The following is a 71,508-nucleotide window of genomic DNA, read 5'->3' as shown; positions in this document are numbered from 1 at the left end:
TAGGTGGGTCCTGGGGCCCACTGGTGGAATTCCTAGTTGCTGGATCTGTCCATATCCTTCTGGGTCACCAGGGGCAGGTCCTGTGGTCTTCTGGCAGAATTCCTAGTGGGGAAAGCTGTCTGTGCCCTCCTGGGACAGCAGGGGCGGGGTCTGGTGTCTGCCCATGGGTCCGGAAGAGGCCACCAGTGCCCACCTCTGGAGCCCAAGGTGGTGGCAGTGACTGGCGACTGCCCCCAGAGCTCCTGTAGGTGGTGTCCTGTTGCCTGGGAGTGCTCACAGGGAAAGAATTTCTTATGGTGGTCCCACCCCTCTCCTCGTGCGCCTCCCAATAATGGTGCCTTACCTCTCTGGTGAGCCCAGGCTTCTTCCTAGTACAACTTCAGTTGTCACAGCCCAACCTCTTCAGGTTGTTTCTGCACCTAACCCTGGTCCTCTCCCTGGGATTGAGCTTCAGAGTCTACACTTTAGCACACCCCCGCCCCCCAACTGACAGAAGAGTATCTCAGGTTGGGGAGCACAGGGTGGTGGGCCTGACCCTCTGTGCAGGTTACTCTCCATTTTGCTTGCTACAAACCGGTTGCTGCTCTCCCCTCTTAGGCTCCAAAACTACCCCCTCCATCCAGTCTAATCTCTCCTCTAGTTAGGAGGCTTCCCAAGTTGCAGGAAGCTTTCCTCCTTCAGAGCTCCCTCCCTGGGGCGCAGGCCCCATCCCGTTTCCTTCTTTTTCTTTTTCCTTTTATTCTACCTCGTTACATGGAGGTTTTCTTGTCTTTTTGGACATCTGAGATCTTCTGTTGGCAGTCAGTAGCTGTTCTGTGTGAATTGTTCCACTTGTAGATGCATTTTCAATGTTTCTGTGGAGGGAGGTGAACTCTGCTTCCTACTCCTCCACCATCTTGATCCTGACCCTTCACCTCTGGATCTTCTTGAAGGTCTTCATTTTGTAGCAGTATTGGAGTAAAACAATGATTATCTATAAACGACATAAGAATTCAAATGGCATGGTTAAAGATCTGATTACAACCCAATTGAGAAGAAACTTGTTTTTTTCTGTGACATACAAAATTTTGTATACAGATAAGGACTAGAGTTATGACTGATAACATTGTACCAAGACATATCAGATTTTTAGGGATTCCATATAAATTTTGGCATATCTATATTAATGACATTTACCCACACAATGTAACCTAAGAAGTTTTTATCACCACTTTTTTGACAATGTTTCCATGTAATTTAACACACCAGATAAACTTAACTAGTTTAATAGCTCTCTGTGGGGTGCTTTGGGAGCCTTTGGAGGCAGCCCAAAGTTAGCTGGATGTCAAAAGAATTTTATTTAGAATTTGACTTGGGGGAATTTGTTAAAAGCACTAAAAGGTTTAAAACACATGGTCAAATAGAGTCATAGGTAAATGTGAGACAATATTTATTCATTCAACCAAAGTGACAATAGAAGATTTTAAAGGCAAAGACATCATTAGAAGGCAAAGAAAGTTACAATCTGTTATCAAAAGTAGTTCAACTTTCCAAGAAAACTTTGTTCTCTTACAGAGAGGGAAAAATAAAATACAGACCTGCAGCAGCCCACCCTCAATAACAAAGTTTATTTACCTAATTAAATTCAATCCAGTCACAGCCTGACTTTGTACAAAACTCTCTTCTCAGGGAGCTCTTTTCACAAAATTTTCATAGCTTTCTGTATTTATATTAGTCTGTCCCTTATTTTCTTTCCCATCCAGAAACAACCAGCTTTAGCACAAAATCACTTTCTTTTCCTGTAGCTAAATGCATTTCTATTCCCCATGCCTTATTTTTTTCTGAAAACACACATCCTACTTTCTTTGCATACTGAAAATTTCTAGTAGCTTTAATTACATATTTCAATTGGAATTCTCAACACTTAAAAAACCTTAATCTCTAGCAAAAACCAAGAAGCAAGCAATTGTGAACATACCTCCATTTCTGATTGGCAAATGTAGGTATCCATCCCATAACCTCTAGAACTCACAGTAGAACTTCTTTCCTCAATGTGGTAGAAGACTTTTGTCTAATAAACCCAAATATCATTAAATTTTATGTCATAAGGAGACAAAACCAGGTAAACTTAGACCTCTTTAGCAATTAATGGCCATTTTAGAGTGAAATCTCTTTTAGTATAATTTCTCCAATTAAGAAGTTACTTGCAAGTATAAGCTCCGTACGTATAGTAAGTGAATCAGGCTGGGGCATTAGTTGAAGGTCGGCTTTCTAAAACACTCCTTCTTTCTCTGTTTGGGAGACACTCTTTCCCATTTTATAGCTGACTTTGTCGGGGATAAAATTACTAATGACATTGTGTGATGAGCCAATGTGCTGCTTGCGAGCTCACGTATTCTAGGAGTCACTGTAGAGTGGATTCAGGTCTCTAATGGGTCTCAGTTTCTCCCTCTGGCCATTTAAAACTTCTGTGGGTGCTCAAATCACTGAATGGCCAATTCTTATATATAATCCCTGGACAAGCAAGTCTTTTAATTAATGAGTGGTTTTCCCTATGGGACCACTGCATGATATGAGGACTCTGCCTCTATCACTCCATAAATTTCCCAGTTGCTTGGGGAAGCTGTAATGGAGGGAAGGAGTCTATTCCCTCTTCAGTGCAAAGATCTCATGTAATATTTTTACTTTTATCCTGAAGAATTCTATTAAGGCAGCCGAACTGAGGAAGAATATCAGGTTAGCCTCCTACATAACTGCTCAGCCAAGATTGCTAAATGTCTTTCAACTGAGCAAATCCCAATGTCTTTCAAACCACCTCCTTCAGTACCTTTTACCTGGGCCCACTCCCCAGTATCTTTCAACTAGGAGGCCAGATACCATTATATACCACCAACTAAAACTCAGGATCATCAACCAATAATCAGGAGATCCAAGAACCAGGAGAGACTAACCTAAAAGAGTCTGGACATGCCAAGGAGGGGGACAGGCACAAGTGGCCTCTGCTGGTACCAAGGATCTGTGTTTTTGCAGAGTTCAGGTGAAAGAAGTCAACTCTCATTCCTTTTATGGTCACCAAAACTATTGCCTTAAAAAAGTGCAGGGCTTCCTTGGTAGCGTCCCGAAAAAAAAAAAAAAAAAAGTGCAGAAACTAAAAGTTGAGAATTATGTTTTATTCAGTGCCCTTACTTATAGCCCAGGGAAACAACTTTTCAGATAGCTCTGAGGAACTGATCCAGAGGTAAGGAATGAACAAGGATATACAGGAGTTTTTGCTCAAAAAAAAAAAAAAATGTAGTCAAATACCAAAAGTTTACTGCTAGTCAGAAAAACCAGACATCTCAAGTTAGTGATCTTATGGCTTTTCTATGTATGAGAAGATGTAGGAGTCTGGGCTTATTGAAGCCATTCCTTTGATATGCACCTTAACTATCTAGGACCAGTATCCTGTTTTCTCCATCCTGAATCCCCTCAGGGGGCACTGTCTGGGGCTGCTTCAGTGGCTGATGGCTTTTTGGCTGCAACAGCTTTTTCTGAAATGGCAGGTGACATTCTTTGTCCACAGACAAAAGCATAGAAGACCAAGGGTGTTACCAAGAGAGAAAATCTAGTTGAGTCCCCTCTGAGATACACCTGCTGGCTGGATTATGGAAACGGAGCTGGAAATGAGAGCAGCTGCCTTCAGGCCTAAAAATCTACTGTAGGAATTCCCATCAGACTGTCATCCAGTATGTGCAACAGAGGATGCGGGGCTGTGTCTGGGTCAGTTCTCAATGACATCTTTGGTCCTGGACTCTGAGTCGCCTCTTCCCGCAGGCTCATCTCTTCCATGGGCAGAGGTCAGGTATGAGGGGTTCCTGGAAAGAGAGGTGACATCAGAATAATACACAGGGTGTCAGTGACACTAACAGGAATGACAGATGGGATTTGGAGGTCCCTCAGCTCTAAGGACCATGTTGCAGCATCTCAGCCCACCACACGTGTCCACTTTTCCTAGGCCTGAAGTACTATGTCCTGAAAACATGGGTGGAAAGAGATCTGAAGCGGCCTCTGTGACTGTACACAGTAAGAACCATGGGTGCTGGGGTGGAAATTCCAATCATAGAGATGAGGACTTGGGCTTCTACTCATACGTTCAGGGAACCTCATTTCCTTTCCAAGACCCCTATCACTTTTGTTGACTTGGTTTTTTGGCGGTACTTCAAGAGGCACTGTGTGTTCCAAGGGTAAAGCACAATGACGAAAGGGCAGCCCAGATGACCCATTCAGGCACCACTGGGCTGGTTGTTGGGCCTGGGTCAGAACTATGTGATGGAACTTATTCTATTGGGTCCCACAGATGAGAAGCTTCCCGGGGAAACCACTCCCCACCCCAGACCCCACGTTTGACCTGACCTACAAAAAACACTTCAGGTTTACCTGCATCCCTAATTTCTCTATATTCTGCCTAACTGAAGGTAAGTGCATGTTTCTGACATCAGGATTCATACTAAATATTATCCTGGCAAAGACATACAGATGGCCAACAGGTACATGAAAGGGAGCTCAACAGCACTAATCAGGGCAATGCAAACGTAAACCTCAGTGAGATATCACCTCACACCTTTCAGAATGGTTGTTATCAAAAAACAAAGCAAAACAAACAAACCCAAGAGATAACAAGTATTGGGGAGGATGTGGAGAAAACAAGCCTTTGCATTCTTGTTGGGAACATAACAATGCAGCCAGTGTGGAAAACGGTACGGTGGTTCCTCAAAAAATTAAATATAGAATTACCAAATTGTCAAGCAATTCCACTTCTGGGTATATAAATGTAAAGGGAATGAAATCGCTCTCTCAAAAAGATATCTGCACCCCCATGTTTGTTGCAGCATTATTTACAATAGCCAAGATATGGAAGCAAACTAGGTTTCCATCAAGGATAATGGACAAAATGTGAATATATATATAATGCCTTCTTTTGTGGCATATATAGTTAGGGTTAAGGTTAGGGGAAATGAATAAAGGTGGTCCAAATGTATACTCTTCCAGTTATAAAATAATAAGTCATGAGGATGTAATGTACAGCATGGTGACAAAAGTTAACAATACTATATCTTGCATTTGAACACTGCTAAGAGAGTAGATCTTAAATGTTCTCACCACAAGAAAAAAATTTGTAACAATGTGACATGATGATGTTAAGTAAATTTATGGTGATAATCTTTTTGCAATATATACATCTATCAGATCATTCACTGGTACACATAAAACAAAGAGAATGTTATATGTCAATTATATTCCAATAAAACTGGAGAAATATTATTCTGGGAAATTACAGCAAAAGGAAGAGAGAAAAAAGAAATGAGAGAGACAAGGGTTTTACCACGAAGAAGACAGTTAGCACTTTTGATTGGTTTAGCTGTATAAACTGAGACAAGCAACTGAGAAGGAGCAGAGGGTGGCTGTGTCACCCTGTGCTCACCCTCGCCACTCAGACCATACCAGGTGTGCCTGGGTGGCGTGTGCAGGATTATATAACAGTAAAACATGGAAAGAAGGGTCACCTAACTTTCTCACTGGTAGGGAAAAACCACTGCTTTCATTTCTGCTAACCTTTTTCCTAGCTCTGCCGTTCTCAAATTGTTGATCCCATGACTCCTTTATTTTCTTAAAATGTATTGAGGATCCCAAAGAGCTTTTGTGTATGTGGGTTATAGCTACAACATTTTCAATATTAATTAAAGTGGGAGGATGTTAAAAACTCATTTATTAATCCAATTATGCGTAACAACCCCTAACCCATTACAGGCGAATATAAATAATACATTTTTACCAAAAGTAGTTATGTTTTCCAAAATTAAAAAAAAAAACCATAGCGTGAAGGGTCACAGTTAAAAAAATAAAATAGTTTTATTGGGATAAACTTTACATATCGTGCGATCCATCCAATTCAAGCACACAGTTCAGTGCTTCTGAGTGTATTCACAGAAGGGCAGATATGTCACCACAATCTGAGAACACTTTCATCACACCCAAGTGAAAGTCTGTACCCACTGAGAGTAAGGCCCCATCTTCTCACAAACCTCTCAGGTCCTGAACCACTGATGCACTGTCTCTCCTTGTGGATTTCCCCATTTGCGCTGACCTTCATGTGAAGTCTGTTCGTCAGTCCTTTCCAACATTTAGGATGTCTGACAACTCAGTGGTGGTGGTGGTGGGGTCCTTCTGAGCCTCTCACCTGAGGGAACCTACCAATTGCTCACTGCCTGGAAGTGGGCAGTTTCTTCTCCCTGGTCCAGAACCGGGTTCACCAGCCTAAAAATAGGGAAAAGGGCAGTGACATTTACATTTTCTGTGAAGGTTATTTGAAGAAGTGGATGAAAAGTGCCCACCTTGTGAGTGTTCAACAGAGATGTTTATGATTATCATCGTTACTAATCTCGTTCTACTGCATCTCATTAATAAAGACAATTGAAAGGCTGGGAGTTAAAATGTCTGTTGAGTACAATCCAGCTTACCTCTTTTTTTTTTTTTTTTTTTTTTTTTTTTTTTATGGTACGCGGGCCTCTCACTGCTGTGGCGTCTCCCTTTGCGGAGCACAGGCTCTGGGCGCGCAGGCTCAGCGGCCGTGGCTCACGGGCCCAGCCACTCCGCGGCATGTGGGGTCTTCCCGGACTGGGGCATGAACCCTTGTCCCCCGCATCGGCAGGCGGACTCAACCACTGTGCCACCAGGGAAGCCCCAGCTTACCTCCTTTTTATGCAAAGACCATTTATACCTAGGATAGAAATGTAGCGAATGGAATCTTTCCAACAGATACCAAGATGGAGAACACCCTTCAAAGAATCCCAGCCTTGGTGGCCAGTGGTATATAAAAATGTTTGGGTATCACATTGAATGGGGGAAAGAGAGGCATGGAGAATTCTTTGGGGTTGAGGAAGGTTCTCACTCGCTTTGTGTCTTGAAATTTTAAAAGAATCTCCCTGTGATGAAGCCCAGTGCGGGAGTCATCCCTGAAAGTGACAGACGCTTAAACGCCAAATATAGCTTCTGAATTCTGTGAGGGAAATGGGTTGAAATTTGTGAACAGTGCTAAATATGAGGAGAAAAACAGAATTTTATTTCTGTGCTTAATGGCATTGCCTCAGTCAGAACCTGTGTTGAACTTAGCTAAGCTTGAGGAAACCGGAATTATCAAAATATACTTGGAAAGGGGCCAATGGGGTTATGGTTTGGTTCCCAAAGCCCCTGGAAAATAGCTGGGGCTAATTGCCATCTGGGAATCATCCTCTTTGGGAAGAACCTAGAAGAAAATACAGGATTCCTGGTAGCAGCTGCCATGATGAGGACAGGGTTATTTGCAACTGACCCATGTTTACTTTTTCCCTGGCTCCAAGTTTCCAAAGAGCCCACAGCGCCACCCTCAGTGGCTCTTAGACTTGGAAATGTCCAAATTCCCAGGGCTGGGTGCCTCAATCTCCACTCACATTCTCAGATGTAGTGTTTTTAAGCCAATTTGCTGCTGAGCCCATCTTTCTGGGAAGTAAGGAGCTCAAAGATAACATTGTCTTCTCTTAGCTACTCCCTGTAAATTTCTAGACTCCAACCAGAGAAAAAAATTTAATCTCAAGCCTGCCGAATAGGGAAGGAAACAAACATATTTTACACTGTTTGGGTCATTCACAGGGTCACTTAATGTATACTCAACTGCCTGCTCCTCAACCCCCACCCTTACTTCTCATTGTGATTATTACCTGACCACCATCAGAGAAGCCATGACTTAAGCCTGGAGGACCAACACATCCCCAGTTGCATTTCTCTTGCTCCTTGAATCAGTTCATGATCTGCTATGTTACCTACATAACACTTAAATGGCAACTTGACACAAGGACTTTTTTTTTTAACCTTTTTATTGGAGTATAATTGCTTTACAATGCTGTGTTAGTGTCTGCTTTATAACAAAGTGAATCAGCTATACATATACATATATCCCCATATCTCCTCCTTAGGACTTCTTTATATTGGGGCTTTGAGGGGAAAGAAACCACTGTTTTTAGAAAGTTTTAAAAATTCTGGGACATTTTGATTACTTTGATCTGGCTGAAGATCCCCCAACAATAATGCTTTTGGTATTATTATTCTCATTCAGGAAGAGATTAAACCCCTCCTGTCTCACACCCAGAGCTACAACTGTCCACATTAGTAAAACTCAATGTTTGTGGAGTGAATCAGGAATGATTCCTTGACTCTCTTGCCGCCCCCACCCCCCCATTCTTTCTCTTTCTTGAATGAATATCTGATTCAGTCAACTCGTCTGAAGAAAGACAAAGATCCAATCAGGATTAACCTGATGGACAGTCTAGAATCTAATTATTTATAACTTTCTGATTGGAAGATAGTAGTTGAAAAGGGGGATGATGTGATTAGAAAGTTCTACAAAAGCCTCAGGTACCTAAGAAGAGATGCAGAATTTTCTTGCTCTGGTGTCACTGCCTGGGATCTCCAACAGAACAGAGGTCTGAATATCCTGCCAATCACATCAGAGCTGGTAAGTTAACAATCTCAGTTAAGGACACCCAAATCTCATCTATGGTAATCTGGTCTTGAATGATGGCATGCAGCTAGGGATGGCAGGGAGATTTTCCTTTTTCTTCCTTTTCAATGAATGGATTAAAGGTTTTTGTTTTGCCTGTAAGTGTAGCTTTGCCTTAATACCAAACGTGTTGATCTGCACTTTGATGTGTATCATTTTAAAATATCTTAACCAACAAGATTTACTTTTTTTTTTTTTAACTCCTCCCACTGGTGCAGGTGCCGTCCTTATTCTTTTGTCTCTGTTTTTTCTTTTGCCCTACCCAGGTACGTGGGGAGTTTCTTGCCTTTTGGGAGCCCTGAGGTCTTCTGCCAGCATTCAGTAGGTGTTCTGTAGGAGTTGTTCCACGTGTGGATGTATTTCTGGTGTATCCGTGGGGAGGAAGGCGATCTCCGCGTCTTACTCTTCCGCCATCTTCCCCCGTCTCCCAAGATTTACTTTTGAATGACAAACATCTATTTGGAATTTTATTTCTTGACATTTAACATATTTACTTTGTGCACAAATGACACTCATTTTAAGGGTATCTCCTTAATCTTTCCCAGCCAGGTTAACTGTGGGAACTGAAGATGGAGGCTGTGTTGGTCCACATAGCTCTCCTATTCCCATAGTCTTAGGACATTAAGTGATGGTGAGAGTTTGCCCCCAAAAAAGATTGGGGTCAGCTTTCAGGCTCATGAGTCCCACCTCCCAGCAAGACATAATTAAGCAAAGAAATGGATGGAAATGGATAGGCTAGTGGTTGATATTTCCATCTCCATGGTACTTGTGAGACTCTTCTTATGGTGCCAGAAGGGGCAGAGCTATGACTTTGTGTCAACAGAGCCCAGGGTGGAATTCGGATAAACAGAGGCTCTTCCACTGCTGCTGGAGCAGTGACCTTGGCCCTGAATTGGTTCCTCTGAAGGGTAAGGAGACACATGAAGGTCTGCTCATGTTTGGCTTGAGAAGGATGACTTATTCCCTGCAAATATTCACAGGATTCCTTTTGGAGCAGAGTCAGCATGAGTGTCTGGAACCCACTCAGACTCCTGGACCTAGCAGCAATAGATCTGCTGAGGGATGAGACCTCGGTCATCTCCATTTTGGAGTATCTGCCCACCGAGCTCTTCCCACCACTGTTCATTTTGGCCTTCTGTGGGAGACACAGTGAGGCCCTGAAGGCCATGGTGCAAGCCTGGCCCTTTGTCCGCCTGCCTCTGGGGGGTCTGATGCAGACGCCTCACCGGGGGACCTTACAAGCAGTGTTGGATGGTATTGATGTCCTAGTTGCCCAGCAGGATCGCCCCAGGTGAGTCTGATCCAGGTATCCTGGTAGAGTCCTAGACATCCTTGAGAGGCAGCTGGTGTCATAAGAGTGGATGGCCGGTTGATGGACTAGAGGCTTCTGATGATGCCAAATGAAGAGGCTCAGAGGCCTTGGCCATTGCTGAGTTCCAGAAATGTAGGAGTACCTAAGATGAAAGGGCACCTGAAGGAACACGTCCCCACATCTTTCTAGTGATGCTTAAGGTACTAGAAGTGGAGAACCAGGAAGGATGGAAGGGGAAACGAGATGGAGGAAGGTGAGGCGGAGAGGGAAGAAGAGGGCAAGGCAACAGGTGATGTCAGGGATGAGAAGTAAAAGCTCGGGTGGGAAATGAGTGCTGCCTAAATGCTGAGACTGTGGTTTCATTATGTGTGGCTCTTAAACCATCGCTGCCAATCTGCTGTTTCCCCACAGGAGGTGCAAGCTGCGGATTCTGGATTTAAGGAATACTGGACAGTATTTCTGGAGGATGTGGTCTGGATCCAATTACTATGTGCACTCAAGATCAATGATGGCATCAGTGGCTGAGGACAGTTCAAGAACAAAGCAGCCGTTAGCTCTGTTGGAGGTGTTTGTAGAACTTCACCTCAAGGAAAGTAACCTGGATGAATTCCTCATCTACCTTATCCGGTGGGTGGAGCAGAGAAAAGGTTCCATACGCCTGTGCTGTAAGAAGCTGAGGATCATTACAATGGCCACAGAAAACATCAAGGAAGTCCTGAGCAGGGTGCAGCTGGACTGTATCCAGGAGGTGCAAGTGAACTGCACCTGGCATCTGTCCACCCTGGCCGTGTTTGCTCCTCTCCTGGGCCAGATGGGTAACGTGCAGAGACTCCTTCTCTCCCACATCCACGTCTCTGCACTTGAGGGGCAGGAACAGCAGCACGTTGTCCAAATTACCTCTCAGTTCCTCAGGCTGCACCACCTCCGGGATCTCTATATGGAATCTCCCTCCTTCCTTGAAGGCTGCCTGGACCAAATGCTCAGGTAAGTCTGGCCACACTGGCTGAATAACAATAAACACAATAGAATGTGAATGCATTGTCTCCTTTGCTGCTATATTATTATTTTTTTTTTTGCGGTATGCGGGCCTCTCACTGTTGCGGCCTCTCCCGTTGCGGAGCACAGCCTCCGGATGTGCAGGCTCAGCGGCCATGGCTCATGGGTCCAGCCACTCTGCGGCATGTGGGATCTTCCCAGACCAGGGCACGAACCCACGTCCCCTGCATCGGCAGGCGGACTCTCAACCACTGCGCCACCAGGGAAGCCCCAGCTGCTCTATCTTGAAGTGTGGTATAACATAACCACACAAATCACGGTAGAGGGCTAAACTGGCAGAGGGGCTCTGGAAAAGGACACCATGGTACAGATTAGACCACTCAGATCTATCAATGGAGATTTTGTGATTTCTGCCTTGAGATATCTGTCTTTAATCAGATGACCTAGTAAAATATGTAAGCTGACCTGAACATTTTTAAAGAGAAGCTCTGTGCTCACCCGTTTAGTGACCACAGTGAGCCTGTCTCAAATTCATTTCAGCAAAAGTTGTGTTGTGCTCCAGATAAGGTAATTAACATATGGGAAACGCTTGATTCTGGAGAGGATGGTTAAGGAGCTGGAGCCAAAAGGATTATAAAAGGGGGTAGGTGGGCTTCCCTGGTGGCACAGTGGTTGAGAGTCCGCCTGCCGATGCAGGGGACACGGGTTCGTGCCCCGGTCCGGGAGGATCCCACATGCCGTGGAGCGGTCTGGGCCTGTGAGCCATGGCCGCTGAGCCTGCGCGTCCGGAGCCTGTGCTCCGCAACGGGAGAGGCCACAACAGTGAGAGGCCCGCGTACCGCAAAAAAAAAAAAAAAAAAAAAAGGGGGTAGGTGATTTGTAGGTGATGCAGGGGTGTAAGTGAGCCCCTGTAGACTGGAAAATCACAGTTGATGATTTGGGAACTTGTACAGGTTGGTTTTCTATGCTTATCACCCAGGACTCTCACTTGGCTGAGATATAGGTGCTAGGGGCCTAAGCATGGACTGAAGGAACCTGAGTTGAAAGCATTTTTTTTCGTGTCTCCCAATATTAAAATTCAGTGGTGCCACTTGATTGCAACTCTGTGTAAGACTCTCCTCTGAGCATGTTTTAGTCCACGCCATAATCTTCATTCATCCTCATAAGGAAGTAGAGTAAATTTTATTCTGCTTGACAGATGAGGAAAGGGAGCTTTCAAGATTCTGTGAACTTGACCCAGTCACACAAGGAAGATGAAAGGACTCAGGCTAAAATAAGATTGGGTATTCTGGGTATTGACCTTTATCTGATGGTCAGAACAACCTTGACCTTGGGCTTTTCTCTCACCTGGAGTTCACCTGCCACTCCAGTTTTCAAGACCTAATTCATTGGTTTCTCTCCAGCTGCCTGAAGACCCCCTTGGACAACCTCTCAATAACCAACTGCCCGTTTACAGAATCAGACGTGACACATCTGTCCCAGTGTCCGAACATCAGTCAGCTAAAAGGCCTGTATCTGAGTGGCGTCACTCTGACCAGCTTTAGTCCTGAGCTCCTCCAGGTTCTGCTGGAGAAGGTTACAGCCACACTCCAGGACCTGGACTTAGATCTGTGTGGGATCATGGACCCCCAACTTGAGGCCATCCTGCCTGCCCTGAGCCGCTGTTCCCAGCTCAGGACCTTCAGCATGTGTGGGAACCTCCTCTCCATGGCCGTCATGGAGAAGCTGCTGCGACACACCTCCGGGCTGCTCAGTTTAAGTCAAGAGCTGTATCCTGCCCCTCGGGAGAGTTACAGCCCTCAGGGAGATTTCCACCCAGAGAGGCTTCTCCAGCTTCAGGCTGGGCTGTTGAAGATTCTTAGAGACTTAGGACGTCCCAGGACCATCTGGATTAGCTCCAGCCCCTGTCCTTACTGTGGAGAAAACACATTCTATCATCCCGAGCCTGTTGTATACAGCTACAATACCCTGCCTAGTTGGTATTCTGCCTAGTTCTCTATCAAAAACTTTCTTCTGAGCACCTGGACTCTGAAATCTAGGCAAAGGTGCATCCTGAAGGGAAAACTGACCCATGGTTTCCAACATCTGATCAATGTGAATGGGGAAAGGAAAGGTGATCCAGCGAGGGTGCAGGATTGCAGGGGGAAATCTTGACTCAGGTAGCTGATGGGACATTCAGGAATATGTGTTTATAGAGTCTGAAATATTGATCTAAATTTCTGGAAGGAAGTTCAGGCTTGAGATACACATGTGGGAGTTATCCCTGGGTGGATGGCTGTAAATAAATGGTCAGAAATAAAGAGACCCCAGTGTAAACCGACTGTTGCCCCCTGTGATGTATTATTCTGTTTTTGCAGTTTATACCTCAGTCATCTTCAGTTACTGGTTAAAAAAAAAAAAAGGCACTGAGTTGTCTATAATCTGAAACCTTACCCTTCCCGCAAATTCTTTATTCTATCTGGGGCATCTCTTACCGCATTGCTTATTTCTGTGGCTGTTCAGTGGGTTAATACACACAACAAGGGGAACATACTCAGTGGCCAATGAGCCAATAGCATGAAGAGTTCTTGGCAGGGTCCTCACTGCTGGCTCGGGCCATGATCCTGGACATGAGCAGTCCTCACAGTTCTCCTGGTGGGTTCTTTAGTCTGAGTTTCTGGTCTTTGTATGTGCTGGGAAAAAGCTTCACTGCACAAGGCAATGCCCATGGTCTGGAAGGTGTATCTATACATCTAAGCTGAGCCTCTGGTCCTCACCAACCCATGCCTGTCATGGGTGCGTAGTGGTCCTTCGTGAATTAATCTAGTTGTGGTCAGTATAGACATCCAAATTCCTTTTAGCAAAATTTTAAAACCATGTAGGCATGTAACATGTTTTTAGTATTTTTATAGTGTGTTAAAAATTATACCATTTGGGCTTCCCTGGTGGCGCAGTGGTTGAGGATCTGCCTGCCAATGCAGGGGACACGGGCTCGAGCCCTGGTCTGGGAGGATCCCAAATGCCGCGGAGCAACTAGGCCTGTGAGCCACAACTACTGAGCCTGCGCGTCTGGAGCCTGTGCTCTGCAGCAAGAGAGGCCACGATAGTGAGAGGCCCACACACCGCGATGAAGAGTGGCCCCCGCTTGCCACAACTAGAGAAAGCCCTCGCACAGAAACGAAGACCCAACACAGCAAAAATAAATTAATTAATTAATAAACTCTTACCCCCAACATCTTCTAAAAAAAAAAATTATACCATTTGGGGGGACTAGTTCATGTCAATTAGAGATTGACTATATTCTCTTAGTACCTCCTGACTCTCCCTGTTATGGAAAACTGGCATAGAATGTTTTGACATCAGCATATCGGGATATATATCAAATACCTGTTATGTACCTCATACAACTCATCAGTTTCATGTCCTTGGATTCAACCAACTTCAGATGGTTTAGTGCTATATTTACTATTGAAAGATACCTTCATGTAAGTGGGCCCAAGCAGTTCAAACCCATGTTTCCAGTGTCAGCTGTATATATAGTTATGTATTAGAGGGGAGTTATTATGGGAATGGGCTTACGTGGTTCCAGAGGCTGAGAAGTCCTACAGTCTGCTGTCTGTAAGCTAGACAACCAGCAAAGCTGATGGTATAACCCAGACCAAAGTTTAAGGCTGAAAAATGGTGGAACTGACAGTGTTATTCCAAGTCTGAGGCTGAAGGCCTGAGAACCAGAGGACCCCTGGTGTAAGTTCGGAGTATGAAGGCTCTAGAGCTACAAGCTTCAATGTTCATGGACAAGAAGAGAGAGAAGGTGAGAATTGGATTTCTTGTTCCATTCAGGCCCCCAAAGGATAGGATTACGCCCACCTACACTGGTGAAGGCAGATCTCTTCCCTCAGTCTATGGATTAATATGCTTATCTCTTCCAGAAACACCCTCCCAGACACACCCAGAATTATTGTTTTACCAGATATCTGGGCATTCCTTCAACAAGGTGACTCAAAATTAACCACCACAGTCGCCCTAAACAAAAGGCACCCATATGAAGACTCCTCGTTACAAAATCAAAGACTGGTGTTATTGGCTCGGGGGAGGAATAGGATAAAAGGGTGGGAGGACTTTAGGCAAGGGCCTCATTTTCCCTGTAACATGAAGATAATGGCACACACTCAAGTTACAGGATTTCAGCACGAATCAAAGAGACTATGTTAGTTGGTGGCCTGGCACAGGACCTGACATGCAGTAAGAGCTCAGCAAAAAACCCTTGTTTTTTCCTCCTGGTGGACACACCCACTATCTTCATCCTCTAGTTTACCCTCTATTCCTGACAACCTCAAGGAGAGCAGAATCCAGGGTGTGAAGTGGGACTCAGCTTATACCCGTGGCACCAAAGAATCCTGATTCACCCAGGGTGCTTTAGCAGCCAGTGCAGAGAGGGGGACAGAGAAGAGATTGGATTCATCTCTAGTGATTATTAGGTAAACATTCTGAGCCTCAGAACTTTTAGGCACCTACTGGTAGACCAGATCAGAAGATATAAATTAGTTTTGCAAGCAGAACTATATAATTCAGTATTAAAAAAAATCTTGAAACCGCTATGTGGCATTTTGGGGGACTCTGAAGAGCTTGGGTCCTTTATGTCCTCCATGCAGAAAGAATTCAGTGAGAGGCAAAGTGATAGATAAGAAGTGATTTATTAAAATAGGATGCTTGTGAGGCATACAAGTGGTTGGGCAACAGGGTGCTGCCCTGGAGAACTTAGTGGGCTACAGTTTAATAATCAAAGGAAAAGTGGGGAGGAAGAAAAGACCACCTTCTTCTTCATTCTTAAGTAGATGTCATGCCTCCATCATCAGCTCCTCCTCCAAGTTGGACAGGGGAGTTTTCTTGTCCCTACGTGGTCAAGCCTGGACTGTCATGGTACTATGGAAAAATTATTTTAGGTCTCAGTACAATGAGGGTCTTTCACTTTGAAATGCCACCTTTCCATAAATTATTGTTTTTCATGTGGGTAGAGAGCATGTCCTAGGGGCCATTAACATTCTGAGCTCATTGGGAAGGATGTGGGTCTCATGCCACCATTTTTTTATTGTTTGGGGGCATGTCTCATGTTTCTGTTGCATGGTTTTGTTGCTAAGCATGCCTGCTTGGTTTTGTGGTCAAGCAAACCTGTTTTCTTAAGTGATCATTAACTTACAGGGGTTCCCATATATTTTTTTTACTTAATCCCCTAGTGGGATTAACTATTTAATTACCTACTTTGTCCCTTTACTCTGTCCCTATCAATCTTATATTATGTAAATGCTAGTTGAGTAAATAACTGCACTGTGATTTCTATAAATAATAAAGATATAAATGTTCCTTAAAAATTATAAAGTATCCTTTATCAAAGATACAGTGACCATATGTGCATGGGTTTGTCTCTGGGCTTTCTATCCTGTTCCATTGATATATATTTCTGTTTCTGTGACAGTACCATACTATCTTGATTACTGTAGCTTTGTAGTATAGTCTGGAGTCAGGGAGCCTGATTCCTCTAGCTCTGTTTTGCTTTCTCAAGATTGCTTTTTCTATTTGGGGTCTTTTGTGTTTCCATACAAATTGTGAATTTTTAAATTCTAGTTCTGTGAAAAATGCTAGTGGTAATTTGAAAGGGATTGCATTAAGTCTGTAGATTGCTTTGGGTAGTAGAGTCATTTTCACAATGTTGATTCTTCCAATCTAAGAACTTGGTGTATCTCTCCATCTATTTGTATCATCTTTAATTTCTTTCAACAGTGTCTTATAATTTTCTGCATACAGGTCTTTTGTCTCCTTAGGTAGGTTTATTCCTAGGTATTTTATTCTTTTTGTTGCAGTGGTAAGTGAGAGTGTTTTCTTAATTTCACTTTCAGATTTTTCATCATTAGTGTATAGGAATGCAAGAGATTTCTGTGCATTAATTTTGTATCTTGTTACTTTCCCAAATTCATTGATTAGCTCTAGTAGTTTTCTGGTAGCATCTTTAGGATTCTCTATGTATAGTATCCTGCAAACAGTGACAGCTTTACTTCTTCTTTTCTGATTTGGAATCCTTTTATTTCTTTTTCTTCTCTGAGTGTCGTGGATAAAACTTCCAAAACTATGTTGAATAAGAGTGGTGAGAGTGGGCAACCTTGTCTTGTTTCTGATCTTAGTGGAAATGGTTTCAGTTTTTCACCATTGAGGACGATGTTGGCTGTGGGTTTGTCATATATGGCCTTTATCATGTTGAGGTAAGTTCCCTCTATGCCTACTTTCTGCAGGGTTTTTATTATAATTCCAGGTTGTCCATTTTATTGGCATAGAGTTGCTTGTAGTAATCTCTCATGATCCTTTGTATTTTTGCAGTGTCAGTTGTTACTTCTCCTTTTTCATTTCTAAATCTGTTGATGTGAGTCTTCTCCCTTTATTTCTTGGTGAGTCTGGCTAATGGTTTATCAATTTTGTTTATCTTCTCAAAGAACCAGCTTTTAGTTTTATTGATCTTTGCTATCGTTTCCTTCATTTCTTTTTCATTTATTTCTGATCTGATCTTTATGGTTTCTTTTCTTTTGCTAACTTAGGTGTTTTATTTTTGTTCTTCTTTCTCTAATTGCTTTAGGTGTAAGGTTAGGTTGTTTATTTCAGATGTTTCTTGTTTCTTGAGGTAGGATTGTGTTGCTCTAAAATTCCCTCTTAGAACTGCTTTTGCTGCATCCCATAGGTTTTGAGTTGTCATCGTTTTCATTGTCATTTGTCTCTAGGTATTTTTTTGTTTCCTCTCTCATTTCTTCAGTGATGTCTTGGTTATTTAGTAGTGTATTGTTTAGCCTCCATGTGTTTGTATTTTATACAGTTTTTTTCCCCTGTAATTGATATTTGGTCCCATAGCATTGTGGTCGGAAAAGGTACTTGATATGATTTCAATTTTCTGAAATTTACCAAGGCTTGATTTGTGACCCAAGATATGATCTATCCTGGAGAATGTTCCATGAGCACTTGAGAAGAAAGTGTATTCTGTTGTTTTTGGATGGAATGTCCTATAAACATCAATTAAGTCCATCTTGTTTAATGTATCATTTAAAGCTTGTGTTTCTTTATTATTTTTATTTTGGATGATCTGCCCATTGGAGAAAGTGGGGTGTTAAAGTCCCCTACTATGAATGTGTTACTGTCGATCTCCCCTTTTATGGCTGTTAGTATTTGCCTTATGTATTGAGGTGCTCCTATATTGGATGCATAAATATTTACAATTGTTATATCTTCTTCTTGGATCGATCCCTTGATCATTATGTAGTGTCCTTCTTTGTCTCTTCTAATAGTCTTTGTTTTAAAGTCTATTTTGTCTGATATGAGAATTGCTACTCCAGCTTTCTTTTGGTTTCCATTTGCATGGAATATCTTTTTCCATCCCCTCACTTTCAGTCTGTATGTGTCCTTAGGTCTGAAGTGGGTCTCTGGTAGAGAGCATATATATGGGTCTTGTTTTTATATTCATTCAGCCAGTCTAGTCTTTTGGTTGGAGCATTTAATCCATTTACATTTAAGGTAATTATTGATATGTATGTTCCTATGACCATTTTCTTAATTGTTTTGGGTTTGTTATTGTAGGTCTTTCCCTTCTCTGGTGTTTCCTGCCTAGAGAAGTTCCTTTAGCATTTGTTGTAAAGCTGGTTTGGTTGTGCTGAATCCTCTTAGGTTTTGCTTGTCTGTAAAGGTTTTAATTTTTCTGTGAGATCTGAATGAGATCCTTGCTGGGTAGAGTAATCTTGGCTGTAGATTTTTCCCTTTCATCACTTTAAATATGTCCTGCCACTCCCTTCTGGCTTGCAGAGTTTCTGCTGAAAAGATCAGCTGTTAACCTTATGGGGATTCCCTTGTATGTTATTTGTTGTTTTTCCCTTGTTGCTTTTAATATTTTTTCTTTGTATTTAATTTTTGATACTTTGATTAATATGTGTCTTGATAAAGGAGGCAAGAATATACAATGGAGAAAAAAATATACAATACATGGTGCTGGGCAAACTGGACAGCTTCATGTAAAAGAATGAAATTAGAACACTCCCTACACAATAATAAACTCAAAATGGATTAAAGACCTAAATGTAAAGCCAGACACTATCAAACTCAGAGAAAACATAGGCAGAACACTCTATGACATAAATCACAGCAAGATTCTTTTTGACCCAGCTCCTAGGGAAATGGAAATAAAAACAAAAATAAACAAATGGGACCTAATGAAACTTAAAAGCTTTTACACAGCAAAGGAAACAATAAACAAGACGAAAAGGCAACCTTCAGAATGGGAGAAAGTATTTGCAAATGAAGCAACTGACAAAGGATTAATCTCCAAAATTTACAAGCAGCTCATGCAGCTCAATATCAAAAAAACCAAATAACCCAATCCAAAAATAGGCAGAAGACATAAATAGGCATTTCTCCAAAGAAGATATACAGATTGCCAACAAACACATGAAAGAATGCTCAACATCATTAATCATTAGAGAAATGCAAATCAAAATGTCAATGCGATATCATATCACACTGGTCAGAATGGCCATCATCAAAAAATCTAGAAATGATAAATGCTGGAGAGGGTGTGGATAAAAGGGAACCCTCTTGTACTGTTGGTGGGAATGTAAACTGATACAGCCACTATGGAGAGCATTATGGAGATTCCTTAAAAAACTAAAAACAGAACTACCATATGACCCAGCAATCTCACTACTGGGCATATACCTTGAGCAAACCATAGTTCGAAAAGAGTCATGTACCAAAATGTTCATTGCAGCTCTATTTACAATAGCCAGGACATGGAAGCAACCTAAGTGTCCATTGACAAGTGAATAGATAAAGAAGATTTGGCACATATATACAATGGAATATTACTCAGCTATAAAAAGAAACGAAATTGAGTTATTTGTAGTGAGGTGGATAGACCTAGAGTCTGTCATACAGAGTGAAGTAAGTCAGAAAGAGAAAGACAAATACCGTATGCTAACACATATATATGGAATATAAGAAAAATAAATGTCATGAAGAGTCTAGGGGTAGGACGGGAATAAAGACACAGACCTACTAGAGCATGGACTTGAGGATATGGGGAGGAGGAAGGGTAAGCTGTAACAAAGTGAGAGATTGGCATGGACATATATATATTATCAAACGTAGGGTGGATAGCTAGTGGGAAGCAACCACATGGCACAGGGAGATAGAGAGTGGCATGGACATATATACACTACCAAATGTAAAATAGATAGCTGGTGGGAAGAAGCTGCATAGCACAGGGAGATCAGCTCGGTGCTTTGTGACCACCTAGAGGGGTGGGATAGGGAGGGTGGGAGGGAGACGCAAGAGGGAGGAGATATGGGGATATATGTATACATATAGCTGATTCGCTCTGTTATACAGCAGAAACTAACACATCATTGTAAAGAAATTATACTCCAATAAAAATGTTAAGAAAAAAATTATAATGTAAATTTAATACTTTTAAAGAATGAATGTTTACTTTTAGGAAAAGTTTAACTTGATTTGGAGCCTCTAAACAAATGAGACTTTAAAACTGATTTTAAACATTAATGAACAAGAATGGTTTCTTCTTTAAAAAAATTTAGAATAATAAAATTTTAGGGCTGGAAAGTTTACAGTTATATTTTTTTACAGTAGACTTTATTTCTTGGGGCAGTTTTAGGTTCATCTTGAAAATGAGCAGAAAGTACAAAGAGCTCCCATTTAACTCCTACCCCACCACGTGTACAGCCTTCAGGACTATAAACTTCCTTCACCAGGTTGGCACATGTGTTACACTGATGAACCTACATTGACACATCATTATCACCCAAAGTCCATAGTTTACATTAAGGTTCACTCTTGGCAGTGTAGTTTCTATGGGTTTTGGCTCTCATATAATGACATATATCCATCATTATGATATCGTAGAGAGGAGTTTCACTGCCATAAAAGTCCTATTTGCTCTTTTTCATCCCTCCCTCTCCCCCATTCCCTGGCAACCACTGATCTCTTTTGCTGTCCCCAGAGATTGGTCTTTTCCACAATGTCACATAGTTGGAATCATACAATATGTAGCCTTTTCAGATAGGCTTCTTTGAATTATTAATACAAATTTAAGTTTCCTCCAAGTATTTTCATGGTTTGATAACATACCATTGTCTGAATAGTGCAGTTTATTTGTTCATTTACCTACTGAAGGACATCTTTGTTGCTTCCAAGTTTTGGCAATTATGAATAAAGCTGTTATAAGCATCTGTGTGCACGTTTGTTGTGGACATAAGGTTTAAACTCATTTGGGTAGCTACCAGGGAGTGAGATTGCTGGATTGTATGATTAGGGTGTGTATTACAATTATTTACCTTGACAATCTCACCTGTTAGAGATTGTCCCATAAAGGGCAGGTACTGTGTCTCTCACACTGTGGTAGTACAGCTGAACACAAAGCCTGAACTGCATGGTGTGTGGAAATCTTTAACATCAGTTTATAGCCAAATGATACTTTTCACTGAAATGCAGATTTGCGCAAAATCAACATTTTCTGGCTACCAATAACGTAGATAAGTTGATATGGAAGAAATAGCAATTGTAGTCTATATATTTGTACATGTAAATGGACATGAAAGAAAAGTTTTGTTTTCCATACTTTTAAAAAATTTATTTATTTTTGGTTGTGTTGGGTCTTCGTTTCTGTGCGAGGGCTTTCTCTAGTTGCGGCAAGCGGGGGCCACTCTTCATCGCGGTGCACGGGCCTCTCACTACCTCGGCCTCTCTTGTTGCAGAGCACAGGCTCCAGATGCGCAGGCTCAGTAGTTGTGGCTCACGGGCCTAGTTGCTCCGCGGCATGTGGGATTTTCCCAGACCAGGGCTCGAACCCATGTCCCCTGCACTGGCAGGCAGACTCTCAACGACTGCGCCACCAGGGAAGACCCATACTTTTTTTTGTTTTGCCCAAAGCAATACAGGACACATTCTCAATATACAACATTCCAATAGTACAGATAGAGCAGGCATCTCCACTGAACTTGCTCCTCAGGCCCCTTTCCAGAGGGCAAAGTTTAGTGTACTTTCCAGACTTCTCTCTGACTTTCTATACATTTATACGTGCATGTAGAAATATCTGGTTTGTCTTCCCTTATAGAGAAGATGTCTTAGTGTGATTTTGATCATCTTGCTTTTTTCACTTAAGGGTAGGTCTTAAAAATCTGTCCTTATTCGTATTAACTTGCATATTGTATTCCATAAAAATGAATGGTCCACAGTTTAACCCTTTGCCTGTTTGTGTAAATTTAGTTTGTTCCATTTTTGTTCTTGTTGTTATTTACCAACCATATACTACAAAAATCCTTACGCTCAGGAAAGCTTCTCTTTGGTTTCTCAATGTTTTCTCCATCTCTCTAAATTATTCATTTTATCCTATCTTAGATCAATGTCATCAACTTATGGCAGGCTCTCCACTATCTTCCATTAAAAAAAAAAAGCAAGAAGGAAGAAAAGAAAATCCTCACATGACTTCATCTCATCCTCCAGTACTTGTATCCATGGGCTGAACTGCTCTACTTTTATTTTTTTAATCTGTGCAATTTCTTTGGAATAATAGATTCTGCAGTTAAAACAAGGTAGTAAATATCTGGACCAGATTCTCTCTCAGGTCTTCCAGCAAGGTAGGAGTCAAATGACTGAAAATTTTATTACAAATGTTAAAGTGAGCAGTGCATTGCCAGTATCTGGGCAGCAGAGTGCAATATTCAAGAGCACTGACAAACAGACGGGACAGAATTCCAGTTTTCTTTTTTTTTTTTTGCGGTACGCGGGCCTCTCACTGTTGTGGCCTCTCCCGTTGCGGAGCACAGGCTCCGGACGCGCAGGCTCAGTGGCCATGGCTCACGGGCCCAGCCGCTCCTCGGCATGTGGGATCTTCCAGGACCGGGGCACGAACCCGCGTCCCCTACATCGGCAGGCGGACTCTCAACCACTGCGCCACCAGGGAAGCCCCAGAATTCCAGTTTTAACACTTACTGGTGTGTGTCCTTGAAGAAGTTTCTGTCCTTCTCTGAATCTATGTCTTCCGCTATTGAATGGGTACCATGATGATCTCTAACTCAGATACAAACACTGAGCCCAGAACTTGTTGCCGAATAAATCCTCCAAAAATGGCAGCAGCTGTTTCTTGACATTCAAAGACCACAGGCATAAGTAGCCAGGCCCCAGGGAATGACCCGGCTCTGCAGCAGCGTCCAGTAACCTGCCAGCTGGTCCCTCTGCCAAGATGTGCTGGTTGGACTGTGGAACCCAGCACCTTAGGAGCCAAGCCTGGGTCACCCCCTAGAGTTCAGCCCATTGGCTGACACAAGCCCCCTGGTGGCCAATTTGACACCAATTTGCAGGTGGTTATGGCTTCAGGATCAGGGTCTGTCTGATTGGCGCTAACTCATGGGAGCAGATGCGAAAATAAGTCAACACCTGATTGCCCCCTGCCCCCAGAGATTTTTTGTTTCTTCTTGGCAAACATCTGGGGTGCTGTTGGTGAACTCGGGTGCGCCAATGCTCAGAAAATTCATCCATGAATTTGAAGGCATAGCCGTGTTGACCAGCAAACCCTGTGGGGCTCACTCCGAGGTCCCAGTTCTGGTCAGACATTTCTTGCTGGCACATTTCATGCTCTGGGCCTCCGGTTCTTTGTCTGAAAAGAAACCGTCTCTGAGGTCCCCAGTTCACTGGAGTTTCCAGATATACTCCTGAATCTGGATTTTGTGCTAGATTTCTTTTTTTTTTTCTTGAACTAAGGTTCCCATAGTCACTGGAGTAGGAACAACTTGGATACATGCAGTTTCTGTAGCCCAGGTCCCCAAATCCCACTTTGGGGTCTTCCCACCCTTTGTCCACCGCAGGAGTGGGTGAAGAGTTTCCTTCTCTCCCAGTCTCAGGGCAAATTGCCTGGCCATCTTCCTATATGAGACACAAACCCCACAGAACTCAGGGCCAGGCAGGGGGTGAGTGAAGGATTGCAGGCAGGGACCATGGAGACCTGGAGGGCACGGGTCCCCACATCTGGTAAGCTGCCTCGCAGTTCATGCCCAGTGATACCACTTAGGGATGTGGGTTCAGTGATGCTACATTTTTCTTTTAAGATTTTTTTCTTCAAGGGATATTGGGGAATAAATTATGATACAAAACTTGATTTTTAACCTCTGGCCACAAATCTTATTTGTTAAAACATGTCTGTAGGATACATTTGGCTTCTGGAGTGCCACCCTGCAGCCTCTAATATGGAGAAAGAAATGCCCGGCATAGCATTCTGACCTGACCCACAGTGACGCTGAAGACAACAGAAAAGAAACCACATGACTTTGTTTTTCTGGGCCAGAGATTGACCTTAGTCAGGAGCCTGGCTTTGAAACTGCAGGGCCTATAATCCCCTTTGCACCCCACAGTACTGCAACACCATGTATAAATATAAAGTCCATGGGAGGCATTTGCAAATAGCTCTTGAATAAGAATATATATGATTATATATGTATGTATGTGTATATATATATATATATATATATATATATATATATATTTCAGGTGTTACTCTGTACTTCATCTTTTTTCATAATCATCTGAAGAATAACATGGCCCAGCGGACTCTTTACCTTTTTTTCATACCTGCTCCTTTCCCATTCCTCCCAATTTTAAGAAGTCACCACAAGGCTCTAGGAGGTCCCTCAATCCCTGTTTTACCCTCATGCCCCACCTTCACTCTGAGAGCGAAGTGCTGTTGATTCTGCCTCCAAGTATCCCTGAAGTTGTCCCCAAGGTACCTAAAGTGCAAGCCAGGATCTGCCGCCAGGAGCCACCAAGGGTCTCTTTCTGGCATCCCTGCTTCCTTGCTAACTCCCCCAAAACACTAACCAACAGTAGCCAGGGGGGCTGGGAAACACCCATCAGGTTATGTCACAACCCTACTTACAAAATTCCAGGGTCCCCTAACAAGCCCCTGCCTGGGCAGTCTCCCCCCATCACCCCAGCCTCCACTCCCTGGCTGCCCCCTAGTTCAAGGTCATGCAATCTCTCTCGCCTCCCTCCTGGAACCCTGCACTGCAGCCAATTCTGGGCCCACAGTGTCCCCTGGTGGCTGGAGATGCAAGATCATCTAGACTGCTGGACAAGGGGTGAGGCCTGGAGGAAGAAAGGTGAGAGAGGACAGGATAGTAGATTTGGGAAAAGACTTGGAAGAGCAAAAGCTTAGGAGAAGACCAAGAGCGTCAGACAGAGAGGAAAGTCTAACTGAGTCCCCTCTGGGATGGCCCTACTCTCTGGGTTACGGAAATGGAGCTGGAACAAGAATGCCGTTGGCCTCAGGATGGGCCTATAGCTCTTCTCCAGGGCCTCCCATCAGACCAGCACCCATGTCTGTGCAGGAGAGGACACTGGACTGTGTCCAGGTCAGTTATCAAGGAACTTTCTGTGTCTTGGACTGAGTCACCTCCTTCCTTATCAGAATATTACACAGAGGGTCAGTGATGGTAACAGGAACGGGGGATGGGAGTTTGGGGATTTGAGACAGCCCTGAGGACAACGTTGCAACCCTCCCCATGTGCCTGATTTTGCAAGATCTGAAGACCTGTGTCCTGAGAACTGGGATGGGAAGAGTTCTGAGGCAGCCTCAGTGAGCGTGCACAGTGAGAACCAGGGATGCTTGGGAGGAAATTCCAGTTATAGAGATGAGGTCTTGTGCTTCTATTCATTAGTTCAGGGGACAGCATTTACTTCCCAAGACACTTGCGACTTTTGTTGATTTGCTTTTTTGGTGGCATTCCAGGAGGCAGTGTGTGTTCCAAGGGTAAAGCACGATAATGAAAGGGCAGAACAGATGAGCCGTTCAGGTACTCCCAGGCTGGCTTGAAGCCAGGGGATGGAACTGAGTCTCTTGAGCCCCACTGTTGAGAGGCCTCCAGGGGAACTACCCCCCACCCCAGACCCCAAGTTCTCCACCTGGTTTGCCGTATCCTACAGAAAAAACACACTTCTGGTTGACCTGTATCCTGTATTTCTCTACACTCTACCTATTTGCAGGGGACTGTCCATTGCTGACTTCACTCTTGCCAAGAAGACATGCAGATGGCCAACAGGTACTTGAAAAGATGCTCAGCATCACTAATCAGGGAAACGCAAATCACAACCACAAGGAGATATCACCTCACACCTTTTAGAATGGCTGTTATCAAGAAGACAAGAGATAACGAGTGACGTGAGGGTGTGAAGAAAAAGGAGCCCTTGTGTAGCCACTGTGCTGGGAATGCAAGAATGTGCAGACAATGTGGAAAACAGTATGGAGGTACCATAAGATCCAGCAATTTCAGTTCTGGGTATATATATGAAGATAATGAAATCACTTTCTCAAAAAGATATCTGCAGCCCTAAGCTCTCTGCAGCATTATTTACAATAGTCAAGAAAGGGAAACAACCTAAGGGTCCATCAATGAATGATGAAGAAAATGTGAATATATATATAATACATATATATTCATATATGTATATATATGAATATTATTCAGAATTAAAACCATAAAAAAGAAGAAAACCCTGCCATTTTCAACAATATGGACAGATCATTAGGGCATTATGTTAAGTGAAACAAGTCAAAGAAAGATTTATGGGGAAATGAATAAAGGCGGTCAAAAGGTACAAACTTCTAGTTATAAAATAAACGTGTCGGGCTTCCCTGGTGGCGCAGTGGTTGAGAGTCCACCTGCTGATGCAGGGGACACGGGTTCGTGCCCCGGTCCGGGAAGATCCCACATGCCGTGGAGCAGCTGGGTCCGTGAGCCATGGCCGCTGAGCCTGCGCGTCTGGAGCCTGTGCTCCGCAACGGGAGAGGTCACAACAGTGAGAGGCCCGTGTACAGAAGAAAATAAAATAAAATAAATAAATAAATAAATAAATGTGTCATAGGGATGTAATGTATAGCACAGTGACAAAAGTTAACAATTCTGTATTGTGTACTTGAAAAAAAATGCTAGCAGAGTAGATCTTTAAAGTTCTCACCACAGGAAAAAATTTTAACTACGTGAAGTGATGGATGATAACTAAGTTTATTGTGGTGATAATTTCCCAGTGTATACATATATCAGATCACTATGTTGTACACTGAAAAAGAGGTCAATCATATCTCAATAAAACTGGAAAAAATCTTCCAGGAAAATATGCCAAAAGAAAACTGAAAAAAGAAAAGAGTCAAGGCTTTTACAATGGAAAAGAGAAGAGCAAATATTTGCACTTAGGGTTGATTTAGCTGTATAAACTTAAAAGAACCAACTGAGAAGGAATAGACAGAGTGTGGCTGTATCACCCTGTGCTAACCCTCACCACTCAGACCACACCAGGTGTGCTTGGATGGTGTGTACCAGAATAAATAACAATATAAGAATAAAACAATCTTCCCCTACCTTTCTTCACCAGTAGGGAAAGAATAAGATCATGAAAATCTTCCGATGGATCCTTCCTGAGCTGCCTGCACCTCTTTGCCCAGCCTCAGTGGCTTTCTTCCTGTTCTCAAGTTGGCCAAGCTCTTCACTACATCAGGATTTGCACAATGCACCCATGGCTCCAACACGATCCCCTCAACTGGCATGTACACTTGAAAACTCTAAGTCAGTCTCCTGACCTTCTGCTAGGCCCATCTGTGCACATCCTTGTAAAATCCAGCTTTAGGAAGAACCCTGATTAGTCAGTTTTAGAAGAATCCACAATTTTGATACCTGATATTCCAATAATATCTGATCCAAATTCCTGACTCCCCACTCTTGGTGTCTGATCACCCTGGACAGCCTTCGGTAGGAATCCTGTTACACTGGTTTAGCCAGATTTCCCCCAGAACTGAGGTCTCTTCATAGTAATTCTCCAGCCACAGAACCCCCTGCTTGTTGGTTGTGAATCCCCAAATGTCTTCATTGTATTGTGAATGGAGACCAGTTCCATACTGGTGTATCTTTTCCTCTGTTGCAATAATCCTGAATGAAATTCGCCTTTACCGTATAAACCTGTGTCTGTCTCTGGTTTTCTCTGACACAGTTCCCACAGTTGATTACTGCTCAGGCAAGAAAGCTCCTTCCCAGTATCCTGCAAATTCCCAAGTATCCCAGAGAGGCTCAACTTCGAGTCTGCCCACTTTGGACCTTTCCATTTCATCCCTGGAGTTTTCTTCAGAGAATTAGTTACAACCTGCCACTTTAAAACAATGGCCTTGGGCCTCCCTAGTGGCGCAGTGGTTGAGAGTCCGCCTGCCGATGCAGGGGACACGGGTTCGTGCCCCGGTCCGGGAAGATCCCACATGCCGCGAAGCGGCTGGGCCCGTGAGCCATGGCCGCTCAGCGCCTGCGCGTCCGGAGCCTGTGCTCCGCGACAGGAGAGGCCACAACAGTGAGAGGCCCGCGTACCGCAAAAAAATAAATAAAATAAAACAGTGGTCTTTTTGGATCTCATGGAAGCTGCAAACCCATAGAAACATCCCCACCTGAGACACTGCACTTTCCCCATCTCCACTAACATTCGAGTGAAGTCTCTCAGTCAGTCCTCTCCAAAATTTAGGTTGTTTGATAACTCAGGGTTCCTTGGTTCCTTCTGATCCCGTCAACAAAGGGAATCTACCAGTTATTCACTGCATGGCAGTGGGCAGATTCCTCTATTGAGTAAAACCCCAATCCACCAGGTTAAAAATGCAGAGAAATAGCAGTGACCGCCAGATTCTCTGTGAAGCTTATCTGAACTAGTGGATAAAAAGCGTCAGCACCAGTGCTCACCCAGTTTGTGTTCAATAAACAGAGATGGTTATGATTACTCTTGTTGCAAATCTCACTATACTGCAACTCATTAGTAAAGGTGCTTGATGGCCTGGGAGTTAAAAGTCTATTGAGTACAATTTGGTTTAGCCCAGTTTTATGTAAAAGCCATTTATACCCATGGTAGAAATATGGTGAAAAGAATCTTCGGGAAAGATACCAAGATGGAGAACAATCTCAAATAATCCTTGCCTTGGCAGCCAGTGGTATACAAGAATTGTTTGGGCACTGTATTGAATGGGGGGTGGGAGGCATGGAAAATTCTGGGGGTGGAGAGAAGGTCCAGCTTTCTTTGTGTCCTGAAACTTCAAAAGAATCTCTGTGTGCTGTAGCTGGGGTGGAACTCGTTCCTGAACGTGGCAGATCCTTAAACACCAAATACAGCTTCTGAACTTTGTTTGGAAGAGGTGTTGGTATTTGTGAACAGTGCTTAATATGAAGAGAAAAACAGAATTTTATTTCTGTGCCCATTGCTATTACCTTGATCAGAATCTGTGCTGAACTTAGTTAAGCTTTACAAAACAGTAATTATCAAAATATACTTGGAAAGGGGACAATGGGACTATAGTTCAGCTTCCAAGACCCCTGGAAAATGGGTGGGGCTATTTGCCATCTGGGAATTATCCTCTGTAGGGAAAAAACCTAAAGGAAAACATCTCTTCTTAGCGGCTGCCCCTGGATGACAGGGTTATTTGTGACTGACCACGTTCATGTCTCCCCCTGGTTCCAAGTTCCCAAACAGCCCACAGTGCCCACCCTCAGTGGGTCTCAGTCTTGGAAATGCCTGACTTCCCAGGGCTCCCAGCCTCTCCCTCTTCTCACATTCTCAGATTAACCTTTTCATGCCTGTTTGCTGTGCTGACACCATCTTTCTGGGAGGAAACACAGTCAGAGGTGACACTGCCTCCTCTTAGCCACTCCCTTTTAATTTCTAAACTCCACCCAGAGAATAGCCTTTAAATCTTCTCCCTTCTCAGGAGAAAACAGCAACAACAACAACTATATTTTCCACTGTTTGGCTCATTCACATGGTCCCTTTAAGAATGCCCAGCTCCATGCTGCCCAGCCCCACCCTTCTCACTGTGATTTTGACCTGACCTCCTTCAGAGAAGCCTTGACATAAGGCTGGAAAACCAAACACATCCCCAAAAGAACTTCCCTTGCTGCCCGAATCAGCTCATGATCTCCCATGTTTCCGACGTAACACCTAAGTGACACTTGATACAGGGATGGATTTATTGTGTTTCCGTCGGGAACAACACCACTGTCCTCATGAAGCTGTTTTTATTCTGGGACATTTTGATAATTGTGATGTGGCCAAAGATCCCCCAACACTGATGCTTAAATTTTTTTTTTTTCCTATCCAATATCACAAATCAATAGCCCCTTCCCTGTCTCATACCCACAGGTATAACTATTGGTATTGGTCAAACCCAATGAATATTTGTGGAGTGAATCAAGGAACATGCCTTTGACTCCAATACCCCTCCTTCGTTCTTTCTCTTTCCTGAATGAATATCTGACTCAATCCATTCCTCCTGAGATAGACAAAGATCCCATCAGGATTAACCTGATGGACAGTCTGGAATCTAATCAGGTATGCTTTCTGATTGGAAGTTAGTAGCTGGAAAGAAGGAAGTTGTGATTAGAAAGGTATATAAAATCTTCACGTATCAAAGAAGAGATGCAGAATCCAGTCACCTCCTGGATTTTCCGAGGAGTCTGAGGTCCTAGCACCACCTTGCCAATATCATCAGAGCTGGTCAGTTACATACCTCAGCAAAGGACACCCTCATCTTACCCATGATCTCTGTGTCTTGAATGGTGGCATATAGCTTGGTATGGAAGGTTTCTTATTTCTTTTCAGATAAACTGGTTTAAGATTTTGGTTTTACCTCTAAGTGTAATTTTGCCTTAATCCCAAATACTTTGATTTGTGTTTTGGTTTATATTATTTTTAAATGTCTTAACCAAACAGATATTTTTTTTTTTTTTTTTTTTGGGGCGGTACGTGGGCCTCTCACTGTTGTGGCCTCTCCCGTCACGGAGCACAGGCTCCGGATGCGCAGGCTCAGCGGCCATGGCTCACGGGCCCAGCCGCACCGCGGCATGTGGGATCCTCCCGGACCGGGACATGAACCCGTGTCCCCTGCATCGGCAGGCGGACTCTCAACCACTGCGCCACCAGGGAAGCCTGGTTTATATTATTTTTAAATGTCTTAACCAAACAGATATTCTTTTTAATGAAAAGTATCTCTTTGGAATTTTATTTCTTGGCGTTTAAAATATTTACTTTGTGCAAATAGCATTCGTGTTAGGGGTGTCCCCTTCATCTTCCTCAGCCAAGTTAACTGTGGGAATTGAGGATGGAGGCTGTTCTGGACCACACGATGCTCCTATTCCCATAGTCTTGGGGCCCTAAGTGATGCTCTGAAAGTTTTCCCCCGAGGAAGATAAGGGGCATTGTTAAGGCTCATGGTACACACTTACCACTGGGACATGAATTAAGCAAAGCAGTGGGTGGAAATGGATGGACTAGTGGTTGCCTTTCCTTTTCCTCGGTACTTGTGAGATACTTGTTCTGCTGCTAGTAGGGAAAGAGTTATGGCTTTGTGCCCGCTGAACCTAGAGTGGAATTGGGGAAAACTGAGGCACTTCTACCACTGCGCTAAATCCCTCTGAAGGGTGGGGAGACAATGGAGGCTTGCTTATGCTTGGCATGAAAAGGATGTCTTGTTCTCTGATGGCTTCCACAGGTTTTCTTTTGGAAAAGATCAGAATGAGTGTCTGGAATCCACCCAGACTCCTGGACCTGGTGGGGATGAGCCTGCTGAGGGATGAGGCCTTGGCCTTTGCTCCTCTGGGGGATCTACCAACGGAGTTCTTCCCATCACTGTTCATGGAGGCCTTCCATGGGAGACACAGCGAGACCCTGAAGGCCATGGTGCAAGCCTGGCCCTTTGTCCGCCTGCCTCTGGGAGGCCTGATGGAGATGCCTCATGTGGGGACCTTACAAGCAGTGTTGGACGGGCTTGATGTCCTGCTTACCCAGAAGGATTGCCCCAGGTGAGTCTGCCAGGTAGGCTGGTAGGGTCCTAGACATTGTTGAAGAGACAGCTCGTGTCATAAGAGTAGATAGCCAAGGGATGGACCAGAGGCTTCTGGTGATGCCAAGGAAGAAGCTCAGAGGCCTTGGCCATTGCTGAGCTCACTTTGGGAAATGCCTTCTGGAAGTGTAGGAGTGCCTGAGATGCAGGGGAGCCTGAAAGAACATGCCCCCACAGCCTTCTAGTGATGATTAAAGGTACTAGAAGTAGAAAACCAGAAAGAATGGAAGTGGGAAAGGAGATGGAGGAAAGAAAGGCAGAGAGGGAAGAAGAGGACAAGGCAGCAGGTGACGTCAGGAACGTGAAGGAAAAGCACACGTGGGAAGGGAGTGTTGCCTAAATGCTGAGACTGTGGTTTCATTATGTGTGGATCTTAAACCGTCCCTGCCAATCTGCTGTTTCCCCCACAGGAGGTGCAAACTGCGGGTGCTGGATTTAAGGAATACTGGCCAGGACTTCTGGAGCACGTGGTCTGGATCCAATGTCCGTGTGTCCTCAAGCTCATCAATGGCACCAGTGGCTGAGGACAGGTCAAGGACAGAGCAGCCCTTGGCTCCCTTGGAGGTGTTTATAGAACTTTGCCTCAATGAAGGGACCATGGATGAATTCTTTATCTACCTCATGCAGTGGGTGGAGAAGAGAAAAGCTTCCATACACCTGTGCTGTAAGAAGCTGAAGATACTTTCAATGTCCATGGAAAATATTATGAAGGTCCTGAGTATGGTACAGTTGGACTGTATCCAGGAGGTGCAAGTGAACTGCACCTGGCATCTGTCCACCCTGGCCGTGTTTGCTCCTCTCCTGGGCCAGATGGGTAACGTGCAGAGACTCCTTCTCTCCCACATCCACGTCTCTGCACTTGACGAGCAGGAACAGCAGCACGTTGTCCAAATTACCTCTCAGTTCCTCAGGCTGCACCACCTCCGGGATCTCCGTATGGAATCTCCCTCCTTCCTCCAAGGTCGCCTGGACAAGATGCTCAGGTGAGAGTGGCACCACTGAACGAGTAACAGAGAACACAAAACTAGAATGTCACATGCATTGTTTGCTTTGTTGCTCTACCTTGAAGCGTGGCATCACATATCCACACAAATCAAGGTAGAGGGACAAAGTGCGATAGAGGCTCTGGAAAGGGACACCATGCTAGGAAGCTATAGATTGGAGGGTTCAGATGTATCAGTGTTTGTGATTTCTTTCTCAGGAAGAGATGTCTTTGTTCAGGTGACTTAAAAAAAAAAAACAGGTAAGAGGGCACTGAAGAGGGGAAAGAACCTCAGACCTGAGTATTTCTAGAGGAACTCCGCGCTCAACCATTTTGTGACCACAGTGAGCCTGTCTCAAATTCCCCATCTGTAAAATGTTGCTTGTGCCCCAGATTAGGTAATTAATATACGAGAAATGCATGCTTCTGGTGGTAAGGAATGGGGAGCCAAAAGCAAAATAAAAAGTGGAAGGTGGTTTGCAGATGATGCAGGGATGTAACTGAGCCCCTGCAGACTGGAAACCCCAGTTGATGATGTGGGATCTTGTCCAGGTTGGTTCTCTGTGCATGTCTCCCTCCAGCCTCATCTGGCCCAGAGATATGGGCACCTGGGGCTCAACTAGTGAGCTAAAAGCACCCTGATTTGAGAGTAGTTTTTGTTTGTTTCAACTCTAAATGTGAAAATTCAGTGATGCCCACTCTTGATTGAGACTCTGTGCCAGGCTCTCCTCTGAGCATGTTCTAGTGAATTCCACTATTTTCGTTCATCCGCAAAAGGAAGTGCAGTATGTTGTACCCTGCTTGACTGATGAGGAGAGAGAGCTTTCAAGATTCTGTGTACTTATCTCAGCCGAACAAAGAAGATGACAGGAGTCAGGCTAAAATGAGATTGGGCCTTCTGGGTATTGATTGTTATCAGATGGTCAAAATGACCTTGGCCTTGGGTAAATCACTTATCTCCCACTTTGAGGTCACATTCCATCCCAGTTTCCAAGACCTAATTCCTCAGTTTCTCTCCCAGGTGCCTGAAGACTCCCTTGGAGAACCTCGCAATAACTCACTGTCTGATTACAGAATCAGACTTGAAACATCTGTCCCAGTGCCTGAACATCCGTCAGCTAAAGGGCCTGGATCTGAGTGGTGTCCCTCTGACTGGCTTTAGTCCTGAGCTCCTCCAAGTTCTGCTGGAGAAAGTTGCAGCCACGCTCCAGGAACTGGACTTAAATCTGTGTGGAATCATGGACTGTCAACTTGAGGCCATCCTGCCTGCCCTGAGCCACTGCTCCCAGCTCAGGACCTTCAGCATTTGTGGGAACCTCCTCTCCATGGCCATCATGGAGAAGCTGCTGCGTCATACTGATGGACTGCCCAGTTTAATTCTAGAGCTGTATCCTGCCCCAAGGGAGAGTTACAGCTCTCAGAGAATTCTACACCCGGGGCGACTTGCCCAGCTTCAGGCTGAGCTGATTGAGATTATGAGGAACTTAGGAAGGCCCAGGACCATCTGGATCAGCTCTAGCCCCTGTCCTCGCTGGGGCAATGAGATATTCTGTCATGAGAAGACCATTATATACTGCTGTTTTGTCCCTCCCTAGTTGGTTGCCTCTATGAAAAGCTTTCTTCTGGGCACTGGAAACTGAAACCTAGGAAATAGGTGCATTGTGAAGAGAACACAGACCTATGGTTTCAGGCATCTGCTCAGCGTGAATGTGAAAAGGAAAGGTGACCCAGCAGGGGTACAAGATTGAAGGGGACTTAGGTTGTTTTCATCTCCGGGCTATTGTAAATAGAGCTGCAATGAACATTTTGGTACATGACTCTTTTTGAATTTTGGTTTTCTCTGGGTATATGCCCAGTAGTGGGATTGCTGGGTCTCAGGGTCTTGGTCCTCCAGGGATGGAGTGGATATAGGGGTGGAGGAACATTAATCAAAAGCCTCGGTTGCCTTTTGCAAAAGCCTCAGTATCTACATTCCTCTAGCTTACCCTCTATTCCTTACAACAGGGTGGAGAGCAAACCCAGGGCCTGAAATGTGTCTCACCTTTCACATGTGGACACCAATGAATCATGGTTCACTCAAGCTGCTCTCTCAGGCAGTGCAGGGAGGAGGAAGGCAGGACATAGGAGAGATTGGATTCATCTCTAGTGATAGACATTCTGAGCCTCAGGTCTCCTAGGCCACCAGCTGGTAGATCAGACAGGAGGATATAAATCGGTTTTGTAAGCAGGACTGTATACGTCAGTACTTTTTAAAAATTTTGCTGTCCTGTTAATGCTAGTTGAGTTTAAATATTTGCACATTGATATGAATATTAAATACATGAAATTTCTTTGAAAATTATAGAGGTAATTTAGTACTTGTAAAGAATGCATGTGGATTTTTAAAAAAATGTTGAACTTCCTTTGGCATCTCAAGACAAATAAGACATGAAAACTGATTTTAGAGATCAATGAATGAGATTTTTTCTCCTTTAAAAATATTTACAATAATAAAATTTTAGAGCTAGGATTACAATTATATTTTTTAAAGTAGACTTTATTTTTTAGAGCAGTTTTAGATTCACAGTGAAATTGAGCAGAAACTACAGAGAGTTCCCATTTGTCTCTTGCCCCCACGTGTACAGCCTCCCTGGATATCCAAATCTCCCACCAGAAGAGTACATTTGTTATAATTCATGAATCTACATTGAGACATCCTTATCAACCAAGCTGCATCGTTTACACCAAGGTTCACTCTTAGGGTTGTATGTTCTATGGGTTTTGACAAATGTACAGTTGCATGTATCTACTAGAGTAGTATCATATGGAGTATTTTCACTGTCCTAACTTATAAGAACCTGCTGTATAGCACAGGGAACTCTACTCAATACTCTGCAATGGCCTGTATGGGAAACAAATGTAAAAAAAAAAAAGAGAGAGAGAGAGTGGATATATGTATATGTATAACTGATTCACTTTGCTGTACACCTGAAACTAACACAACATCGTAAATCAACTATACTCCAATAAAATTTTTTTTAAATCCTCTTTTCTTTGCCTATTTATCTTTTCTACCCCCCAGTCCCTGGCCACCACTGATATTTTTGCTTTCCCCAGAGCTTTGCCTTTTCCAAATTGTCATATAGAGTTACAGATGTAGGAAACGATGTTATGGTTTCCAGGGTGGAAAGGTGGGGGAGGGATAAATTGGGAGATTGGGATTGACATATACACACTGCTATATATAAAATAGATAACTAGTAAGAACCCACTTTATAGCACATGGAACTCTACTTGATACTTTGTAATGACCTATATGGGAAAAGAATCTAAAAAAGAATGGATATATGTATATGTAGAACTGATTCACTTTGCTGTACAGCAGAAAGTAACACAACATTGTAAATCATGTATGCTCCAATAAAAATTTTTAGAAAAGAAAAAATGTCATATTTCTGGAATCATACAGTCTGTAGCCTTTTCAGATTGACTTCTTTCGCTTATTAAGTTTCCTCCATGTCTTCTCATGTTTTGATCCCATTCCTTGTCTGAATACACCACGGTTTATTTGCTCACTCATATACTGAAGGACAGCTTTCTTGCTTCTTTGGTTTGCTGCTAAAATCATCTATGTGCATGTTTGGTTTGGACATACGTTTTCGACTCATTTGGATAGATACCAAGGAACGAGGCTGCTGGATCATATGAAAAGAGTACGTATTACAATTTTTTCTGTTGACAAACTTACCTGTTAGACAATGATGAAATAAAATTTATATTTTAAGGCAGGTCAAGAAAAAAATTAAACAGAAAAGTCTCTCTCTGTGTTTGTTTGGGCCTCCTGCCTACCTAATATGCAATGAGCTCCTCAAAGATGGGAGTGCCTGCTCAACGTTAAAGATCAATTTCTTTTCTTCTGATGCCAGCAATGTAACTTCTTAAAAGAACAGTGTTCTTTCCCAGCTCTGCAGGGGTTCATGGTGACTTGCTGCTCTCTTTGTACGTGCTTACCTGGACTATGTATCCTTGGTGAACTTTATGTACAATATCAGGATGTCATTTTGATGTACGATCCTTTGACTCAGAAATGTATATGACTGTGCCTTTGACTTCTAACACATGGAACAGTTCGCAGGGCTTTTTGAGAATCTGCTTCCTGGGTTATAATCCTCAGTTTGACTCAAATAAAATTCCCTTTCTTTTCTTCTTAACTGGAGGGTTAATTGAATTTTCATCAACAACATTAATAGTCTCATAAAGTGCAGGGACTGTGTCTCTATCACCCTGTGGTCCTGCAGCTGAACAAGAAGCCTGGTGTGGCAGTAAATGCTTATAACTGTGGGTGCACGGACATATTTAACAACGGTTTATAGCCAAACGTTATTTTGCACTGAAATGCACATTTGGGGAAGGTCAACACTAGCTGTCTACCAAGAACAAATAAATTGGATACGGAAGAAATAGCACTTGTGGTCAATGCATTTGTACATATAAGTTGTACTTGGAAGTGTAACTGAGCAGAACCCTGTGGGCCCTTCCCAGGACAGACTCCCCCTCACGTCCTGCACCTGCCTCTTGTTTGTAGCAAACCTTTATCCTCCTAGGCCTATCCTGAGTTCCAAAGAATACACAGAAAATATGACAAAATGCAGAAACAAAGGAAAATAATCAAGCAGGACAAGATAATAATAGCTTAGCCATTAAACAAATTCAAAGACCCTTAGTTCCTCTTCAAGGGCTATAGATAACATTCTGAGCCATATCCTTGAGCTACTTTGAAAACACTGAATGAAGTGAACTCCAGGCTGACTGCAAGCACATAGAGACCAGAGGGGTTGGAAGCAGAAGTTTGATGATATTTATTCCTGATTACCTCATCACCAACAACCAGAAGAATGTCCATGAGCTGATCACACCCTACAACACTCTCTCTCACCCTGTCTTTAAAAATCTTCTCCTGAAAGTCATCAGGGAATTAGGGTCTTTTGAGCAACAGTTGCCCCTGTTCTTTGCTTGGTGCCTGCAATAAATGCTACACTTTCCTTCATCACTCTCAGTATCAGTAGATTGGCTTCACTGCACACAGATCAGTGGACCTGAGTTTGGCTCAGTAACAAAAGAAACCTTCATTTGTTTCCAATACTTCTGTTGGTTTTGCCCAAGTAAGACAGGACTATACTCTCAATGTAAAACATCCCAACCATACAGAGAGAAGAAACATCTCCCCTGAACTTCCTCTTCATCCCAGGCCCCTCTCCAGAGAGTTCAGTTTAGTGTACTTTCCAGACTTCTCTCTGACTTTCTGTACATTTATTTTTGCATGTGCTAACATCTGGTTCAGCTTCCCTTATAGAAACGGTGTCTTAGTGATTCAGATCATCTTGCTTTTTTACGTTTAAGGGTGGGTCTTAAGGATCAGTCCTCATTCATATCAGCGAGCATATAGTAGTCCATAAAATGAATGGCCCACATTTTAACACTTTGTCTCCTTATGTAAATTTAAGTTGCTCCAATGTTTTGCTGTTCTTGCCAACCATAGAGTAATAAAAATCCTTGTACTCCCCAAAGCTTCTCTTTGGTTTCTCAATGCTTTCTCCCTGTATACAGCCCTGTTGTTCCTGAATTATCCATTTCATCCTCTTAGAAGATAATTTCCTCAACTTATGTCAAGCTCACCACTATATTCTATTGTTTTAATTAGCAAAAAGGGGGAAAAGAAAATGTCACTGGATTTCAAATCATCCTCCAGTGCTTCTATCAGTAGGCTGAGCTGCTTTACTTTTTTTTTTTAATTGAGGTATAGTTGAAGTACAATGTTATATAAGTTTCAGGTGTACAACATACTAAATCACAATTTTTAAAGTTTATACTACTTTTATAGTTATTATGATAAAACATTGGCTATATTCTCTGTGCTGTACAATATATACTCCTAGCTTGTTTATTTTATACATTGTACTTAGTATCTCTTAATCCCCTAACCCTATCTTACCCCTCTCCCTTCCCTCTCCCTACTGGTAAACACTAGTTTGTTCTCTGTATCTGTGAGTCTGTTTCTTTTGTGTTATATCTACTAGTTTATTTTATTTTTCAGATTCCACATATAAGTGATGTCATACAGTATTTATATTTTCTGTCTGACATTTCATTATACATAATACACTCCAAGTCCATCCATGTTGTTGCAAATGTTAAAATTCCTTTCTTTTTTATGACTGAGTAGTATTCCATTGTGTGTGTGGAATATGCCACTTCTTTATCCATTCAAATGTTGATGGACACTTAGGCTGCTTCCATATCTTGGCTTTTTAAATAATGTCGCTGTGCACATTGGGATGCGTGTATCTTTTGGAATGATTGTACTTGGGGTTTTTAGGTATATACCCAGTAGTGAAATTGCTGAGTCATCTGATATTTTTAGTTTTTAGAGAAACCTCTGTCCTGTTTTCCGCAGTGGCTGCACCAATTCACATTCCAACCTACAGTGTATGAGGATTCCCTTTTCTCCACCCCTGGCCGACATTTGCGATCTGTGGTTTTTTTGATGATCGTCCTTCCGACAGGTGTGAAGTGATATCTCATTGTGTTTTTTATTTGCGTTTCCCTGATGATTAACAACACTGAACATCTTTCCATGTGACTGTTGGCCATCTGTATGTCTTCTTCGGGAAAATGTCTATTCAAGTCTTCTGCCCATTTTTTTTTTTTTTTTGCTGTTGAGTTGTATCAGCTGTTTATATGTTATTTTGGATATTATCTCCTTATTGGTCATATCATTGGCAAATATTTTCTCCCATTCAGCAGGTTGTCTTTTTATTTTGTCCATGGTTTCCTTTGCTGTGCAAAAGCTTTTAAGTTTAATTAGGGAACATTTGTTTATTTTTGCTCTTGTTTCCTTTGTTTTAGGAGACATATCAAAAAAATATTGCTATGATTTGTGTCAAAGAGTGTTCCACCTAAGTTTTCTTCTGGGAGTTTTATGGTTTGGGGCCTTACATTTAGGTCTTTAATCCATTTTTTGTTTATTTTTGTGTATGGTGTTATAAAATGTTCTAATTTCATTCTTTTACATGTAGGTGTCCAATTTTACCAGCACCAATTATTGAAGAGATTGTCTTTTCTCCATTGTATATTTTGCCTCCTTTGTCATAGATCAATTGACCATAAGTGTGTAGGATTTTTTTCTGTGCTCTCTATTCTGTTCCATATTTTTATGTTTCTGGGTTTGTTTGTTTTGCCAGTACCATACTGTTTTGATTAGTGTAGCTGTGCAATGTAGTCTAAAGCAGCAGCATGATACCTCCAGCTCTGTTTTTCTTTCTCAAGGTTGTTTTGGCTATTTGTGGTCCTTTTCTGTTTCTGTACAAATTTTAAAATAATTCTAGTTCTCTGAAAAATGTTGTTGTTATTTTGGTAGGGGTTGCACTGAATTCCTAGATTGCCTTGGGAAGTATGGTCATTTTAACAATATTGATTCTTCTAATCCATGAACATGGTATATCTTTACATCTGTTTGTGTTAGTTTCTGGCTGGAGACCCAAGATCTTCTGGACAACTGGGCAAGGGGTGAAGCCCAGAGGTAGCCAGATGAGAGAGGATAGGACACTGGACTAGGGACAGGCCTTGGAAGAGCAAAAGCTTAGAAGAAGACTAAGAGTGTTACTGAGTGAGGAACCTCTAATTCAGTCCCCTCTGGAATGGTGCCAGATTGCTGGGGTTATGGAAATAGAGCTGGAATTGGAGAGCAGTTGGCCTCAGGGTTACTATTGATTAACAATATAAAGCTCTTCTCCAGAACCTTCCATCAGAGCAGCATTTATGTCTATGCAGGAGAGCACACTGGGCTGTGTCTGGGTTAGTTGTCAGCCACATCCTGGGTCCTGGGCTCTAAGTCACCTTCTTCCTGCAGGTTCTTCTCTTCAATGGACAGAGGCTGGTATGAGGGGCTCCTGAAAAAAGAGGTATCATCAGAATACTACACAGGGGATCAATGATGCTAACAGGAATGGAGGATGGGAGTTTGGGGCTGACTCGTCAGCAGTGTTGCAGCATCCCAGTACTCCTCATGTGTCCACTTTTCCAAAGTCTGAAGAGCTGCATCCTGAGAACATGGATGAGAAGTGCTCTGAGGTGGCCTCAATAACTGTGCACCGTGAGATCTAGGGGTGCTAAGGATGAAATTTCGTTTACAGAGACGAGGATTTGTGCTTCTATTAATAGGGGGTTCAGGGGGCATAATTTACTTCCCAAGACCAGTGACTTTTGTCGAATTGATGTTTTGGTGGTGCTCCAGGAGGGAATGTGTGTCCCAAGAGTAATCCACAATAATAAAATTGCAGTGCAGGTGACTAGTTCAGGCACCACCAGGCTAGGTGTGTGGTTCTGGGTCAGAGCCAAGGGATTGGAACAGAGTCTCTTGGGTCCCACCATGGAGAGGCCTCCAGGGGGAGTTACCCTCTTACCGCAGACCACAAGTTTCTGCCTGGTTTGCCTTATCCTACAGAAAACACATTTCAAGTTCACCTGCAACCCATATTTCTCTACAGTCTGCCTATTTGCAGGGGACTGCATGTTTCTGACCTCACAATTCATACTAAATATCATTCTGGCAAAGAAGACATGCAGATGGATGGCCAACAGGTACTTGAAAAAATGCTCAGCATCACTAATCAGGGAAATGCATATCAAAACTACAATGAAATATCACCTCACAAAATTTAGAATGGCTGTTATCAAAAGGACAAGAGACAAGAAGTGCTGATGAGGGTGTGGAGAAAAGGGAGCCCTCCTGCACTGTTGTTGGGGATGTAGTTTGGTGCAGCCAGTATGGAAAACAGCATGGATGTGAATTTTAAATAAAAAAATAGAACTACCATTTGATCCAGCAATTCCACTTCTGGGAAGGAAATGAAATCACTGTCTCAGAAAGATATCTCCACCCCCATGTTCACTGAAGCATTATTCACAGTAGCAAGATATGGAAACAATCTAAGTGCTTGTCAATGGATGATGAAGAAAATGTGAATAATATACTATATATTATTCTGGTTGGTCAGATACACCACACTAATATTGGTAGGAATGTTTCCCTCCTGCTGTTCCAGCAACTTGCTGACTAGAGCCCTTTCTCCTTCAAAGGAGCCAACCTTCACAGGGAGACAACCTGGTGAGGTGCCTTATGTGGATAAAAGGCACGTAAATTCAGACCCTGCTCCCTCCATTTTCTTGCATGTGACCTTGAACCAGTCAAGGGCAACCCTCTCTCCATGGTCTCTGTTCCTCTCAGGCTCACACCCCTCTTCTCCCAGAGATTCAGAAAGGAGGAAAGCACCTGAAGAAAAGATGAAGAAGCCCCGGAGGAAGTGACACGGGCTGGAAATTTCAGACTAACGAAACTCTCCGGGAATTTCCTGACGTCAGAAGGATGAAGGATCAAATGTTGGGGGCTGATACAAACTTAGAAAGGAGGATGACAATTTACAAAGCATAGAAACGATGTTGGCTCCCCGTTGACAATTATGCCATGGGAAGAAAGCAGTCCCTGATCATACTACTCTTGATACGTTTATTACAAAGAAATACAGCACTTTAATTCTCAAAGCTTTAAAATCCAGTGTACTAAATAAATATTCCTTTTACCGTTTTTACATTTACCTATATATTTATAACTACAGCAAGTGAGCTCTTAACTTTTCTAAAGGTTATGTAATAGTCATCATTTTTACTATGGATTATTAATATTGTGCTGTAACTTCAGTTTGCATGTTTATTTTTACTGGGGAGGAAAAATGTTTTCTGTACCCTTCAATGTTCTTCAGCTGGTATGATAATCAAGTTAATCAGAGAAAAACAGAACAAAATTAATTACAAACCTACAGGAGTCAGACAAGTGCAGTGAAACCCAAGGAGAAGCCAAACAATTGAGGCTCATGTGTGATCTCAGGACACGGGATGGGAGAGAGTGCCAGGTCTTCAACGGGAAGAACGTGATTCGCAGAAGAGCTAGTAATTTGTTTGGTAATTAGATGTTTGTCCTGCCGTACAGATACACCACTCAGATAAGGTTATCTCTTGATAATAGCTCTCTCTCTGGCCCAGGCCCCCTTTCTAAATTCTTTTAGGTAGTTCAGAGAGAGGTAAAAGGTTTCCTTTGTTTCAGTCTGCTGTGTCTCGATTGCCTACAGCTCAAAACAATAAGTATACCAGTGTTACACATTGGGAAGGGCTCTTTTTTCGTCCCTTTACCTTCCTGAACTACTGTGGTCTAGGTACACATCTGCCTGTATTAAATTCATGTTTCAGCTTATGTGCTTTTTGTCTGCCTCAATAGAATGTAAAGTCTGTACGTATGAGATAACATGGTAGTGGGACATATCACATTAATTGGATGTTTCCCTGATACCCAGAATAGCAGTTGGTACACACTCAGGAAACACATTTTAATTTGATAAGTGACAAATATAATTGTAGATATTTAAAGTGTGCAATGTGGTGATGTGATATACGTATACACTGTGAAATGATTACCAAGGTCGAGATAATTAAGACATCCACAACCTCATAGTTAACTCTTTGTGTGTGTGTGTGTGGTGAGAATGCTTATAAGATCTACTCTCAGCAAATTTTAAATATACAATATTATATTATTAGCTATGGTCACTGTGAGTGAACTAGATCCTTGAAGAGACATCTGCACCCCCATGTTCACTGCAGCGGTATTCACAATAGCCGCAATATGGAAACAACCTAAAAGTCCTTTGATGGACGAATGAATAAAGGAAAAGTTGTATATGTTCATATTGGTATATTATTCAGCCATAAAAAGGAAATTCTGCCATTTGTGAAAATATGGATAAACTTGGAGGACGTTATGCTAAGTGAAGTAAGCCAGAGAGAGAAAAACAAATATTACATCGTATCATTTATATGTAGACTTAAAAAAAGGAAAAGAAAATCAATTTCTCATGAACAGAGAATAAAATGGTGGTTGACAGGGGCTGGGCCAGAGGGAATGGAGAGAAATATGTCAAAGGGTACAAATTTTCAGTTACGAGAAGAATAAATAACACTTTTTTTTTTTTTTTTTGCGGTACACGGGCCTCTCCCGTTGCGGAGCACAGGCTCTGGACGCACAGGCTCAGCGGCCATGGCTCACGGGCCCAGCCGCTCCGCGGCATGTGGGATCTTCCCAGACCGGGGCACGAACCCGTGTCCCCTGCATTGGCAGGCAGACTCTCAACCACTGCGCCACCAGGGAAGCCCTAAATAATACTTTTAAGTGAATCAAGGAGAAAAGTGAGAGGGCAATACTGGGTAAGAGTATTAGGCTGTGTCACATGTGCTGGAGACACCCCAGTGAACTTGTCCACAGAGCCCTCCCCCCACCGCCACCACCAGAAGTTCCTGCCGGTCCTCAGCCTGGGACATTAGAGAATTTTCCCACAAGAGGGAGGCCAGTACAGGTCCCTGCGCTCCTCCTTCATTTGTGCTGGGCAAGCAATGGGTACTGCTTTGACTTTCATCTCCTATGACCTTCATAAGGATTAAAGTAGGCAATTTGCTGTCATTTGGATGACGGAGACACAGTAACAGACCTCATTATTTCTCATTTTCCCCTGAAAAACACAATTCTCAAAGTCTGGAAGCTGTGATGAGTGAGGAGACAAAACTGCAAAATTTCCAAACAGCATCCCTTCCTCTGGCATAAATGTCAAGGTGAGGGTCCTCGCCTTCCCTCCTAACCTGCCCCTGGTATTTGCATCCAGACTGGATGCTCACCGCTCTTTCTCTCTCCAGACTCTTCGCTGGCCAGACACTGCGCCCTTGCGGTGAGTGCGAGAGCAGCCACTGGAGCCTAATGCCAGTCAGGGCAAAGCAATCCAGACCCTGGGAACTCACAGCCCCCAATCCAGGGCCTCAGTGTCTGCAGTGGCCTCAGACACAAGTCCCCAGACTTGATGGGACACAGTCTTGTGAGAGCCAGAGGACATGGTCTCCTGCTAGGCTGCCATTTTTCTACTCCCCTGCTCATTCTGGGCCCTACAGCAGCTCCTCTGTACATTCTCTGCACTCCTCTCTCTTCTTTCCTTCATTCCCTGTGGCCCAATCCCACCTGGAGAGAGTCCCAGACATCCTCCCTACCCACCATGTCTCCGCAAGCCTGTCCTTTGGGATTAATTGCCTGGACCCAGGGGACTGTTGTCATCAAGCCTTTATTGATGAGGAAGAAAGAGCAACAGCTCCTTGTTTATAGCAAGATATTAGTGGAACCAGACCCTGTTGAGTACTGGGGGAGCAGGCAAGGGGGCCAACACAGACAGCTGGACTTTTAAAAAGGCATAGAGAGTGAGACATTTCAGGGCAAGAAGAGATCTGAGTTGGGAGAGAAAAAAAACTTACTGAACCTGAGGAGAACATTGTCAGCCCAAGTACTGGACCAAGAGAGCCACAAAGGGGAGAGCCTCTGCAGGGGACTGGTCCCTAAGGCCTCCCATCAGCTGTCATGTCTAGGAAGACCAGAGGAGTCAGGGTCCTCTTCTGTAACCCAGGATGTGTCGCCCCCCAGCATTCCTGGGTGCGTCGATGGATCCAGAGAAGCAACAGGGGAACTCTATGCATTGGGGTTAGTCAATTTGTCCAAAATAGCACAGAGGAATTAGAAAAGAAGTACTTGATTTTTGCTGATCCCATTGGAAGTGTGTCCCAGCATTGTAACCAGGCTCCAGGTTCCCGGAGAGGTAATGTTGGTGGGCTGCAGAAAGAGAGGGCTGCCAAGTCACTTCATGCTGGGAGGGGGAACTGGATGCACAGAAATATGTTAACCCCCTGAGCAAAGACCCTAGAGCAATGTTTTAGAATGTCACTTGGGATTGTGTGACAGTAGAAGTGGGAAGGACAACCCCCTGATGGGCTCAGGGAGCTGCTCTGACCTGGGCAGCAAACAAGGTCTTGAAACAGGCAATCAGGACAGGGTAGAAATGTCAAACCCAGGCTTCTCACCAGACCCCAGGAGTCCTGCAGGCCCCGAATTGGGTGGGAAGGATGGCACCTCTGTGCACATGTGCTCCCTCCTCCTTATCACCCAGTATGTCCCCTGAGCAAACAGGCTCTGTGTGGAGTTGGACAGAGGAGGTGCCCTCTACTCAGGGGAAGGGAGAGGGCTGGGCTTTTATAATTTCTAGAACGTTCCAACACTTTGACCCCTCCTACCTCCTTCGATTTCACAGAAACTGGGAAACATCCCCAGCTTGGAGTCTGCAGTTTCCCCCTTTCCACTGACATCATGTGAAGTCTGTCAGTCAGTCCTTCCTAACACTCAGGGGACCTTCTGAACCCCTCACATGAGGGAATCCACCAATTATTCAGTGGATGGAAGTGGGCAGGGTTCTATCCCAAGCCCAGACCCAGGTCCATCAGGCTAAAAATGGGAAAAGAGCAGTGAACCTTTCATTTCCTGTGAAGGTTAATCGAGGTAGCGGATGAAAAGTGCTGACACCATTGCTCACCACGTCGTGTTCAATAAACAGAGAGGTTTATGATCATCATTGTTACTAATCTCACTCTACTGCAGCTTATTAATAAAAGGGTTTGGTGGCCTGGGAGTTACAATACCTATTGAGTACAATCCAGTTTAACCTAATTTTATGCACAAGGCATTTATACCCATAGCAGGAATGTGGTGAAAGGAATCTTCCGGAAAGATACCAAGGTGGAGAACACTCTTCAAAACTCCTAGCCTTCTTTGGCAGTTTTACAATTGAATTACTTGGACATCGCAGTGAATGGAGGAAAGGAAGGCAAGAAGAACTCTTATGGGTGGAGGGAGGGTCACACTTTCTTTGCATCCTGAAACTGCAAAACAATCTCCATGTGATGAAGCCCAGGGTGGGTGTCACCCATGAGCAGATCCTTAAAAACCAAACATAGCTTCTGAACTTTGTAGGGAATGGTGTTAGTATTTGTGAAGAGTGCTTAATATGAGAAGAGCAGAATTTTATTTCTGTGGCTAATGATGTCACTTTGGTCAGAATTTCTGCTGAACTTTCCTAATTTTGAGGAAATAGTAATTATCATAATATGCATGGAAAGGGGCCAATGGGATTATGATTTGGCTACCAAGCCCCCAGGAAAATGGCTGGAGCTAATTGCCATCTGGGAGCGTCCTCTGTGGGAAGAACCTAAAAGAAAATATTTACTGGTAGCAGCCACCACTATGAGGACAGGGTTTGGTGCACCTTATCCACGTTCATGTCTCCCCTTGTATCCAAGCTCCCGAACAGCCCACAGTGCCCACCCTCAGGGGTCTCAGTCTTGGAAATGTCTGACTTCCCAGGGCTCCCAGCCTCTCCCTCTGCTCACATTCTCATATTTAATCTTTTCATGCCAGTTTGCTGTGCTGATCCCATCTTTCTGGGAGGAAACACCTCAAACGCACGCTGGTTCCCTTTTTAATTTCTAAACTCCAGCCAGAGAAAAGTCTTTTAGTCTCCATTTTCCCAAGAGAAAAAGAATTTACCCATACCATACACTGTCTTGATTCATTCACAGTGTCCCTTTAGGAATGCCCAGCTCTACACTGCCCATTCCCCACCCTTCCTTCTTATTGTGATTTTGACCTGACCTGCTTCAGAGAAGCCCTGACTTAAGCCCGGAGTGCCAAGCATATCCCCCCTTGCATTTCCCTTGCTCCCTGAATAGGCTCATGAACTGCTATGTTTCTGATGTAACACCTAAGGGACAACTTGATGCAGATAGAAGTTTATGTTGTTTCCTTTGGGAATGACATAACCATATTTTTATAATGTTTTAATTGTTGGACATCTTGATGAGTTTGATCTGCGCAAAGATTCTCCAACAATGATGCTTTCTAGTTTCGTTGTTTCTGTCCAATATCAGGAACCAATAATCTCTTCCCACACCCATGGCTATAACTGACCCTATTAGTAAAACTCAATCCATGTTTGTGCAGTGAATCAATGATTGAGTCCTTGAATCCCCTACCCCCATGTATTCCCTCCTGAATGAAAATCAGATTCAATCAATTCATCAGGATGTAGGCGAAGATCCAATCATGACTAACCTGATGGACAGTCTGGAATCCAATCAGGCTTCGCTTTCTGATTGGTTGTTAGTAGTTGGAAATGGGGAAGACGTGACTAGAAAGGCCTATAAAAGCCTCAGGCATCAAAGAAGAGATGCAGAAACTTCTTCCTCTGGAGTCACTGTCTGGGTTCTCCACCCGGTCTTAGGACTGAGCACCCTGCCAACCACATCAGAGCTGGTAAGTTATAGACCTCAGTTGAGGACACTCTCCTCTTAGGTATGGTCAGCTGGTCTTGAATTGTGCCACGTAGCTCAGGATGGCAGGGAGAGTGGTTTCTTTAGTTATTTCTTTTCCGATGAACAAATTTAATGCTTTGGTTTTGCCTCTCAGTGTAGTTTTGCCTCACTCTCAACATTTTGATTTGTCCTTTGGTTTATATCATTTTTAATTATCTTAACCAAGAAGATTTTCCTTTTAATGAAAACATCTAACTGTTTAGAATTTTATTTCTTGACATTTAAAATATTTAGTCTGTACACAAAAGAGCGCTCATTTTAGGCGTATGTCCTTCGTCTTTTCCAGCCCAAGTTAACAGTGGGAATTGCGGATGGAGGCTGTGTTGGGCCACATAAGGCTCTTATTCCCATAGTTTTAGGGACCTAAGCGATTTTATAAAAGTTTTCACCAAAAAGATTAGGGTCAGCCTTCAGGCTCATGTTACCCACTTCCCAGTGCAATACAATTGAGCAAAGCAGTGAATGGAAATGAATGGGCAAGTCATTGGTTTTCTACCTCCTTGGAAGGAGGCTTGCTCTGGTTCCTGTAGAGGCAGCGTTATGGATTTGTGCCTACAGAGACTAGAGTAGAATTCTGCTAAACAGAGGCTCTTCCACTACTGTGGGAGCAGTGATTGGGCTATGAGTTTGTTCCTCTGCAGGGTGAGAAGACGGATTAAGGGGTGTTCATGCTTGACTGAGAAAGATGCCTTGTTCCCTGCAAGTTTCCACAGGATTCCTTTTGGAGCAGAGTCAGCATGAGTGCCTGGAACCCACTCAGACTCCTGGGCCTGGCGGGAATGAGCCTGCTGAGGGATGAGACCTCGGTCATCTCCATTTTGGAGTATCTGCCCACCGAGCTCTTCCCACCACTGTTCATTTTGGCCTTCTGTGGGAGACACAGTGAGGCCCTGAAGGCCATGGTGCAAGCCTGGCCCTTTGTCCGCCTGCCTCTGGGGGGTCTGATGCAGACGCCTCACCGGGGGACCTTACAAGCAGTGTTGGATGGTATTGATGTCCTAGTTGCCCAGCAGGATCGCCCCAGGTGAGTCTGATCCAGGTATCCTGGTAGAGTCCTAGACATCCTTGAGAGGCAGCTGGTGTCATAAGAGTGGATGGCCGGTTGATGGACTAGAGGCTTCTGATGATGCCAAATGAAGAGGCTCAGAGGCCTTGGCCATTGCTGAGTTCCAGAAATGTAGGAGTACCTAAGATGAAAGGGCACCTGAAGGAACACGTCCCCACATCTTTCTAGTGATGCTTAAGGTACTAGAAGTGGAGAACCAGGAAGGATGGAAGGGGAAACGAGATGGAGGAAGGTGAGGCGGAGAGGGAAGAAGAGGGCAAGGCAACAGGTGATGTCAGGGATGAGAAGTAAAAGCTCAGGTGGGAAATGAGTGCTGTCTAAATGCTGAGACTGTGGTTTCATTATGTGTGGCTCTTAAACCATCGCTGCCAATCTGCTGTTTCCCCCACAGGAGGTGCAAACTGCGGGTGCTGGATTTAAGGCATACTGGACAAGACTTCTGGAGAAAGTGGTGTGGAGATGGGGCCCATGGGTACTCAAGCACTCTGATGGCACCAGTGGCTGAGGACAGGTCAAGGGCAGAGCAGTCCTTGACTCCCGTGGTGGTGTTCATAGAACTTCACCTCAAAGAAAGGACCATGGATAGATTCCTCACCTACCTCATCAGGTGGGTGGAGGAGAGGAAAGCTTCCGTACACCTGTGCTGTAAGAAGCTGAAGATACTTTCAATGTCCATGGAAAATATTATGAAGGTCCTGAGCAGGGTGCAGCTGGACTGTATCCAGGAGGTGCAAGTGAACTGCACCTGGCATCTGTCCACCCTGGCCGTGTTTGCTCCTCTCCTGGGCCAGATGGGTAACGTGCAGAGACTCCTTCTCTCCCACATCCACGTCTCTGCACTTGACGAACAGGAACAGCAGCACGTCGTCCAAATTACCTCTCAGTTCCTCAGGCTGCACCACCTCCGGGATCTCTGCATGGAATCTCCCTCCTTCCTTGAAGGCTGCCTGGATGAGATGCTCAGGTGAGAGTGCACCACTGACCAGGTAGTGATGGACACAACACTAGAACGTGAAACACACTGTCCGCTTTGCTGCTCTATCCTGAAGTGTGGTATCACATAACCACACAAATCAAGGTAGAGGGACAAAGTGCGATAGGGGCTCTGGAGAGGGACACCATGCTAGGAAGATATAGACTAGAGGTTAGGATCTAGTGGTGTGCGTATGTGATTTCTTCTTTAGGAAGACATATCTTTGTTTAGATGACTTAGGAAAATAGGGGGCCTTAAAGAATGAAAACTCCATCAGGCCTGAACATTTCTAAATGGAAGCTCTGTGCTCATCAGTTCTGTGACCACGTTGAGCCTGTCTCAGATTCCCTGTCTGTAAAAGGTTGTTTTTTGCTCCAGATAAGGTACTTAATATATGGAAAATGCGTGATTCTGGAGATGCTGGTAATAGAGCAGGAGCCAAAGGGATAATAAAAATTGGAAGATGGTTTGCAGATGATGCAAGGATGTAACTAAGACCCTGTAGACCGGCAACCCCAGCTGATGTTGTGAGATCTTGCCCATGTTGGTCCACTATGCATGTTACCCAGAAGCCTCACCTGGCCTGAGTTATGGGTGCCTGTGGCCCAAGCATGGGCTGAAGGAAGCCTGAGTAGGAAGAATTTTAGGGATGTCACTTACTATTAAAATTCATTGATGCCCACTCTTGATTGACACATGGTGTCAGGCTCTCCGCTGAGCATGTTCTAGTGCATTCCGTTATCTTCATTCATCCTCAAAAGAAAGTGGGGTATGTTGTACCCTTTTAGCAGATGAGGAAAGAGAGCTTTCAATGTTCTGTGGACTTGATCCAGTCACACAAAGAAGGTGAAAGAACTCAGGATAAAATGAGACTGTGCATTCTGGGTATTGATCATTATCAGATGGTGAGACCAAACTTAGCCTGGGGCAGATCACTTGTTTCCCACCTTAAGTTCACTTTCCACCCCAGTTTCTAAGACATAATTCCTCTGTTTCTCCCCAGGTGTCTGACAACCCCCTTGGACAACCTTGCAATAACTCACTGCCTCCTTTCGGATTCAGACTTGAGCCATCTGTCCCAGTGTCCGAACATCAGTCAGCTAAAGGGCCTGGATCTGAGTGGCATCACCCTGACCTACTCTAGTCCTGAGCTCCTCCCGGTTCTGTTGGAGAAAGTTGCAGCCACCCTCCAGGAACTGTATTTAGAGCAATGTGGGATCATGGACTCTCACCTCGAGACCATCCTGCAGCCCCTGAGCCGCTGCTCCCAGCTCATGTTCTTTAGCCTGCGGGGAAACCTCATCTCCATGGCCGTCATGGAGAAGCTGCTGCGACACACCTCCGGGCTGCCCAGTTTAAGTCAAGAGCTGTATCCTGTCCCTCAGGAGAGTTACAGCTCTCAGCGAATCCTCCAACCTGGGAGACTTGCACAGTGTCGGGCTGAACTGTTTGAGATTCTGAGAGTCTTAGGACGTCCCAGGATCATTTGGATTAGTTCCAGCCCCTGTCTGCACTGTGGAGATAACACATTCTCTCATCCCCAGCCCATCGTATACCGCTGAAATCCCCCTAACTACTTGGGTGCATCTGTCAAAAGCTTTCTTCTGAGCACTTGGAAATTGAAATCTAGGACATAGTTGAATCGTAAAGGGAAAAGAGACCCAGGGTTTCAGATATCTGCTCAATGTAAATGTGAAAAGAAAACGTGATTAAGCGAGGGTGCAGGATTGCAGAGGGAAAAGTTAACTCTGACAGGTAATAGGCCTTTAGCGGACATGTGTCCTATAGAGTCAGAAATATGAATCTAAGTTTCTTTAGGTGGATTCGGGCTTGAGACACATATGTTGGAGCTCTCCCTGGGTGGATTTTGTAAAGAAATGGTCAGAAATAAAGAGACCCTCAGTGTAAACTGACTGCTGCCCTCCATGACGTATTATTCAGCTTTCTCAGTTTATAACTCAGCAAACTCCTGGTTACTGATGGGGAAAAAAAAAAAAAAAGGCACTGAGTTGTCTGTGATCTGAAACGTTACCATTCGAGCAAGTTCTTTATTCTGTCTGGGGCATCTCTTTCTTCCATCCTTATTTCTGTGGCTGCTCAGTAGGTTAATACACACAAAGGCGAACATACTCAGTGGTCAATGAGCCACTGGAATGAGAGTTCTTGGCAGGGCCCTCACTGCTCATTCAGACCATGACCCTGGATATGAGCAGCCCTCATGGTTCTCCTTGTGGGTCCATATGTCTCAGCCAGGGCAGGAAGGGCGTGGGGAGGGCATAAGAGAGATCAGAGTCATCTCTTGTGATAGACATTCTGAGCCTCAGGTCTCCTAGGCCACCTGTTGGTAGATCAGACCAGAGGATAAAAATTAGTTTGGTAAGCAGGACTCTACAGTTCAGTATTAAAAAAATAAATTAGGGCTTCCCTGATGGCGCAGTGGTTGAGAATCTGCCTGCTAATGCAGGGGACACGGGTTCGAGCCCTGGTCTGGGAGGATCCCACATGCCGCGGAGCAACTAGGTCCGTGAGCCACAACTACAACTACTGAGCCTGCGCGTCTGGAGCCTGTGCTCCGCAACGAGAGAGGCCGCGATAGTGAGAGGCCCGTGCACGGCGATGAAGAGTGGCCCCCGCTTGCCCTCACATGGAAACGAAGACGCAACACAGCAAAAATAAATTAATTAATTAATAAACTCCTACCCCCAACATCTAAAAAATAAATAATAAATTAATTAATTTTTTTAAAAACACAAAAAACAAACCAAAACCCTGCTGCTATGTAAATGTCAGTTGACTAAATCATTGGGCTGTGATCTATCTGTTAAAGATATGTGTCATTTTAAAATTATAAAAAATATTTAGTACTTTTAAAGAATAGATGTGGATTTAAGAAAATGTTTTATTTGGTTTGGAGCCTCAAAACAAATCGGATTTTAAAACCGATTTTAAAAATCAATGAACACGGATTATTTTTCTCCCTTAAAAATATTTAGAATAATCAAATTTTAGAGCTGGAAGGATTACAGTTATAGTTTTTAAAGTCGACTTTATTTTTCAGAGCAGTTTTAGATTCATAGTAAAGCTGAGCAGGAAGTACCGAGAGTTCCCATCTAACTGCTGCCCCTATACGTGCACAGCCACTCTATTGGCGTCTCCACCACAGGAATACATTTGTTATAATTCTCGAACATACACTGAGGCATCATTATCACCCAAATTTCATAGTTTACACTGAGGTTCACTCTTGGAGTTGTATATTCTATGAGTTTTGGCAAATATTTAGTTGTAGTGTCCTATAGAGTAGTTTTACTGCCCTAAAAATCCTCTTTACTCTGCTATTTATCTTTCCATTCCTGCAGCCCTGGCAACCACTGACCTTTTTGCTTTCCCCAGAGCTTTGCTTTTTCTAAAATATTATATAAATGGAATCATCCGGTATGTAGCCTTTTCGGATTGGCTTCCCAGTTAGTAATAAGCATGTAAGTTTCCTCCATGTCTTTTCATGTTTTGATAATATTCCATCGTCTGAATATATCAGAGTTTATTTATTCATTCATCTACTGAAGGACATCTTGGTTGCTTCCTTGGTTTGCTGCTATAAGCATCTGTGTGCACATTTGATATGGATATAAGTTTTCAACACATTTGGGTAGATACCAAGGAGTGAGACTGCTGGATCATATAAAAAAGGTGTGCATTGGGCTTCCCTGGTGGCGCAGTGGTTGAGAGTCTGCCTGCCGATGCAGGGGACACGGGTACGTGCCCCGGTCCGGGAAGATCCCACATGCCATGGAGCGGCTAGGCCCATGAGCCATGGCCGCTGAGCCTGCGCGTCCGGAGCCTGTACTCCGCAATGGGAGAGGCCACAACAGTGAGAGGCCCGCGTACCACAAAAAAATAAATAAAATAAAATAAATAAATAAAAAAGGTGTGCATTGCAATTATTTTTCTCTTTTGACAATTTTACCTGTTAGAGATTGTCTCATAAAGGGCAGGGACTGTGTCTCTATCACCCTGTGATCCCACAACTGAAAAAAAAAAGCCTGGTGTGGCAGTAAATGCTTCTTACTGGGGGTGCATAGACATCATTAACATCAGTTTGTACCCAAATGCTATTTTGCACTGCAGTGCAAATTTGGGGGAAATCAACATTAGCTGTCTACCAATTACATAAATTAATTGGATATGGAAGCAACAGACCTTGTGGTCAATACATTTGTACGTGTGAATTGAACATGGAAGTGTAACTAAGCAGGACACTGTGAGGCCGTCCCAGGGCAGATCCCCCCATGTTCTCCTCCTGCCTCTCATTTGTAGATGGGGAAACAGTGAAGCAAGACAAATAATAATAGTTTAGACATTAATCAAATTCAAGGACCTTTAAAACCTCTTGATGTGGAGTCAAGATGGCAGAATAGGAGGATGTGGAGTTCGCCTCTCCCCACAAGTACATCAAGACTACATCTACGAATGGAACGGTTCTCACAGAGCACCTGCTGAACACTAGCAGAGGACTTGGACACCTACAAGGACAAGAAAAATACCCAGGCAACCGGGTAAGATGAAAAAAGGGAAAAAAAAAGAAAAGAGAAAATGGGATGGGACTTGCACCTTTGGGGGGGAACCTAAAGGAGACGAGAGGTTCCTACACCCAGGGAAGCCCCCTCACTGACGGGAAGATCAGCTGGGACAGAAGGGAAGATTTGGGGGCTCAGAGGACAGCGCAGCAACTGGTCTGTGGCAGGCAGGAGAGAGTAAGACCTACACTGAAAGTCCATGCCACAGCCCTGCACACCCCAGCCTGAGATGTGTGTCTGCTATTGTGGATGGAAGCTGGGTTCTGGAACGTGGGGTTTGGAGAGCAAACACAGTGAGGGGACTGCTGTTGGTTGCAAACAGACAGCCTGAAGGCACAGGAGTAAGGAGCTCCACAGCCAGGAATGTTCGTGGAAGAAGCCTGGACCACCATAAAAGCAGGGTGCCACTACTGAGCTGCACACAAGGGGCAGGCCCTCCATGGGAGCCCTCTTCCCCACATGCTGACCCCTGCCTTCATGGGCACAAGGAGCAGCTCCCACCTGAGCAGGCTCACACTCCCCACCTGCTGCCACCTGCAATGTCCACCTGGGTGGGCACATGTGCTCTGGGGCAGCATCTAGAGCAGATGCTGGTGAGAGGCTGACAAGCAGAGGTGGGGTTGAAACTATAGCTGAGCCCCAGGGGCTGTGCAGCTAAGGGAGAAGAGCTGAAATCTTTCTGTGCAACTGTAGGAACCACGGATTTACACACCCACGGCCGGCTTTGTAACTCAGCGCCTGCAGAACATCTGAACAAACGAGTGCTCCTGCAGCTGAGACTGGTCAAGCTTTAGCAGCTGTGGTCTTTGTGGACATGTACACATGGGGATTGGTTCAGGCCAGAATCTGAGCTGCCACCAAAGCTCCCACAGCAGGTCCAGGTGCATGATTACTGCAGTCCTGAGACCTGACTTTGGTGGATCTGCACTGGTAGCCTGGTAGAAACAACACCTGACAGACATCAGGACCAATTGCCGGCATACCCACAGTTAGGTGGTGCTGAGAGCTGTTCCAAAAGCAGTGTAACGTGTTGGCCAGCACAATGGGTGAAAAGTGACAACAGAGTACCCTCACAGGTGAACACCTCCAGAGGAGGAAAACTCCATGGCTTCTCTCCCAGTGGGAGTGCTCCAATCCCACCTACCTCACATCACAGATGAGAAACATAGCTCAGAAACAGATTTGGGGGCCTCTACTCCAACAACTATGGAGCAAGCCCTGCCCCTGACAGGGTAGTGACAACCACAGAGTAAAAAGGAGGCCCCTTTCAATATTCAGTACAGGCTCAGGTCACCACAACATCAGTCACACCTCCTATCAATGGGATAATAGCCAGCATACACTGAGGAAAGAGGAGGCAGATATACATATTAAAAACAGCCCTCACCCCCAAAAATATTAAAACCACGCTGACTACACAGGGACATTCCCACCTACAAAAATGCCCTCCAAGACAGTCTGGGGGTCAGGAATTGAAAGGAAGAACCCCCAGAGCATTTGGCTTTGAAGGCCAGTGGGGCCTGAGTGCAATAGCTCCACAGGGCTGGGAGAAACTGAGTCTCCACTCCTGTCGGGTGCACACAAGAACTCACAGGCACCGTGACCCAGCACAAAGAAATACTTCCATAGGAACCAGAGTAGACCTAACTAGGGGTCCTGGAGGGTCTCCTAGGTTGGTGGGGGGTGGCTGTAACTCACTGTGGGGACAAGGACACAGGCCACAGAAGCCCCAGGGAATATTGATCAGTGTGAACTCTCCCAGAGGTCCCCGTTTTGGCACCAAGACTTGGTCCCACCCAATAGCCTACAGGCTCCAGAGCTGGAACCCCTCAGGCCAAACAACCAGCAAGACAGGAACACAGCCCCACCCATCAGCAAACAGGCTGCATAAAGTCGTACTGTTCTCACAACTACCTCAAAACACACTCCTTGACACAGCCTGCCCACCGGAGGAACAAGACCCAGTTCCACCCACCAGAGGGCAAACACCAGTCCTCCCCCACTGAGAAGTCTGCATAAGCCCACGGACCAACCTCACCCACCAGGGGGCAGACACCAGAAGCAAGAGGAACTACAGTCCTGCAGCCTGCAGAAAGGAAACCATGAACACGGAAAGCTAGACAAAACATGAGAAACATGTTGCAAATGAAGGAACAAAATAAAAACCCACAAGAAGAACTAAATGAAGAGGAGATAAGCAATCTACCTGAAAAAGAATTCAGAATAATAATAGTGAAGATGAACCAAAATCTTGATGAAAGAATGGAGGCACAGATTGAAAAGAAATGTTTAACAAGGACCTAGAAGAACTAAAGAACAAACAGTGATAAACGACACAACAACTGAAAATAAAAATACACTAGAAGGGATCAATAGCAGAATAACTGAGGCAGAAGAACGGATAAGTGAGCTGGAAGATAGAATGGTGAAAATAACTGCCAGGGAGCAGAATTAAAAAAAAAAAAAAGAATGAAAAGAAATGAGGAGTCAGAGACATCTGGAACAGCATTAAACACACCAACGTTCAAATAATAGGTGTCACAGAAGAAGAGGAGCAAGAGGAAAGGTCTGAGAAAATATTTAAAGAGATTAGAGTCAAAAACTTCCCTAACATGGGAAAGGAAATAGTCAATCCAGAAAGTACAGAGAGTCCCATACAGAATAAACACAAGGAGAAACAGGTTGAGACACATGTTATTCAAATTGACAAAAATTAAATACAGAGAAAAATATTAAAAGAAGCAAGGGATGGGGCTTCCCTGGTGGTGCAGTGGTTGAGAGTCCACCTGCCAATGCAGGGGACGTGGGTTCATGCCCCGGTCTGGGAAGATCCCACATGCCACGGAGCGGCTGGGCCTGTGAGCCATGGCCACTGAGCCTGTGCGTCCAGAGCCTGTGCTCCGCAATGGGAGAGGCCACAACAGTGAGAGGCCCGCATACTGCAAAAAAAAAAAAAAAAGAAGCAAGGGAAAAGCAACAAATAACAAAGGGAATCCCCATAAAGTTATCAGCTGATTTTTCAACAGAAACTCTGTAGGCAAGAAGGGAGTGGTAAGATATATTTAAAGAAATGAAAGGGAAAAACCTACAACCAAGATTACTCTACCCAGCAAGGATCTCATTCAGATTCCATGGAGAAATCAAAAGCTTTACAGACAAGCAAAAGATAAGAGAATTCAGCACCACAAAACCACCTTTACAACAAATGCTAAAGGAAAGTTTCTAGGCAGGAAACACAAGAGAAGAAAAAAAAGACCTACAAAAACAAACTCAAAACAGTTAAGAAAAAGTAATAGGAACATACATATTAATAATTACCTTAAATGTAAATGGATTAAATGCTCCAACCAGAAGACACAGACTGGCTGAATGGATACAAAAACAGGACCTATATATATGCTGTCTACAAGAGACCCACTTCAGACCTAGGGATACATACAGACTGAAAGTGAGGGGATGGTAAAGATACTCGATGCAAATGGAAATCAAAAGAAAGCTGGAGTAGCAATACTCATATCAGACAAAATAGACTTAAAAAGAAAGACTATTACAAGAGACAAGACAAGAAGGAAACAACACAATGATCAAGGGATCCATCCAAGAAGAAGATATAACAATTGTAAATATTTATGCATCCAACAGAGGAGCACCTCATTACATAAGGCAAATGCTAACAGCCATAAAAAGGGAAACTCACAGTAACACAATAATACTGGAGGATTTTAACACTCCAATTACACCAATGGACAGATCATCCAGACAGAAAATAAATAAGGAAATGCAAGGCTTAAATGACACATTAGACCAGATAGATTTAATTGATATTTATAGAACATTCCATCAGAAAACAGCAGAATACACTTTCTTCTCAAGTACACACGGAACATTCTCCAGGATAGATCACCTCTTGGGTCACAAATCAAGCCTCGGTAAATTTAAGAAAATTGAACTCATATCAAGCATCTTTTCTGATCACAACACTATGAGATTAGAAATCAATTACAGGAAAAAAAACTGTAAAAAAACACAAACACATGGAGGCTAAACAACATGCTGCTAAATAACTAAGAGCTCACTGAAGAAATAAAAAATATACCGCAATGACAATGAAAACATAACCTAAAACCTATGGGATGCAGCAAAAGCAGTTCTAAGAGGGAAGTTTATAGCAATACACTCCTACCTTAAGAAGCAAGAAACATCTCAAATGAACAACCTAACCTTACACCTAAAGCAACTAGAGAAAGAAGAACAAACAAAACCCAAAGTTAGTAGAAGGAAAGAAATCATAAAGATCAGAGCAGAAATAAATGAAATAGAAACAAAGAAAACAATAGCAAAGATCAATCAAATTCAAAGCTGGTTCTTTGAGAAGATAAACAAAATTCATAAACCTTTAGCCAGACTCATCAAGAAAAAAAGGGAGAGGACTCAAATCAATAAAATTAGAAATGGAAAAGGAGAAATTGCAACTGACACCACAGAAATACAAAGGATCATAAGAGACTATTACAAGCAACTATATGCTAACAAAAAGGACAACCTGGAAGAAATGGACAAATTCTTAGACAGGTACAACCTTCCAAGACTGAACCAGGAAGAAATAGAAAATATGAACAGATCAATCACGAGTAATGAAATTGAAACTGTGATTAAAAAGCTTCCAACCCGGAGGGTGGGAGGGAGGGAGACGCAAGAGCTATGGGAACATATGTATATGTATAACTGATTCACTTTGTTATAAAGCAGAAACTAACACACCATTGTAAAGCAATTATAGTCCAATAAAGATGTTTAAAAAATGGTTAGCACCATTTTTAAAGTAAATATTGGTGCAATATGAAAAATAAATAAATAAGAGCATACAAATAATAATAATAAAAAGCTTCCAACAAATAAAAGTCCAGGACCAGATGGCTTCACAGGCGAGTTCTATCAAACATTTAGAGAAGAGCTAACACTGATCCTTCTGAAACTATTCCACAAAATTGCAGAGGAAGAAACACTCCCAAGTTCATTCTACAGTGCACCATCATCCTGATACCATAACCGGTGATATCACGAAAAGAAGAAAATTACAGATGAACATCGCTGTTGAACATAAACACAGAAATCCTCAACAAAATAGAATCCTAGCAAACAGAATCCAACAACACATTAAAAGGATCATACACCATGATCAAGTGGGATTTATCCCAAGGATGCAAGGATTCTTCAATATAGGCAAATCAATCAATGTGATATTAACAAATTAAAGAATTAAAACCATACGATCATCTCAATAGATGCAGAAAAAGCTTTTGACAAAATTCAACACCGATTTATGGTAAAAACTCTCCAGAAAATGGGCATAGAGGGAAACTACCTCAACATAATAAAGGCCATATGCGAGAAATCCACAGCAAACATCATTCTCAATGCTGAAAAACTGAAAGCACTTCCTCTAAGATCAGGAACAAGACAAGGATGTCCACTCTCACCACTATTATTCAACATAGTTTTGGAAGTTCTAGCCACGGCAATCAGAGAAGAAAAGGAAATAAAAGGAATACAAATTGGAAAAGAAGAAGTAAAACTGTCACTGTTTGCAGATGACATGATACTATACATAGAGAATCCTAAAGATGCCACCAGAAAACTACTAGAACTAATCAATGAATTTGGTAAGGTTGCAGGATACAAAATTAAGGCACAGAGATCTGTTGCATTCCTATACACTAACAACAAAATATCACAAAGAGAAATTAAGGAAACAATCCCATTTACAATCACAACAAAAATAATAAAATACCTAGGAATAAATCTACCTAAGGAGGCAAAAGACCTGTACTCAGAAAACTATAAGATACTGATGAAAGAAATCAAGCAGATAGAGAGATATACCATGTTCTTGGATTGGAAGAATCCATATTGTGAAAACGACTATACTACCCAAAGGAACCTACAGATTTAATGCAATCCCTATCAAATTACCAATGGCATTTTTCACAGATTTAGAACAAAATATCTTACAATTTGTATAGAAACTCAAAAGACCCCAAATCACCAAAGCAGCCCTGAGAAAGAAAAACGGAGTTGGAGGAATCAGGCTCCCTGACTTCAGACTATACACAAAGGTACAGTAATCAAGACAGTATGGTACTGGCACAAAATCAGAAATATAGAACCATGGAACAAGATAGAAAGTCCTGAGATAAACCCATGTGCCAATGGTCACCTAACCTATGACAAAGGAGGCAAGAGTATATCAACACAATGGAGAGAAGACAGTCTCTTCAGTAAGTGGTGCTGGGAAAACTGGACAGCTCCATGTAAAAGAATGAAATTAGAACATTCCCTAATACCATACACAAAAATAAATTCAGAATGGATTAAAGAACTAGATGTAAGGCTGGATACTATAAAGCTCTTAGAGGAAAACAGGTAGAACGCCCTCTGACATAAATAACAGCAAGATCTTTTTGATGCACCTCATGAAGTAATGAAAATAAGAGCAAAAATAAAGAAATGAGACCTAATTAAACTTAAAAGCTTTTGCACGGCAAAGGAAACCATAAACAAAATGAAAAGACGACCCACAGAATAGGAGAAAATATTTGCAAATGAAGAAACCAATAAGGGATTAATCTCCAAAATATACAAAGAGCTCATGCAGCTCAATATCAAAAAAACAAATCACTGAATCAAAAAATGCGCAGAAGACCTAAATAGACATTTCTCCAAAGAAGACATACAGATGGCCAAAAAGCACATGAAGAGATGTTCAGCATCGCTAATTATTGGAGAAATGCAAATCAAAACTACAATGAGGTATCACCTCACACCAGTCAGAATGGCCATCATCAAAAAAATCTACAAACGATAAATGCTGGAGAGGATGTGGAAAAAAGGGAGCCCTCTTACACTGTTGGTGGGAATGTAAATTGGCATAGCCACTATGGAGAACAGCATAAAAGTTTCTTAAAAACTCAAAATAGAGCTACCATATGATCCAGCAAGCCCACTCCTGGGCATATATCTGCAGAAAACCATAATTTGAAAAGATACATGTACCCCAGTGTTCATTGCAACACTATTTACAATAGCCAGGACCTGGAGGCAACCTAAATGTCCATTGATAAAGGAATGGATAAAGAAGATGTGGTACATATATACAATGGAATATTACTCAGCCATAAAAAAGAATGAAATAATGCCATTTGCAGCAACATGGATAGACCTAGAGATTGTCATACTGAGTGAAGTAAGTCACATAGAGAAAGACCAATATCATACGATATCACTTATATGTGGAATCTAAAAAAAATGGTACAAATGAACTTATTTTAAAAACAGAAATAGAGTTATAGATGTAGAAAACAAACTTATGGTTGCCAAGGAGGAAAGGGATAGGGAGGGATAAATTAGAAGTTTGGGATTGACATATACACACTACTATATATAAAAAAGATAACTAATAAGAGCCTACTGTATAACACAGGGAACTCTACTCAATACTCTGTAATGACCTATATGGGAAAAGAATCTGAAAAAGAATGGACATATGTATATGTATATGTATAACTGAATCACTTTGCTGTACACCTGAAACTAACACAACATTGTAAATCAACTCTACTCCAATAAAAATTTAAAAAAAGAGAAAAAACTCCACAAGGAGATATCACCTCGGAATATTTAGTATGGCTGTTATAAAGACAAGAGATAACAAGTGTTGATGAGGACGTGGAGAAAAGAGAGCCCTTGAAACTGTTGCTGGGAATGTAAGTTGATGCAGCCACTGTGGAAAACAGTACGGAGGTTCCTCAAAAAATTAAATATACAACTACCGTATAATCCAGCTATTCCACTTCTGGGTGTATATATGAGTGAAATGAAATCAGTATCTCAAAAAAAATCTGCAGCCACAGTTTCACTGAAGCATTGTTTACAGTAGCAAGACATGTAAACAATCTAAGGGTCCATCAATGGATGATGGAGAAAATATGAATGTATATATTTATATATATATATGAATATTATTCAGCCATAAATCCATAAAAAAGAAAGAAGTCCTGCCACTTTCGGTAACATGGATGGACCGTGACGGCATTGTGCTAAGTGAAATAAGTAAAGAAAGACCTATGGGGAAAGACATAAAGTGGTTAAAAGGTGCAAACTTCCAGTCACAAAATAAATAAGTCAAGGGGATGGAATGTGTCTGTCGTAGCACAGTGACAAAAGTTAAAAACATTGTGTGTTGTGTATGAAAGTTGCTAAGAGAGTAGATCTTTAAAATTCTCATCATGAGAAAAAAACTTATATTTATGTGATGTGATGTATGATACCTAAACTTCTTGTGGTGATCATTTCACAATGTATACATGTCACATCGTTATGTTGTACACTGGAAAAGGAATACAACGTTATAGGTCAATTATACCTCAATAAAACTGGAAAAATTCTTCTAGGAAAATATGCCAAAAGAAAAATGAAAAAAAATAAGGAGACAGGGCTTTTACAGTGAAAAAGAAAAAAAACCCACAAATATTTGCATGTCTGACTGACTTAGCTGTGTGAACTATGATAGCCAGCAGAGAAGCAGTAGACAGAGTGTGGCTGTACCACCCTGTGCTCACCCTCACCACACAGACCATAACTCGCATGTTTGGATGGTGTGTGCAGGATTAAATAACAGTACAAGGGGGAAAGAAACTTCACTTTTCTCACCAGTAGGGAAAAACCACTGCTTTCATTATTGGTAAATTCTCTTCCTAGAGCCACTGTTCTCAAATTTTCAGTCTCAAGATGCCTTTATATTTTAAAAATATATCGATGATCCTAAAGAGCTTTTGAGTATCTGGGTTATATTTGTCAATATTTGTCATCTAGTTACAATGGGAAAATATTTAAAACTCATTTATCAATTCAATTATGCGTAACAGTACCAACCTGTGACATAAATGACACATTTTTACCAAAAGTTGTTATGTTTTCCAAAACTATAAATAAAAAAATTTTTAAAGTAATGTGAAGTGTCTTATTTAAAAAATATAAACTCTTTATTGGGACATAATTTACTACTATGTCAGTAGTTCATCTTTTTCGGGAATTTAATTTTTATTTTATATTGGAGTATGGTTGATTTACAACGTTGTGCTAGTTTCAGGTGTACGGCAAAGTGATTCAGCTACACATATACATACATCCATTCTTCTTCAGATTCTTTTCCCATATAGGTTATGAAAGAATATTGAGTAGAGCTCTCCTCCACACTGGACCTTGGCTGACCCTTGCCTGACTTCCAGGTGCAAGTATCCCAGGAGGACTTGGAGGGAAGGAAACCTGCCGTGAACTCAAGGGAGGGGGAAGCGCCAGGGAGACAACCTCTCCCACACTCCCCCACCCACTGCCAAATGCCTCTGGTCCCCTTATGGACTTTGCACCCAGGTGGGTGCTGGGGTCCTCTCCTGCACAGGGACAGGTGCAGCTGTCCTGCAGGTGAGACTTCTCTAGAGGAGGGACACAGGAATATGTGAGGAACCCAGAGCCAGCTGTTCTCTGACTCTGCACCTGATAGAGGGAAAGGGCTCACCTGCACTGCAGGCCCTGGTGTGGGTCCTGGTCTCAGCATCTCATCCTCTCCCTTCCCGAGATCCAGAGTCCAGTGGGTGTGGCCTCAAACCTTACCCCGATCCCCTGGGTTCCCAGCCCAAGGAGAACAAACTCCTCCCAGCTCCCTGGTCAATCTGGTCCTTGATCCCCACGGTCTTATGAGTTTCCGCCGGGAAACAGAAACCAGCTTTGATCAGGTACACCATATTAAAACTGTTAGGAATGTTTCCCATCTGCTGTTCCAGGGACTTGCTGATCCAGGACCTTTCTCCTCCAAATGGAGCCAACCTGCGCTGGTGAGGTGCTTCATGTGGATAAAATGCAGGTAAATCCAGACCCTTCTCCCTCCATTTTCCCATGTGTGACCTTGAACCAGTCAAGGGATCCCCTCTCTCCATGGTCTCTGTTCCTCTCAGGCTCACAGCCCGTATCTCCCAGAGATGCAGGAAAGAGGAAAGTGTGTGAAGAAAAGAATGAAGAAGCTCCAGACAAGGTGACACTGGTCAGAAAGCTCACACTCAAGGAACTCTGGGGGAATTTCATGACATTGGAAGTCCAAAGGATCAAATGTGGGAGGCTGATACCAACTTAGTAAGGAGGATGACAATTTACAAAGCATAGAAAAGATGCGGATGTCCTGTCATCAGTTATGAGAAGGAGGCAGCCACTGCTCACACTACTTCTGATAAGTTTCTCGCAAGGAAATAAAACACTTTAATTCTCAACATCTTAAATTACAGTGTGTTAAGTCAATGGTAGTTGACTAGTTTTTATTTATCTGTATATTTATAATCACAGCAAAAGAGTTCTTAATTTTTTTTTGTTTTTTTTGCGGTACGCGGGCCTCTCACTGTTGTGGCCTCTCCCGTTGCGGAGCACAGGCTCCGGACGTGCAGGCTCAGCGGCCATGGCTCACGGGCCCAGCCGCACCGCGGCATGTGGGATCCTCCCAGACCGGGGCACGAACCCGTGTCCCCTGCATCGGCAGGCGGACTCTCAACCACTGCGCCACCAGGGAAGCCCAAGAGTTCTTAACTGTTTTAAAGGTCAGGGGATAACCATAATTTTTTCTTCTGATTATTAAGATTGTGTTGTAGTTTCAGTTTGCACATTCATTTTTATTATCGTTGGGGAAGAATAATTCCTCTAACCTTCTACTTTCCTCAACTGATCTGATAATCAAGTTGACATAAGACAGATTAACACAAGAGAAAAAGAAGTTTAATTGGGAAGGCTCAGGAGTCCCACAAGCACAGTGAGACCCCAGGAGAAGCCGAGCAATGGAGGCTTATGTGTGATCTCATGACACAGAATGCGAGAGGGGCCCCAGGCTTCAAAGGGGGGGAGGGTGATTCACAGAAGAGCAGGTGTTTGGTGATTAGATGTTTGTCCAGCCATACAGGTACCTCATTCAGTTAAAGTTATCTCTTGGTAATAACTCTCTCTCTCTGGCCAGGCCCCCTTTCTAAATTCTTTTAGGTAGTGCAGAGAGAGGGAAAAGGTTTTCTTTGTTTCAATTGGCTGTGTCTTGATTGCCTATAGCTCCAAAAATATGCATAACAATGTGGCACATTTGGGGGGTGGCGTTTTTAATCCCTTCACCCTCCTGCGCTACTGTGGTCTAGGTACAGCTCTGCTTGTATTAAATTTATGTTTTCAGCTTATGTGTTTTTTGCCTACCTCAATAGAATGTAAGGTCTCTACATGTGGCCTAACATAAGAGTGGGTCACATTCATTGGATGCTTCCCCGACATCCAGAGTAGCAGCTGGCACACTCTAGATACTAAGTAAATACATTTTTATGATTGACAAATATAATCGTGGATATTTAAATTGTGCAATGATGATGATGTGAGATATTACACACATACACTGTGAAAAGGTTACCAAGATCAGGATAATTAAGACACCCATCACCTAATAGTTAATTCTTTTTGTGTGTGGAGTGAGAATGCTTAAGGTCTACTCTCAGCAATTTCAGGTATACAATATTCTATTAACTATAGTCACTGTGTGTGTCTTAGATTTTTGAAGAGAAAACTGAACACCCATGTTTATTGCAGCATTATTCACAATAACCACAACGTGGAAACACCTAAATGTCCTTTGATGGATGAATGGATAAAGAAAAGGCGGTATATGTACATAATGGTATATTACGCAGCCATAAAAAGAAGGAAATCCTAGTGGGAGGGAGGGAGACGCAAGAGGGAAGACATATGGGAACATATGTATATGTATAGCTGATTCACTTTGTTATAAAGCAGAAACTAACACACCATTGTAAAGCAATTATACCCCAATAAAGATGTTTAAAAAATAAATAAATAAAATAAAAAAAATTAAAAAAAAAAAGAAGGAAATCCTGTCAAAAGACAACTATTATATGGAATCTTTATATGTAGAATCAAAAAAGAAAAGAACAATTTCACAGAAACAGAATAGGATGGTGGTTGCCAGGCACTCGGCCAGGGGGAATGGGGAGAAGGGTAAACATTTTCAGTTATATGAAGAATAAATAAGTACATTTAAATGGATCAAGTAGAAAGCAGTGAGGAGGCAGTATTGGGTATTAGGGGGTGTCATGTGTGCTAGATACTTCCTAGTGAAAGTGCCCACAGGGTCCCCACCTCGATGGGTTCCTGCTGTCCTCAACCCGGTCATTAGAGGAGTTTTCCCACACACGGGAGGCCAGTGCCCCTGAGGCCATTGCAGGTCGTCCCTGCGCTCCTCCTTCATTTGTGCTGGGCAAGCAATGGATCCTGGTTTGACTTTTATTTCCCATGACCTTTCTATGGGTCAAAGTAGACAATCTGGTGTCGCTTGGATGACAAAGACAGTGTCAGACCTCCTTTCTCATTTCCTCCTGAAAAGCACAATTCTCAAAGTATGGACGCTGTGTTGCGTGACGACGCTAAATGGCAAAATTTCCAAAGAGCATCCCTTTCCTTGGCCTAAATACCAAGACGGGGACCCTCCACTTCCCACCTAACTTGCTTGTCGTCTTTGCATCAAGAATGGTTGCTATTTACCCGCTCTCTCCAGACTGCCCATTGGACAGACCCTGTGACTTTGGGCTGGGGGTAGGGGTAGCCACTGGAGCCTAAGGCAGGTCAGGCCAAGCAAATCCAGTCTCTTGGGAACTCCCAGTCCCAAGCGCTGGCCCTCAGTGCTCCCAATGACCTCAGACACAAGTCCCCAGTCTTGAAGGGACACAGCCCTGTGAGTGCTGAGGACATGGTCTCCTGCTCAGCTGCCATTTCTCTTTTCCCTCCCTCATTCTGGGCCCTACAGCAGGTCCTCTGGAAATTCTCTGCCCTCTCCCTCTTCCTTCCTTCAGTCCCTATGGTCCAATCCCTCCTGGAGAGGGTCCCAGACATCCTCCCCACCCACCACGTCTCTACAAACCTGTCCCTCGGGATTAATTGCCTGGACCCAGGGCAATGTTCTCATCAAACCTTTATTGATGAGGAAGAAAGATCAACAGCTCCTTGTTTATAGCAAGATATTAGTGGATCTAGAGTGGAACCAGAGCCTGTTGAGAACTAGAGGGGGCAAGGAAGGCCAACACAGAGACCTGAACTTTCAAAAAGGCACAGAGGACAAGACATCTCAGGGCAAGAAGGGATCTGAGTTGGGAGAGAAAAAAGACTTACTGGGCTTGAGGAGAACTTTGTCAGCTCAAGGGCTGGAACAAGAGAGCCACGGAGGGGAGAGCCTCTGCAGGGGACTGGTCCCCAGGGCCTCCCATCAGCTGTTATCTCTAGGAAGACCAGAAGAGTCAAGATCCTCCTCTGTAACCTGGGGGGGGGTCTCCCCCCAGCATTCCTGGGTGCCTCAATGGATCCAGAGGGGAGCTCTATGCCTTGGGGTTAGTCATAAACTCCAAAATAACTCAGAGGAATTAAAGCAGAATTCCTGGATTTCTGCTGATCCCAGTGGAAGGGTGTCCCAGCATTGTAGCCAGCCTCCAGTTTCTAGAAGAGGTGATGTTGGTGGGCTGCAGAAAGAGAGAACTGCCGAGTTGCTTCATCCTGGAAAGGGAACTGGATGCATAGAAACATTCTAAACCCCTGAACAAAGACCCTGGAGCAATGTTTTGGAATCTCACATGAGATCCTGTGACTGGAAAAGCAGGACAGGACGTGCCCCTGATGGGTTCAGAGGGCTGCTCTGACCTGGGCTGCAAATGAGGTCATGAACACAGGGTAGAAATGCTAAATCCAGGCTCCTCACCTGACCCTGGGAGCCCTGCTGGGCCCAGAATTGGGCGGGAAGGACGGCACCTGCGCTCCCTCCTCCTCGATGCTCAGTGTGTCCCCTGAGCAAACAGGCTCTGAGTAGAGGTGGTCAGAGGAGATTACACTCTACCCAGGGGGAAGGGAGAGGTCTGGGCTTTTTTCTAGAACATTCCAACACTTTGACCCCTCATAGCTCCTTGGATCTCACAGAAGCTATGATCCTATAGAGACATCCCCAGCTTGGACTCTGCTATTTGCCCATTTACACTGACATAACCTGAAGTCCGTCAGTCAGTCCTTCCTACCACTTAGGTTGTCTGACAACTCGGGGGGCCTTCTGTACCCGTCACCTGAGGGAATCTACCAATTATTCACAGTGTGGAAGTGGGCAGGTTTCTATCCCAAGCCCGCACCTGAATCCACCAGCCTAAAAATGGGAAAAGAGCAGTGAACCTTTCATTTCCTGTGAAGGTTAATCGAGGTAGCGGATGAAAAGTGCTGACACCATTGCTCACCACGTCGTGTTCAATAAACAGAGAGGTTTATGATCATCATTGTTACTAATCTCACTCTACTGCAGCTTATTAATAAAAGGGTTTGGTGGCCTGGGAGTTACAATACCTATTGAGTACAATCCAGTTTAACCTAATTTTATGCACAAGGCATTTATACCCATAGCAGGAATGTGGTGAAAGGAATCTTCCGGAAAGATACCAAGGTGGAGAACACTCTTCAAAACTCCTAGCCTTCTTTGGCAGTTTTACAATTGAATTACTTGGACATCGCAGTGAATGGAGGAAAGGAAGGCAAGAAGAACTCTTATGGGTGGAGGGAGGGTCACACTTTCTTTGCATCCTGAAACTGCAAAACAATCTCCATGTGATGAAACCCAAGGTGGGAGTCATCCCTGACTGTGGCAGATCATTAAACACCAAATATAGCTTCTGAATTTTGTAGGGAAAGGTGTTGGTATTTTTGAACAGCGCTTAATATGAGAACAAAATTTTATTTCTGTGCCTAATGGTGTCACTTTGATCAGAACTTGTGTTGAACTTTCTTAATTTTGAGGAAATAGTAATTATCAACATATACTTGGACAGGAGCCAATGGGGTGGTGGTTCAGCTGCCAGAGGTCCTGGACAAAGGCTGTGGCTAATTGCCATTGGGGAGCGTCCTCTGTGGGAAGAACCTAAAAGAAAATGTTTACTGGTAGCAGCCACCACGATGAGGACAGGGTTTGGTGCACCTTATCCACGTCCATGTCTCCCCTTGTATCCAAGCTCCCGAACAGCCCACAGTGCCCACCCTCAGGGGTCTCAGTCTTGGAAATGTCTGACTTCCCAGGGCTCCCAACCTCTCCCTCTGCTCACATTCCCATATTTAATCTTTTCATGCCAGTTTGCTGTGCTGAGCCCATCTTTCTGTAAGGAAACACCCCAAACACTGTTTCCCTTTTTAATTGCTAAACTCCACCAAGAGAAAAGTCACTTAGTCTCCCTCTTCCCCAAGAGAAAAAAAATATTTCATACTGTTTGGGTCATTCAAAGGGTGCCTTTAGGAATGGCCTACTCCACACTGCTCAGTCCCCACCCTTCCTCCTTATTGTGATTTTGACCTGACTTCTTTCAGAGGAGCCCTGACTTTAGCCTGGGGGATCGTGAACATCTCCAATTGCATTTCCCTTGCTCCCTGAATAGGCTCATGATCTGTTATGCTTCTGATGTAAAATCTAAGTGACAACTTGATACAGATAGGAGTTTATGTTGTTTCTTTTGGGAATGATCCCAATGTGTTTTTGAAGTCGCTTTAATTGTGGGACATTTTGATCAAGTTGATCTGGCCAAAGATTCCCCAACAATGATGCTTTCAAGTTTTGTTTTATCTTTTCAATGTCAGGAACCAATAATCTCTTCCCTGTCAGACACCCTTGGCTATAACTGACCCTATTAGTAAAACTCAATCAGTGTTTGTGCAGTGAATCAATGATTGAGTCCTCCAATCCCCTCCCCCCATTTATTCCCTCCTGAATGAATACCAGATTCAATCAATTCACCTGGTTATAGGCAAAGATCCAATCAGGATTAACCTGATGGACAGTCTGGAATCCAACCAGGCATCGCATTCTGATTGGATGGCAGTAGTTGCGAAGGGAGAAGATGTGATTAAAAAGGCCTATAAAAGCCTCAGGCACCAAAGAAGATATGCAGAAATTTCTTTCTCTGGAGTCACTGCCTGGGTTCTCCACCCCATCTGAGGTCTGAGCACCCTGTCAGATCAGAGCTGGTAAGTTACAGACCTCCGCTAAAGACACTCTCATCTTATCTATGGTCAGCAGGTTTTGAATGATGGCATGTAGCTATGGATGGCAGGGAGATTTTTCTTTCTCTTCAGATGTACAAATGTAAGGCTTTGATTTTGCCTCTAAGTGTAATTTTGCCTTAATCCCAAACATCTTGATTTGTACTTTGGTTTATATCATTTAAAAATCTCTTAACCAACCAGATTTTATTTTTTAATGAAAACATCTGTTTGGAATTTTATTTTTTTACATTAAAAAGCCTTAGTTTGCACAGGGACTTCCCTGGTGGTCCAGTGGTTAAGACTCCACGCCCCCAATGCAGGGGGTACGGGTTCAATCCCTGGTTGGGGAACTAAGATCCCTATGCCTTGTGGTGCGGCCAAAAGATTAAAAAAAGAAAAAAAAGATTTAGTTTGCACAAATGACATTCATTTTAGGCATATCTGCTTCATCTTCCCCAGTGCAGTTAACTGTGGAAACTGAGATTGGAGACTGTGTTGGGCCACAAGATGCTCTTATTCCCATAGTTTTAGGGCCCTAAGTGGTGGTCTGAAAGGTTTCCCCCGAAAAAGACTGGGGTCAGCCTTCAGGCTCATGGTACCCACTTCCCAGTGCAACCTAATTGAGCAAAGCAGTGAATGGAAATGGACGGACGAGTGGTGGGGTTTCTTCCTC

General features: G+C 43.4%; 3 protein-coding genes across 3 annotated transcripts; all 3 read left to right on the top strand.

The window, feature by feature from the left end:
* The first annotated feature begins 9,555 nt into the window (after window positions 1-9,555).
* On the top strand, window positions 9,556-12,851 carry LOC112402827 (melanoma antigen preferentially expressed in tumors-like). The gene is made up of 3 exons (XM_024750001.1): window positions 9,556-9,842; window positions 10,275-10,847; window positions 12,263-12,851. The coding sequence occupies exons 1-3, from the start codon at window positions 9,556-9,558 to the stop codon at window positions 12,849-12,851; spliced, it is 1,449 nt and encodes a 482-aa protein (XP_024605769.1).
* Window positions 12,852-31,454: 18,603 nt separating this feature from the next.
* LOC112402826 (PRAME family member 27-like) lies at window positions 31,455-34,359 on the top strand. Its single transcript, XM_024750000.1, has 3 exons — window positions 31,455-31,741; window positions 32,193-32,765; window positions 33,786-34,359. Exons 1-3 carry the CDS (start codon window positions 31,455-31,457, stop codon window positions 34,357-34,359), a joined length of 1,434 nt encoding a protein of 477 aa, XP_024605768.1.
* Window positions 34,360-48,819: 14,460 nt separating this feature from the next.
* On the top strand, window positions 48,820-51,683 carry LOC112402824 (melanoma antigen preferentially expressed in tumors-like). The gene is made up of 3 exons (XM_024749999.1): window positions 48,820-49,106; window positions 49,540-50,112; window positions 51,125-51,683. Exons 1-3 carry the CDS (start codon window positions 48,820-48,822, stop codon window positions 51,681-51,683), a joined length of 1,419 nt encoding a protein of 472 aa, XP_024605767.1.
* Window positions 51,684-71,508: the final 19,825 nt, after the last annotated feature.

The sequence above is a fragment of the Neophocaena asiaeorientalis genome, unplaced genomic scaffold, assembly GCF_003031525.2.
Source record: "Neophocaena asiaeorientalis asiaeorientalis breed wild unplaced genomic scaffold, Neophocaena_asiaeorientalis_V1.1 scaffold275, whole genome shotgun sequence".
NCBI lineage: Eukaryota > Metazoa > Chordata > Mammalia > Artiodactyla > Phocoenidae > Neophocaena > Neophocaena asiaeorientalis.
The sequence above is the reverse complement of the archived record's forward strand: the minus strand, read 5'-3'. Positions and strand labels throughout refer to the sequence as shown.

What these genes read in the sequence shown, in the direction of transcription:
- LOC112402827 (XM_024750001.1), top strand. Translation starts at nt 9,556, where the DNA reads ATGAGTGTCTGGAACCCACTCAGACTCCTGGACCTAGCAGCAATAGAT. An exon ending in GCCCAGCAGGATCGCCCCAG is followed by an intron (nt 9,843 to 10,274) that starts GTGAGTCTGATC and finishes GTTTCCCCACAG; the next exon opens with GAGGTGCAAGCTGCGGATTC. An exon ending in TGCCTGGACCAAATGCTCAG is followed by an intron (nt 10,848 to 12,262) that starts GTAAGTCTGGCC and finishes GTTTCTCTCCAG; the next exon opens with CTGCCTGAAGACCCCCTTGG.
- LOC112402826 (XM_024750000.1), top strand. Translation starts at nt 31,455, where the DNA reads ATGAGTGTCTGGAATCCACCCAGACTCCTGGACCTGGTGGGGATGAGC. An exon ending in ACCCAGAAGGATTGCCCCAG is followed by an intron (nt 31,742 to 32,192) that starts GTGAGTCTGCCA and finishes TTTCCCCCACAG; the next exon opens with GAGGTGCAAACTGCGGGTGC. An exon ending in CGCCTGGACAAGATGCTCAG is followed by an intron (nt 32,766 to 33,785) that starts GTGAGAGTGGCA and finishes TTTCTCTCCCAG; the next exon opens with GTGCCTGAAGACTCCCTTGG.
- LOC112402824 (XM_024749999.1), top strand. Translation starts at nt 48,820, where the DNA reads ATGAGTGCCTGGAACCCACTCAGACTCCTGGGCCTGGCGGGAATGAGC. An exon ending in GCCCAGCAGGATCGCCCCAG is followed by an intron (nt 49,107 to 49,539) that starts GTGAGTCTGATC and finishes TTTCCCCCACAG; the next exon opens with GAGGTGCAAACTGCGGGTGC. An exon ending in TGCCTGGATGAGATGCTCAG is followed by an intron (nt 50,113 to 51,124) that starts GTGAGAGTGCAC and finishes GTTTCTCCCCAG; the next exon opens with GTGTCTGACAACCCCCTTGG.